The 71,171-nt window shown below is 47.0% G+C and overlaps 2 protein-coding genes across 2 annotated transcripts; both read left to right on the top strand.

Annotated features, from left to right (window-relative positions):
- The first annotated feature begins 11,253 nt into the window (after nt 1-11,253).
- On the top strand, nt 11,254-28,677 carry MEDAG (mesenteric estrogen dependent adipogenesis). Its single transcript, XM_036252369.1, has 5 exons — nt 11,254-11,551; nt 21,609-21,718; nt 24,610-24,722; nt 25,152-25,437; nt 27,804-28,677. Exons 1-5 carry the CDS (start codon nt 11,274-11,276, stop codon nt 27,926-27,928), a joined length of 912 nt encoding a protein of 303 aa, XP_036108262.1. The 5' UTR covers nt 11,254-11,273; the 3' UTR covers nt 27,929-28,677.
- Nucleotides 28,678-34,667: 5,990 nt separating this feature from the next.
- Nucleotides 34,668-62,075, top strand: TEX26 (testis expressed 26). Its single transcript, XM_036253223.1, has 7 exons — nt 34,668-34,728; nt 39,343-39,424; nt 45,893-46,058; nt 47,135-47,282; nt 53,124-53,300; nt 54,848-55,009; nt 62,014-62,075. Exons 1-7 carry the CDS (start codon nt 34,668-34,670, stop codon nt 62,073-62,075), a joined length of 858 nt encoding a protein of 285 aa, XP_036109116.1.
- The last annotated feature ends 9,096 nt before the right edge of the window (nt 62,076-71,171 follow it).

Raw genomic sequence — 71,171 nt, 5'->3', positions numbered from 1 at the left:
AAATGGAATAGAACAAACATACTCAAGATGGGCAAGGATTTACAGAAATAGGCACTTTCATGCTGTGTTGTCTGGAATTTAAAGTAGTACAACTTTTAGGAGAGCAATTTGGCATTTTGTATCCAAATCCTTAAAAAAGAACATAACATCTGATGCAGCTTCTAGGGATGAATTCTGAGGAAATGATTGGACGCATTGCCAGAGATCCAAATGCATAAATGTAAGTGGCAGTCCTTTTAAATAGTGCATATATATTGTGCATATATATTAGGGAGTGTACACACACACTTTCACACACACACACAGTGTCAGTCACTGTTCTGGTGCTTTACATATAATCATTCATTTAGTCCTCACTATAGCCCTGTGAAGTAGGTGTTATCTAAAAAACTCCATTTCACAAATGAGAAAACTGAGGCAGAAAAGTAAATTCATGCAGCTGGCAGAGCCAGGATTCAAACCCAGGTCCCATGGCTCCAAAGTGCCCAGTCTTCACTATTAACCGTCCAACACATGCTTTCTATGCTCGCTTTACACCGAGAGAGGAAGGTTGGGGGACACCCAGTGACCAGCCTTTAGTGGGGGGACTCTAGTTTTTAATTAAAAAAATTAAATCAGCCCTGGCCGGATGGCTCAGGTGTACATCGTCCAATACACCAAAAGGTTACAGGTTTGATCCCCGGGTCCGGTTACATATGGCAACCGATAGATGTTTGTCTCTCAAATAAATTAAATAAACAAGCAATAAAAATTAAATTAATATATTCTGATTTTTCTGCACTTAATACATATCACACAACAGTTTTTCAAAGTTGCCAAGCTCTCACAAATGGTGAGAAAACATTCATTTTCCCCCTAGTTCCCAGGCTTTGGTAATTTACAGGCTAAAATAAGATTAAGAAACCAGCTCAGCTTCCCAAACCCCCGCTTCTGCTAAGCCCCGGACTGGAATGCCTCACACTGACACCAAATGTGTTTTTCTTTAAAAAGTTCCTTTCTTTCTGAACATTCTGTGCCTGTCAATTTTTTTGTTTTCCTTCTGAAAGGATGACTGCGCGGGCCCAGCATTCCTGAGACCTGACGCTGGACCACGGCCCCGCCGCTTCCCCTGCTGTCAGCCCCCCGCTCCCGAGCCCTGTGATTTCTGCTCCATTTCCTCGTGGCCCCAGAGGACACGGTACGAGGAAATCTCATTTATCTCCTGACTCAAATCATTGTGGCTCTTGAGATTGTAACAAATACCGAGGGGCTTAGACACAGATACTACAGTGTTTCTGGGCATTGCATTTTTTTAGAAGAGAAAACTTTTTCTAAATCTGGATCAGCTTTATCTACTTGGCCTGGGTAGATTCTCAGCAACAGTGGCGATGCTGAGGGTGCTGGAGGCGAGGCAGCTCTCTGGGCTTGGTTCTGTGCCCTGTCCTGTGCAGAGGGCCTTGCAAGGAGACTTTATTGACCACTCCTTACAGGAATGGGAGGGACGTAAGTGCACCCCACCTCTTGCAGGGTGCCGTGGGTGGGGGGCTCCTGTATGGTCAGAGCTCAGAAGAGGAAGAACCAAGATCTTAACCTTGGTCTGTCTGCTCCAAGTCTGTGCCTGGCCACTCAGGCCAGGGTCTAAGAGCAGAGGTACTGTTGGCCAGTGGAGACTGAGGGTCCCCTCCTCCTCCCTCATCCACACTGCAAAGCACCGGGGCTCAGGGATCGACCCGCGTTTGTGGAATGAATAACAACGGGGTGGGGGGTGAATGCATGAATAGAGCCACCGCCAACTTGCCAGGGAATGTGAAAATGCCATTAAATAAAGTTACTCTCCATTTAAGAGACGGACTTTGGGGGCTGAGGGTGTGGGTTTCTAGAGTGGCTTTTATTCTCCTGTGGTCTGTAGTCTCTCCAATGGGGATGATTTCGGCTGTGGAGAGGCGAGGGCTGTGTTGCCCAGAGAAGGGGAACGACGCAGATGAGCAGCTGGACTCAGGAGCAGGGACTGGCTCTCTTCTCTGTAAAGGGCCAGGCAGTAAATATTTTAGGCGTCAAAGGCTCAACAGTCTCTGCTGCAACTGTTCACCCTGCTGTTGTACCCATATGTCAACAAATGAGTGGCTGTTTTTCAATAAACCTTTATTTACAAACACTGAACTTTGAACTTCATAAATTATATGTATAAATTAGTCTTTGAACATCATATAATTTATATATAAATCATATATTTACATATATAATTATATATAAATATAACATATGTATTTTGAACTTCATATAATATATATATTTAATCCTACCCAAATCAATGTTTATTGATTTGAGAGAAAGAGAGACAGAAATATCTATTGATTGCCTCCCGTGCACACCCTGACAGGGAGTCAAACCCACAACCTTTTGGTGCATGGGATGATACTCCAACCAATTGAGCCACCTGGCTAGGACCATAATTTTTTTTTTTTTTAGAGAGAGAGAGGAAGGGAGAAGGGGAGAGAGATAGAAACATCAATGAGAGAGAACATTGACTGGCCGCCTCCTGCATGCCCTCCACTGGGGATCATTCCCACAACCTGGGCATGTACCCTGACTGGGAATCAAACCAGCGAACTCTTGGTGCATGGGTCAATGCTCCACCACTGAGCCACACCGGCCGGGCTAATTTTTACATGTCATAAAATATTACTTTTCTTTTGAATTTTTCAACTATTTAAAGTATTCTCAATCACGGTGTCCAGAAATGGGCAGCAGACTAGGCGTGCCTGTGGGCTGTGGTTTGCCTGCCCTGCTATGGAGTCAAGGCTAGGGGGAGGGGTGGACCTTTGCATCTCGGGGTCGTTATTCAGCCTCCGAAGAGGAAAATGACAAATGCTTTTGCGTCGGGCACCTGTGGAACTTTGGACAAGTTGCAGGAGCTCTGTGCGCCTCCGTGTCTTCTTCCACAGAATGGGAATAGGAAGCACCCCTGGCTTGGAAGGTTAAGTGACATGACCCACTGAAGGCTGAACAGTGTCTAGCACAGAGAAATCCTCACTAAATATTAGTCAACATCACTATGGTTACTGTTGTGGCTGATGCTATAACAGGAGGATCCGAAACCCCAGTGGTGGTTGGCACTTTTGTTTCTTCCAGGAGCAGCAGTGACTTGGAGGGTCTTGTGGGGTTCTTGGGCCCATCTCTTAGCCTCCCAATCTGCTCATTTTAGAGTAGTAAGTGTTTAGAGGTAGAAAGATTCTCAGAAGACTTCTAATGCAACCTCCCATCCAAGGCAGAAGTCTTATCTCTAGCCACCATTAAAAGTTCTAGTGATGACCTTGATTACCTCCTGTACCTAATCCACACTTCTGTCCTCGGGGCTTCAAGACCCTCCATCCTGACGCTCCCCCATACTGGCCGTGCTCCTGGCCCCCTCCTGCCTTCTTCACGCCCTCCACCTCTTCCTCCAGCACTGAGGCTGGCTTGGTTTGAGGACTTCAGCATCCTTGTGCCCGAGCACTAGCCCAGGGCAGCACCTGGTCAGCATCTGTAGAACCGGGTTGCGCCTCTGTTCCCACACTCAGTTCTCATCAACAGACTCGGTCCTCTCCTGCCATCCGTGCTTCCCGGCGGTTCTCAACCTTCCTGGTGCCGCGGCCCTTTAACGCAGTTCCTCCTGTTGTGGTGGCCCCCAACCATAAGATTATTTTTGTTGCTACTTCATAACTGTAATTTTGCTACTGTTACGTCTTAGGCGACCCCTGTGTAAGGGTCGTTCGACCCCCAAAGGGGTCGCGACCCACAGGTTGAGAACCGCTGCTCTAGACTCTCTCCGTATGCTGGATGCTTGGCAAAGTCCTGACGCAGTTCCCCGCAGTGCCCACAGCCCTCGGTGCCCACCAGCAACCACAGAGATTGACCCAGGTGCTGAAGCACAGGAGAGGACCGGCTGGGGTGGGCTGCCATGGGAACCCTGCCCCCGACGGAGCCTTTGCTTGGGCAGACAGGAAGCCGTGAACTCAGAGAGTAACACGGCCAGAGCCCTGTGAGCTAAGCGCACAGGCAAGAAAGTAAAATTTTCCATCTAGTCCAGCCATGACGACAGTTGTCAGGAATCAGTGCAATTGGAGCTGATTTGCATGGGCGAATCTCTCCGCAGAGCTGGGCTTTTATTTTCCCATATGTTCTTACTTTAGCTTTCATAGGACTTCAACAGATACGAGTGGAGAGAAAAAGGATCCGAAGCACGTTCAGTATATTTTTGTTCATTTACTTAACAAACACTCAATAGTACATGTTATGTCAGGCACCATTCTAAGAACTTCATATATCACCATGACATGAAGCTGCCTCTCATTCATTTACTCATTCATTCAATAAAAATAAATTGGATACAGTCTGCAAGACCACGTTGTGCTAGGAATGAAAAGGCCTAACATACAGGTTTTTAATTTCTCCCGTGGATTTAGCGGGAGAGACAAACACGTGAATCAATCACAATGCCTGTGATAAGGGCACGCATAGCCTATATATTCGTCCTGGCCAACAGCAGGAAGGCGGGTCACTCAACCCCGAGGAGGGGATGTTTGAATTTCATCTTGAAAGGTGTGTGATGATCCTAAACGGTGAGGAGGGAAGGGTGTAGCAGGAACAGCTTGTACTCAGCATTGAGGGGTCAGCCTGCACCTCCAGGAGCTGCAAGTCCTAGTCCACAAGCAGCTCAGAGCAAAGCACCCCAGACCGGGGCGGGGGGAGTCCAAGATCAAGTGATGGTGGCTGAGGTGTCTCCTGCGGCTGTTCTCCGGCTTACAGTGGCTGCCTCTGGCTGCGTCTCCACACGGCTGTCCTCGGTGCAAGCGTGCCTGGGTCTCTTCCTCTCCTTCAGGGACACCACTGAGACTGGATTAGGACCTCACCCTACCAGCCTCATTTTAACTTAATCATGCCTGTAAAGGCTCTCTGTCCAGATCCAGTCACATTCTGTGGGTTCAGGTTTCAATATGTGAATTTGGGGGGTTCACAATTCACTCCTAAGCATGATGAGGAGGGATTGAGGAGGGTGAGGCTGGTCTGACGGCTACTGGAATAGTCCCGGGGAGGCGGTGGAAGGCTGGGCGGCCATCCGCAGTGGAGGGAAGAAAGCAGGGGATTCCTGTGGGAGGGTCTGCAGGGCTGACGCCCGCTGGCCAGGGTGGAAGGAGAGCGAGGAGGGTGTGAGCGGAGGGAGGAGGTGAGAATGCAGTCTGTGGGTGAGGGCGGGGCCTCCCCAGAAGGAGGACACAGACACAGAGCACATTTGGAAGCAGAGAAAGGTGCCAGAGGACAGTCGTGGGGAGAGCGCAGCAGGGAGGAGGGCTTAGGAATCTGAAAGGCGGTTTGGCCTGGAGGAAGAGATTCAAGAATCAGCAGCTCGTGTGGTGTCACTGGAGCCAGAATTTGGACAAGGTCACCTGGGGAAAGGGAAGGTGGCCAACTGCAGAACTCTGGGACTCTGAAAGGAGGAAGACCAGGAGAAGACAAGGAGCTGTGCCAGGCAGACCCTGCATTAGCACTGAACACCTACGGAGTACCTGGTGTAGCATAGAGCAGACACTTAAATAGTGCCAAGTGTGTGTGGACAGTGCTCAGAGTCATTGCAGTAGCTCATTAAATTCCATGTTTATGCCCCGCTGGTGTGGCTCAGTGGTTGATCATCGACCCATGCACCAAGAGGTTGCCGGTTTGATTTCCAGTCAGGACACATGCCCAAGTTGTGGGCCAAATCCCCAGTGGGGGTCATGTGAGAAGTGGCCAGTCGATGTTTCATCTCATCGATGTCTCTCTCTCTCTCTCTCTCTCTTTCTCCTTTCTCTCTCTTTAAAATCAATAAAGAAAAAAAATTTTTTTTAATTCCATATTTACGCACCAGGACACTGAAGCCCACAGTGGTGATGTGCTTAAGATCTTAGGCTAGCTCTGGCTGATTTGGTTCAGTGGTTAGAGCGACGGTCCATGGACCAAAGAGTTGCGGGTTTGATTCTGGTCAAGGGCACGTACCTCAGTTGTGATTCAAACCCCAGCCCCAGGTGGGGTTGTGTGGGAGGCAACCGATCGATGTGTCTCTCTCACATCAATGTTTCTCTCGCTCCCTCCCACTCTATCTGAAAATCAGTGGGAAAATATCCTCAGGTGAGGATTAAAAAAATAATAATAAAATAAAGATCTCAGGCTAGATGTGAACTCAAAGCCAGGTGATAAGGCATCCAAGTCTGAGCTCTGCCACGTCACAAATCTGCCTCACCCTATCTTGCATTCACCTTAGAGATGAGAAGGTTAAGAAATGTGCTCAAGATGAGATGTCAGAGTCAGGTTTTAAACTAAAACCTTTAAAAGTAAAACCTTTGCACTTCTTCACAAGCTAAGGGAGGAGAGAACTGCAGGGACAAGTGTCGTCTAGCGAGATTAGGACGGAACGCGTCCTGAGACGTGGCCCCGCGGAGGCTGCGGGCTGTGGAGTCCTGAAGAGTGGATGGCCGTGGGGAGAAGCAGGGGACTGTTTCAGGAAGGCTGACTATTGAGAGAAGAAGAGAGATGGGAAAGTGGCTGAAAAGAAAAGTGGGATGTAAAAATGTTTTAAATACATATTCTGTTTAAGAGGGACACACCTGTCGATATTTGTACACTGACAGGAATCTAAGACCGAGGGTAGTGGTAGCGGAGGTTGGTTTTCAGTCTGCTGTGGGTTTGGTTCCTTGAGTCAGGGTCTCAAGGGTGCGTGTGGACCTCCAAAGCTGAGCCCGTAACTGGTGATGTCTCCAAAGCACAGTCACTGCAGTGGGCCCATGCGGATGGCAGGACCATCGCCTCTTCTCCTCTAACTGCAGACATGGCCGCAGACTCATGTACTGGGCTTTAGATAAACAGGCTCTCAGTCTGAATGGTAATGTCACAGCTAAACTGTCAGTAAATAGCAACGAGGTGCCATACCCATAACAGCAGAGGTTCCAACCATGAGAACCCACTGCTGGTGAGAAGACTGTTTGCTAGAATTCTTTTGGAAGACGGTGGTACACGTTTCAGGAGCCGCGCACGTTGTCACTTCGCTTGTCTCAATAATGTCATTTCTGAGAGTTTGGCTGCAGAAACAAATGGGAGTGGGAAGACATTCACGGCAGCATTGTTTATAATAAGGAAAAACGAATCAATCAAAGTGTTCACATGTAAAGAAATGTCTAGTATACCCACTTGATGAAAGATCTGCGGGGGCTTAAAATACGACTTGCAGAGACAATTTTTGAAACATGATGCTCATACAGCATCACGTGAGAAAAGCAGGATAAAAATTCTACAATGTCAACACAACTGTGTGAATAAGCCAACAATATAAAAAAGACAAAAATATCTTCACTAGCAGTGATTTTGTTTGCCTGGCTGTTACTTTGGTAATGAAAAGATACTAAACATAATAAGATTGTGACAGCTCTCCACTGGTTAGCAACGGCCAATTATAACCAAAGCTATTTTTTCTGTTCACTTTTCACATCATTCTCTGGCATTTTGGTAGAGCACAAATTATCCGTAAAGAAATGCAGGTGTTTTCCTGAAAATACATCAAATGAAACCTCTACATAACCCACTGGGAAAGCATCTTCGGAATGTTTTTATTCTGCTCAACATCATTTTACTGTACAAAATAATACACTCATTTTGGAAAATGCAGAAAATTGTAAAATCAGAGAACGATGGAGAAGCAAAGAAAAATCGCATGTAATTCTTCAAGTCTGATAATAAATGTTGATATTTTACAGGAACAGATTTTGATGGGAGGGACTGCTATGTTTATATTAACCAAAAACATTTAACTCTGACATGAAACTGATGTTACATTTCACCCCTCCACAAAGCCACATTGTCCACATACAGTGCAGGTTTAAGGGTGATCAACAGAACTGAGCTCAGTCTATGTGGGGCTGGGCGGGGCTCCTCAGTGCACCTGCCCTCAATGACCTTAAAATTAAAAAGGCAACTTTGTAGCCATGGTTGAGAGCATATTCCAGCAGATCAGAGACACGCTATACTCCAACTACCAACTACGACTAGACTTCAACAGTAAGTCTGGACATGATGCCAGAAGATGGGCTATGCTGATCCCTGCATTCCTCCTCATTGCAGAAGCACAGGGCCATCTTCTACTTACCATCTCTGAATCTCCAGCAAACCACAGGCCCTGGAACATAGCAGGTGCTCAGTAAACATTTGTGGAAGTAAACTAAAGGCTGGGGTTCAAATTCCTACCCTATCACTTCTCTGGCTTCACCCCCGTTTTCAAGCTAATGACTTTCAAATTTCAATCATTAACCCTGTCTTCCCTCTAAAACTGCAGACCCCGCCAACTGGCTGCCTCATGCACTTTTCCACTTGTCTGTCCCATTAGTAGCTATGCCGTCTGTCTAGGTACCCAAGCGAAAGACTAAATGTCTCTTCCCACTCCTTTGTCTCACTCTTTCCTCTTCCATTTATTTGCTCAGCAAATCCTGCAGACTCTAGTTCAAACATATCCCAAATCCGCCCTGTCATTTCCATCCCCACAGCTGCTATGTGAACCAATTCAGATCCTCATACATCTCACCTGGGTCACGATACCCATCTCTTAACTAGTCTCTCTGCCTCCAGTCTTCCTGCTTCAAACGTCATCTATGTGGCCATAACCAAGGGTTTCTGTTAACTCAAGTATAGTTATACCACTTCCTTCCTTCAAAACATTCAAAAACCCTTCGTTGCCTTAGAATCCAAGTTCTTAGACAGCTCAGAGGGCCTCTCTTAGGCTGGCTCCGCCTTCTCTTTCTGGTCTCGTCTCATCTCACCTCAAATAGGCCTGGTCTGCGTTAGCCACATAAAACTCCCCACTCTCCCTCATACCGACAACATCTCCCTTTACATAGACTGTTCTAGAATCTTGTCTCCCAGTTTCTTTTCTTTCTTTCTTTTTCTATCCTCACCCAAGGACATTTTTGCATTTATCTTCAGATAGAGCGGGAGGGAGAGAGGGAGGAAGAAAGAGAGAAACATTGATGTGAGAGAGTCACACATCGACTGGCTGCCACCCACACAACCCTAACCAGGGCCGAGGACAAACTGCAACCGAGGTACGTGCCCTTAGCAAAACCGAACCTGGGACTCTCTGGTCTGCAGGCCGACGTTCTAACCGCTGAGCCGAACCAACCAGGGCTCCCAGTTTCTTCCTGATGGTGTTCCTTCACCTGAGAGCTCCTTCCCTGTATTCAGAGTCCAGCCTATTTGTCACATCACTTGAGGAGCCTTGCTGGGGCCTCCCAGGTAGCAGCCACCACTGTCTTGACCTTACTCTCAACGTACTTAGTCCATACATCCAGAGTACTCGTCTTGACCAGGTTTCTCGTTTGGTTGTTGTTGGTACTTTCAGAGTTTAGGATGGTGCTTGATGCACAGCGGTGACCACGTCAATGTTTGGGCGGAGGGCGAACACCCGCGCAGGTGTGCAAGGTCTAAGGCATGCTACCGCATCCCTCCTGTGGAGGCAGCCCCAGCCTACGTCCTGCCTGTGGCCTCCGCCTTCCTCACACCATCCCCTGCAGCGGTCAGCCTTCGCTTTGCCTGAGAACCCCCTTGGGTGCTGGCTTCACAGGCAGAGCCCCCTCCTCTCTGTAAGGCTGATTCGGCTGATTCAGCGCATGCTGGGTGATCGAGATTTGTTCAGAGAAGCCCAATGTTGGGGACTGAGCCTGAGGCCGAGGGACCCAAGTCTGGAGGAAGGACTTTGAATGGAGCTCGTTTATATATTCTGGGATTTAAGTGAGCTATGACAGGATTCTTCACTGGACTTGATTATGTCTATGAATGGCTCCATGCTGGACACACACACAGACAGAGGAAAGGTATTCTCTAAGTTGTACTCAACTTTTAGGATCTAGCTTCAAGTTCTAAATTATAGGACTTCAGGAAGCCTGCAGCTCAGCTCCTCAGAAGTGGGCCGGATTATCTTCCCGTAAACCCGGGGAACTCATGGACCAAAGAGTCATGGGTTCAATTCCGGTCCACGGGATATACCTTGGTTGCAGTTAGTCCCTGGCCCTGGTCTGGATCCTGCAGGAGGCAACTAGTTGATGTGTCTCTCTCACAGCGATGTTTCTCCCTCCCTCCCTCTCTATCTGAAGACAAATGGAAAAAAATATCCTCAGGTGAGGATTAAAAAATAATAATAAAAAAATCCAGGGACCCCCCCAGGAGTGCTCTTCATTCACTATCTTGCCATGGCTGGAATGCTTGCCCCCATCCCCGCTCCCCAATTAGACTGTAAGTTGGGCAAGGGCAGGGCTTGTGTTTATTTGTTCCAGTCTCCTCAGAATTTAATTGATTACCTGGCTCCTAGCAGATGTTCTGAAATAGTTGTAATGAGATGAAATTAAATAGTCCTTTCAGACCCCAGGAGATCGCCATCAGTGGGTCTGCAGGATGAGCACTCAAGCATCTATAGACTGACTGAAAAAATGAACTTGTTGGGGGCTTGGGGAGGCAGAAAGGAAGGAGCGTTGCTGGTTCCCTCCACCCCCGCTACTGGGCAGGCACCCTGAGGCCTGTGGGCCCCGCAGGAGAAGCTAGGAGAAGCCATGGGACAACCCACAGGGGATTCGCAAAGGCTTCATGAAAAAGTGACGTGAGGACTGTGAAATCTGTACCAGGAAGGGAATGCAGGGTAAGGACCAGTGTGAGGAAAGGCTGAGAGGAGAGAAAACGCAGGATACCATCTGGAGCGGAAAAATAAAATCAGAAAACAGGCCAAGAAACAGCGACTGGCAGCTGGCTCAACCCGGGGTGGGCCAGAGAGCGGGATCGGAGGTCCGGCTGTTTTCCGATGGCCCTGCGGAGGGGCGGGCAAGGGGCGCGCCCCCTCCAGTAGGAACGCACAGGTGCGGTGTCCTGGGCATGGGTGGGTGCTGGCGCCCTCCCAGCGCACCAAGGGCTGGACTCAACACCAAGGCCCTTGACCCCACCCCACCGCAGACGTCCGCCCAGCCCTGGGTGAGAAGTTGGGGACCCGGGGCGGGGGCGGGGAAGGGGGAGGCGGGATGAGTAACCGTTGGCCGCGGGCCGCTGTGGCCGGGCGGGAGCGCGCCAAGCTGTGAGTGGTGCGCCCTCGGCCTGGAGGCCTGGGGTCGAGCCCCGGCCGGGTGGGGCGGTACCAAAGGCGATAAAAAGGCCGCGCGGCGCCGGACAGCCTTCTCCGCTCCGGGCTGCAGCGCTCCTCCCGGGCGGGCGGGCGGCACCGGAGCAGGCGGACCTGGGACCTCAGGGGTGGCGGGATGGCGGCGGCGACGTGCGCACCCCCGGCCAGGCCCAGCCTGACCTCCATCTCGTCGGGGGAGCTGCGCAGCCTGTGGACGTGCGACTGCGAGCTGGCCCTGCTGCCGGTGGCCCAGCTGCTGCGCCTGCTGCCCGGCGCCCTCCAGCTGCGCGGGGACCAGCTCACTGTGCCCGGACCCGGGGAGCCGGCTGCCACGAGCGGGGGTTTCAACGTCTTCAGCGACGGTGTCGTGCGCCTGGACGGGCAGCTCTGCCGCCTCAACCGCTACATCAAGAGGTGGGTGCGCCACTCCTGCACCCTGGCCGCGGGGTCCCCAGGAGTCCCCACTGGCCTCCGCTCCTCGGTGCCCCGCGTCTTACTGCTGACGTCACCGGGGCCGCACGCTCTCCTGCGCGGGCTTTTCTGCGGCTTTTCTGCCCTTCGCCCGACACGTACCGCTGCGCTCGGAGCCGCCCCGGAGAGCGCCTTGCAGGCTCCAGGGAGCGCAGGGTGGGGAGCGCGTCACCGGCCTGTGATTCTCCCTTTCTGGCCCCTGAACTGCGTCAGATGAGCTCACACTGGGGGCACACCCTTCGGGGATGTTGACAGAAGAGAGACTCACACCCTGGCTTTAGATTGGGGCGGAGGGAGAGAGTGCTCCATCTCGTGCATTAGGAGCTTGATCCAGTGAGGGGACCTAGTGGAGAAGCAAGTAGAAGTTGTTTCCCATCTTCAGCCTCCCGTAGTGGTTCATATAAATGCATACATAAACAAACCACAGCTGAGAAGGCAGCAAAGCCCCATTCAATCTACTAACCCAGGGTCCTCTGGGTCCTGGCCAAACTAAGTGCTGCGTGCGAGTGTGCGTGTGTCGTGTTTGTGCTGGGAACTGACTGCCAGGAAGCGGGCAAGTGCAGTCTGGAGCTTGATTCAGAGTCGAGGAACCCCGCCAACTATTACTAAGCCTTTGCTACTGGGAAAGAGAGCAGCACTGTGCCATCCTGTGGGTGAGGTGGAGCCCAGAGGGCAAGCAAAGAAAGGACATATAAAATGTCTTCTTTGCCTCTGGGTTAGAGCGTTGGCCTGCGGACCAAAGAGTCGCGGGTTCGATTCTGGTCAAGGGGACGTACCTCTGTTGCGGTTAGGTTGCGACCCCTGGCGGTGGGGGAGGCAACCAATCGATGTGTCTCACATCTGTTTCTCTCTCTCTCTCCCTCCCCCCCTCCCGCCCACTCTGTCTGAAAATAAATAGAAAAATATCCTCCGGTGAGGATTAAAACAAATAAACAAAAAAACACAACTAAATAAAATGCCTTCTTCAAGCTGCTGGGAAAACCTTGCTTTCCACCCAAAGAGAATAAAGGCTTTGAATGCCTGAAAAACCACTCCCCGAACAAGAATTTCTTCCTTTCTTAGTAAATTGAAAATTCCAACCCATATGCAGGGGCCTAGTGGTGGTGGGGGGGCGGTGAATTAGAAATCAGATTTGCAAAGATTTAAAAGAAAGGTAACTATTGTATTTGAGAACAGAATATGAAAAATAAAAGCGCCCAGAATTAATTGAAGATACAGGTTAGGTGTTTGGCAGAGCCAGCCCCCGAGTCTCAGCGAACAGTGCTGCAACATTGCATGTGATTCTGAAGTCTGGTTATTCAACTCTGGCCTTTGAACCTCCTACATAAAACAAAATTCAACAGCAGTGGGACCTTGGCACTTAGGGTCCAGAATAAATGATGACCAGGCGACACAAACCAGGGGGCAAACTATTAGCAAATACAAGATTCTCGTCGTCTCAGCAATTGTGTGAGGGTTTTCGTGCCGCAGGAAGGAGCAAGGAGGACCCGGGAATAATTCTGGTGATGCAAGTAAGCCCCTGTCTCCCTCCTGGGGACATCCTGTGGTAGGGGACCTAGGCTTTTGTAACTGGGTGTGCAGTCCTGAGGGATGACTGGGAGGGGCCTGGAGTGAACTGGGAGAGCCTTCCAGAAAGAGCGGGAAGGCGGAGGTAGGGAGAGGCTTGCCCGCGGGTCAGGAGGTGGAAGCAGGGTCAGCGTTCTCACCTCCAAGGCCCTGCTCCTCAGCTCTTTCACATTTACCCAGTTGACTTTGGCCTTGGGGCCCGCTTACAACTTCCTCTCTCAAAATACTGCTCCAGAGCAGTGCTTTATTCTCTCCCTCCCTCCCTTCCTTCAATAAGCTTTGGCCAGTTTTACTAAAGAAACATTTCTCTCGATTTACTTGTACCAGTCTGTTCTGGCAGACTGCTGAAGGTCACGCCGTCTCCTGGGTCAGTACCAGCCAGTGTGCGCGCGCTGGTGTTTCTAGCAGGCTGTGCCCAGTCAGTGCCGTTTCCAGGGTGGTGCTGGCCGCTAGTTTCGGCCAACATGGAGTAGGACTCTCGGATTTCCCCAAAGCTGGAAAGTTTGCAAGGATGAACAGTTTCTGTTCGCCTTGTCTGTCATCTTTGGAGTTGGCTGTACCCCAGCACATACTTCCCACTTTTCACAACGAATTGGGGCCTGGAGCTGATGGACTCCAGGGACATTTTCATCTCTACAGCCACCGTGTTCCTGCGTTAGGTGTGATGGCCCCAATCCAAGGGCAGCCCAGAGGTGGCTGGGGATGGGATTGGGGGTCCAGAAAGCAAAGCGATAATTTTTTTTTTTTTTTGAATCCTCACTTGAGGATATTTTTCCATTTGTTTTCAGATTGAGTGGGAGGAAGGAAGGAAAGAAAGAAGGGAGGGAAAGAGAGAGAAAAACATTGATGTGAGAGAGATACATCGAGTGGCTGCCTCCTGCAGGACACCGACCAGGGCCAGGGACAAACTGCAACTGAGGTACGAGCCCTTGACTGGGAATCGAACCCTTGACTCTTTGGTCCGTGGGCCGATGCCCTAACCGCTGAGCCAAACAGGACAGGGCAAAGCGATAATTCTTAATCACTTTGGACTGTAGAGCTCCGGGGAATCAACCATATGTACACCTTATCCCCAGAATCACAGAGACACACCCAATGTTGCTGATGTTCGAGGAGTTGTGAGGTATTTGGATCCAGGGAATCCTTGCTCTGCTAATTTATTTTTTCATCACACAGATATTTGTGGTGTGGGATAAGCCCACAGGTCAAGCAGGGTGTTTCTTCAGGGCCTCGGAAGTGTGCTCTGTGGCTTTCACGGCCTTTCCCAAGGAACCGGAAAGGTGACGAGCTCCTGACATTCCTATGGTTCCCTCACTCAACTTACTCGCTTTGTTTTCTGATACTTTAACACTTGTCTACCAAGGTACCTGCTCAGTAACCCTAAGGCAGCGCAGGGGGGTGGGAAGGTTTCTCAGCTCCTGAGAGCCTGCTTTACAAACACTTTTCCTGCTTTGTGGGGTTGACAGCAGGATTTTTACTATTGTTTTCTTCCTTCAAGCTCTGGATTTCCATCCGTGTTACAAACAAAACCTGCTCAGGATACCAGCTGTAAATCACCATTAACTATCACACACACACCTTTTCCTGGGTGAGGTGTAAGAGCAAACACTGGGCAAGAGGAGCTCTAATCCCTGCCCGGCAGTGGTCCCCTCGTGTGAAAGAGGCTGCTTGGTTGATAAAAATAAGCCTGACGATAAGAACAGTGGCCACTGATGTTTGCTTGAGTGCAGGAACGAAGGGGCAGAGAGTCTCACAGCTATCATTTCACGAAGGCCTATGAAGCTGGCACTACCGTGTCCCCTTTGTGCAGGTGGGAAATTAGGGTGGGAGAGTTCGAGTACTGCGCCCAAGCAGGATGCTGGGGAGCCTGGGCTTACGGCTCCTGTGCAGCCTCGTCTGACTATGAGCCCGTGTGTTCAGCAAACCGCCTCGAACCTGAAATCTTTCTGCCTCGAACCTGGAATCTTTCTGCCTCGAACCTGGAATCTGTCTGCCTTGCTGCAGAGAGCAGCGGCCTTCTCATAAGTTTCCTGAATCTGCAGAAATTAACTGAAATGACATTGGCCAGTACTCATCATGTATAATCAAGCTAAAAGCAAAAATAAGTGCAGTGGTTGTAAAGAAGCCATTAAAAGCAGAGAGGTGACCCATTCCTGCCTGTGTCCAACCAGCTGTTGGATGGTGACAGTCACACTCGCTGGAAGGCAGCGGCCCGGGGCAGAGAGTGCAGGGGCTGGAGGGGAGACTCATGGAGGTAAAGCGCGGACCCTCAGGCAGGGCTGGAACATGGTTACAGTTTACTGGGGAAGCCTCACCCCCACCCGCAGTGGGAAGTGCTTGGACTCTGTCTGCCTGCCCAGGTCCACCTCTCAGAAGTGACCGTGGCCGAGGCCAGGAGGTGTGGAGGCCGTGACAGCCCCGTGCGCAGCGGGCAGCGCAGTCACCTGCCACAGCCGCACTCAGCGGGCTTCCGTCCTGACTGGTCTTCGGCCTTGGTCCCATGTTTGAGTCTTGGATTTGGTGACCTGCCCAGCTCAACGACCGCTGCACAGGACACAGAGTACTACTGATGAAGTAGTTGTCATTCTGTGTTGAGCTGTGATGTTTATGAGTCAGTCCCAGGAAGTGTGGACAGGCAGGAGGGCCAAGACCAGATGGCCTTGGTCGGAATCCGTGTTCCGCACTCTCTGCCTCGGGCTGGGAAGGCTACTTCAACTCTGCGACTCGGTGTCCTCAGCCTTAAGGCGAGGATGAAAATTTATCGCCCTGATAGGGCTGCTGTTCAGAATGAAAATTCATCAAGTCCTTAAAATAATGATTGGCACATATTGATTACCTGACAAACATTAGCTTTGATATTATTATTATTAAACAGTCCCCAAAGCCAAGTGCTTCACACACATAATCTTTCAGCCACTTTACGGGGTACCTTTTAGTTAGCTAGATTTTACAGGTGAGGAAATGGATCTTGGCAAGGTTAAGAGCCGCAGAGACAGAAATTAAATCCAGATCTGATGATCGAAAAGCCACAGCCTTTTCTGCCTTCTCTCCTCCTTCCTTCCCCTGGAGCCTTGCTCGGGACTGCCAGACACACTGGTCCACTTCCTGCTGCCAGCTCTCCTGGTGCTTGCCACGGCCTGCCTGGAGGCCCGGATGCAGCCACCCCACTGGCCCCGAGGCCCGGGGTCCCCATCATTCTCCTGCTTTGCCTGTCCATCAGCGGAGTGCTGGGCCGGACAGAAGGACCACTCTTCTGGTGCCTGTCTCAGCTCAATAAATAGTTCGAACCCAGGACCTCCCACTTTGCTGCTTCTTATTTAAATAGCTGGGACATAGCCCCGTGGAGAGCGGACACTGAACGCAGAGAACTGTGCATTCCTCGCGCGTTTGTGTGTTTGAATGAAGAACTAGTTTGTAAGCTTCTGAGTGGGAGGGACCATGGTTTAGACCGGTGTTTCCCACACTTTAAGTGCGGATGTATGTTCGGATTAAATAAACCAGGAGACAGGCCTTGGAATCTGCAGTTTCACAAGCTCCCACAGGATGCCAGGGCCGCTGGTCCAAGGGCCACGCTCTAAGCAACACGGTCTCAGACAGTTATCATTTCACATTGAAATGATACATCTTCTTATCTCTCTCCTCAGGGGACTATATGCTTTTTGAAAGCAAGATTGTTTCCTTTCTCATGTGTCCCCAGTGCCCAGCACATTGTTGTTGCTTAGCAAATGTTTACTGCATGCGTGCATGCATGAATGAATGAATGAGTGAGTGAGTGTGTGAATGAATCGTTCTTTGCACTATCACAGTGTTTTGCTGCACTGTGCATCAGTAACTGACGAATGGATGAATGAATGTGGTTATCCTTGATTCACTGCACAGACAGTATAGTGATAAATAAAAAATATTTTGCTAAATTTCACTAGAACAGGGACAAAAGAAGACTGGGAAGAAGTGAAAGGGAAGTCACTGTTTGAGAACGTAGGTGAGGCCCTGTATAAAGCTATCACATTAACACTAGAAACAGGAAGGCCATTCTGCGTGCTCCCAAGGGCAGGTCCCTGCAAGCTTTTGCTAGTGTAACAGCAAAGGATTGTGAACTCTCGAGCAATTTCTGGCTTCTACACAAGGGCTGTTCCAACATGTGTTTCTCTTTTTCTCTGCTCCTCTCTCCATATTTAAAAAATGAATACACAACCCTCAGATGGAAGCTATAGCTTTGAAATCCCATTCATCTTTGAGCAGCAAATTGTCAGAGCCAAGGGAAATTGGGAGCAGCTTTTCAGATCATGCTACAGATGGTGTGAAACCTGTGGGGACTACAGAATAAAGGAGGTGTCCTAGAAGGTGGGAGATCTTTCAGCCAGTCCTGATTTGCTAGAAGCAAAAATACAGTGTTCTTTCCTGGCCCCACCTTCCAGATATTGCCTTCATTAAGCTGTTCTCTTTAGCTTTTCAAGCGGAAAAGATGAGGACAGAAATTGGAGCAAGGGAGGAGAGAGTCTTGCTCCTTTATTCTCAGATACTCAGATGGTGCTCCTTTCCTGGATGAAGCCAGCCCTAGCTGGGTGTCAGAAGCTTGCAGAATGTCACTCACCCTGTGGCCAGCAGATTTGCCCAGGATTACAGACCCTAATCATGTTTGCTGAGCATCTACTATGGGCCTAAGTACAGATGTCAACACTATCTGCACTACATTGAATGGCCAAACAGAAGGCAATACTGTTGTGTCCCTTCATCAATGAAAGCACAGGTGCAGGCCAGTTAAGTAACTCACTCAAGGTCACAGTGGGTTGTGGCCATGGGATTGAGTTCACAGTCAGAGCATGAATTAGATTTTTTCATTTTGTTTTTTGAATCCTCACCCGAGGATATTTTTCTATTTATCTTCAGATAGAGTGGGAGGGAGGGAGAGAGAGAAATGTCTATGAGAGAAGGACATATCGAGTGGTTACCTCCTGCATGACACCGACCAGGGCTGGGGATGAACCGCAACCGAGGTACGTGCCCTTGACTGGAATCAAACCTGTGACTCATTGGTCCGCGGGCTGACGCTCTAACCTTCGCTGAGCCAAACTGGCCAGGGCAGATCTTTCCATTTTGAGTCACTATGTTCTCCATCACGGTGTTCTGCCTTTTGGGCTTTGGATTGGAGCCAGGTGTAAGAAGTTTCAGCCTAGCTTGGCCGGTGTGGCTCAGTGGTTGAGCGTCGACCCATGCAGCAAGAGGTCACTGGTTCAGTTCCCAGTCAAGGCACAGGCCCAGGGTGTGAGCCTGATCCCCAGTGGGGGGCATGCAGGAAGTGGCCAACCGATGTTTCTGTCTCATCGATGTTTCTATCTCCCTCTCTCTCTAACATCAGTAAAGAAAAAAATATATATTTTTAAAAGTTTCAGCCTAAAAGCATCTTGGGGCCAGGGTAAAAACAACAAAGAAATGGAGTTTAAAGGAACCATCTTCAGCTGTTTGCTTTTCCTCCCTAATGATAATTCAGCAAATATAACAAGTACCCAGTACACAGAAGTGGTATTTGCATTAGTAAAATCGGACCATAACTGGGAGGCTGGGAATAGATGACTGGAGGAGGCATTTCTTTCTTTTTCAAAAAAAAAAAAAATATATGTTTTTATTGATTTATTAGAGATAGAGGAAGGGAGAGAGAGAGAGATGGAAACATCGATGTGAGAGAGACGTCGATCAGCTGCCTCCTGCACGCCCCCTACTGGGGATTGAGCTCACAACCAGGAATCAGCCTGGGCCCTCAGTCCATGGGACCACGCTCAGCCCACTGCGCCACACCTGCCAGGCAAGGAAGTAATTCTTGTTTGTGACCAGGCTCAGTAAGCAGGGGCCTTGCCCCCATCGCTTGCCTGTGAGCCGGTTATCGGCACTGGTGACCCCTTTCCGCGCTCCGAGGCGCAGGGATAACTGCCGGTCTCTGCCACGATGTTAACAGGCCCGTTCCGATCCTGAAAGTGCCTCCGGGTCACCAAAGGACGATTCCATTACGTGGAGCAGAGCTTTATTACTCAGCGGAGCTCATCAGCCTCAGACTCTAAGAGACAAGGGTGACCCGTGCGTCGGTGCCCGGGCCAGGCGCTGGGTGGCTCCCGGACGCCCCGCCCGCTCCGAGCGGCCCACACCGGCGCTGGGGGCCCCGCGGAACTCCGGAGCGAACTGGTATTTCCACGCCCACTGATCATGTCTGAGTGGAGATTTTTACCTCTTTCCAACCAATGACACCTTGAGTCGGATGTCAACCGATTATATAGGCAGAGGTGAGTTTTGTCATTTGCATCATCAGAATAGTAATAAAAACTGCAGATTTGCTGGCTGCGCTGGAGAATGACAAGCAGACCATGGGTCTTGAGAGAGCAGAGGAGTCGCTCTGAGGACGACAGTATTACACGCTCAAGTGACTATGAATGATGTCCGCGATGAAAGGGCAGGCAGACTGCGAAATCCACCTTGGATGGCACCTGACTTCTGCCCTGACCGCGCCCCTGTCTGTGTGATGTTCCATCCACTCAGCCTTACCTTTCTCTTCTATTGCCGTGAGGGTTGTCTTCACCCCCTTCCTTCCTCTGCAGCTCTCCCCTCGCCCCTGCAAACACAGGCCTCGCTGGCCCCTCCCAGGCCCCTCTTACCTGCCCTCCAGGTCCTTGGCAGTGGAGAGATGGATGGCAGAGAGGATGGGGGAGCTCCGGGGGAGCCCGGTACGGCCACCCTCGTCCCCAGCCCCACTTCCTAGGCCCTTATCAGACGGGACAAGGCCCATGTGCATGCCTGCCTGGTATCCAGCACGTCTTAGGGACTACAGGAATGTCATCAAACGAATGGGTGAGGGCAAGTAAACCCAGCAGTGGTGGCCCCTTTCTTCTTCCTTCTCCTTTGCCTCCTTTCTCGAGCACTTTTGGAAGTTGGCCACTTGAGACAAAGAAGAACAGGAAATTCTCTCTCTGCTGACATGGAACGAAAGTGCTTCTTCCCTTCAGGCGCCCACCTCATCCCATTCTCCCTCCACGCTGGTGTACCCGGTGAGGGCAAGGGCAGGAGGGATGGAGACAGGGCCATGCAAAATCCCCAGTCTGCATTATCATACCCGGTCCACCCCTTGTCACTCCCCAGGTCCCCCACCCTTCTCCACTCCCACCCTCTTCTCCCCTACGCCTTCCCTCCTCACCAACACCCCGGACATCAACACCTGCACCCCTTTCCTCCCCTGTGCTGCCCCGCCCCCGCCACCTGACGACTACCAGTGCCCGAGGGTCGGGAGGTGGAGACTGTGCTAAAAGCCCAGTCAATCACAAGGCAGGAGGCATTTTAGAGGCTCCATCAGGGGTCAGGTTTTAAAAGCTCTCAAACCAGGTCTACCAAGCCCAGAGAAAAGGTAGTAACATATTTCTAAGAAGCCAAGCTGGGAGACACACACGCAGAAGCTGTGTTTTCCTGACTCAGGGCAGATAACCTCCCACGTGCTCTTGAGCCAGGTCTGGGTCAGGGTCCTGTGTGCTGGCCCCTCTAAGTGGGTGTGGGTCGTGGTGAAGGGAGGGAGGCTGCTGGGACCGTGGGCCACAGCGCCCTGCTGCCAGTAGCTCTCGGGGCTGTGATTTTCATGGCAGACACTGAAGGACAGGCCAGAGAGAAACGCAGGAGCCTCTCTGCCTTTGCCCAGGTGTCAGAAGCAGGCACGCTGCCATGTAGCAGAGGCAGCCACACCGCCGCAGGCTGGCATCCTCTCCGTGCACACGTCCCCACAGCTGGGCCGTCCATGGAACCAGCTCCGTGGGGAAGAGTCGCTGTGGCATCGTGGCCCTCAGCCTGCCGGACTGGATGCCGTTCAGACCGCCCACGTCAACATGGCACCTGAGCTCGGGTTTGGTTAGAAAATTAGCCATCTTCTTAAAGGAAGCTAATTTACACTTGGATCTGCCTTTTTATCAGGAGTGTGGGGACAGACCTAGAAAGACGGCTTGGGAAATGTGTCGAGTAGGGAGAGAAAGCTGACGTCCCGGAGATGGAGAAGGAAGGGAGAGTTGTAGGCGCACCAGTGATACGGGACAGCTGCCCTGGGGAGGGCCTAGCTGATGCCCTCATGGAGTGTAACTGGTTCTCGGTCCAGACAGAGAGCTCTGATAGCTTCGAGTGAACTCTTACACCCCAAAGACAGGTGGCACTGGCCATCATCTGAGAGCCAAGCCTTGGTGTCAGGCTACCAGGGACCATGGCCACCTTTGCATGTTGATCTTAGCTGACCAGGAGAGAGAGGGAGCTTTATTTATATGGTACAAAACACGGTTGCCTCTGCGGGGACATGTTTGAGGGGACTTCTCTCAAAAGGACCATGGCAGTGGCAGGCATCTGTCCAGACATCCCCTTCCTGACTCCGATGGGTGGGTGCATTGCGTTTGTAGTTATCTCTGCTTTTTTTTCTTAGATATGTGGAACTGACCAACTACTGCGACTACAAAGACTACAGGGAAACTATACTGAGCAAACCGATGCTATTCTTTGTTAACGTACAGACCAGAAAAGACACCTCAAAAGGTGGGTATCTAACTATTTTGGTGTGGTTCCGCCTTGCTGGGCTGTGGATTGTGGCCTGCTGATGGCAGAGAAATTGGGTGTGGAGGTAGCAGGGTGCATATCGGCTGGTGACAAGGCTGGAGCCAGAGGCCCGGAGGGTCAGGCCATCTGACGCACAGCAGAGCCTGCGGAACAAACCTCTGCAGGCGCCTGGCGCGGTCCATCTGTCTCCGAGTTTTCCTTCATACTTTCTGTGAGGCCGGAAGGGGGCTGACGTTCTGAGTTTGCAGGGGTTGCAGAAATGACGAGTGAGGACGATGAGGGTGGGTATTACTGTCTACATGGATGAGACACTAAGGTGTTCCAGGCTGGCTCTGACGCCGATCGGCCCCACAGGGCTCATTCAAACGGGAACATTTCTGAGCGTGAAAGGGGGTGCTGTTAAGAATTCTGCTGGGACTAACTCGGGCAAACCAGGATGCCTGGTCGCCCTACCTGTGGGGTACTTACAGTGTCCTCATGTTATAGAGGAAGAAACTAAGATTAAAAAAAATAAGCACCTGTAGATGCTTTTATGTCTCATGCTGTGATATTTGAATTTCAGTTTTAGAAATGTCTGTCTCTATGGTTTTTTCTAAGAAATCAGACTGGCTAGTAACAGCTTTATTAACTCAAACTCCAATATGAAAACATCTCAATTTCCCTTTCTTCCTCCTGCTCAGAGGGATACATGGGGGAAATCATAGACATAATGATAGAAATATAATTTCTGAAACCGATTGCAAAATCCCATTCTTAAAGTGAATCCAAGGTAATAAGAAAGGATCTATAGGTGCCAAAGAAAAGTACTTAAACATCCGTCTCATCCAGATTCCTGGAGTCGATTCTGCTCCTCTCTGTCAGAGCCATTCAGACTTCCCGCCCACTTCATCATTCAGTCCGGATGCCCTGGGCAGGAGGGGCCGGGGCGGCGCGCAGGACCTGGTAACGCCCGCCCGGTAGAGCACCTGAGCCCCCGATGCTGTTTGGCTTGATGATGGCCGGGAATCAGGAGAGCCCTCTCGGGATATAATTCACAGATGTATCACATGCACCTCCTGGTCCACCTCTCAGGAGGAAGCTTAAGTAAGAATAAGAGAGCTCTCTGTTTTAACATTTCAAGAAAGTGCAGGGAGTGGTACAAGGAGGTACGTGTGAGCGCCTCAAAGGTACACAGCTGTGTACAGAACTGGGTACAGAAACCCGGTGCTGGCTCATTGTGAGGAAAGCCACGGAATGAAGAGTCTGTGCTACAAATGTTTAATTCTGACGCGACATGTAAATTGTGAAGACTGTGATTAAGGTAGCATGATGTCTGGCCCTGCTGCTAGCCTGAACTGTACTTCCGTACAAATAGAAAAGGCCACCGTTAACTCAAGATGACTTACTAATTCTTCCCAGAAGTTGGTCACAATAAACATGCAAACAGCTGAGGTCTGTGACTGTGGACGGCCTTGTTCGAGCGGTGCAGCCCATATCCCCGGGGAGCGTGCTGGCCCTGAGCGTGTGCTGAGCCGAGAGGTCCGGGCTTGGTTTGTGTAAAAGTTAATTTAAAGTGTAAATAGCTTGCTTGTTTTGTTATATCTCATCTCAAAGAGGATGTAAAATAATTTATAGCTAAAGTGCCCAGCTCGGCCAGTGTGACTCGTGGTTGAGCATCGACCCAGGCACCAAGAGGTCGTCAGTTTGAGTCCCAGTCAGAGCACACGCCCAGGTTGTGGGCCTGATCCTCAGTGGGGGGCATGCAGGAGGCAGCCAATTGATATTCTCTCTCATTGATGTTTCTACCTCTCTCTCCCTCTCCCTTCCTCTCTCTCTAAAAAAATCAATAAAGAAATAAAGTATCCAAAAAAATACTTTGGGAGATAGACAGGGATAGGAAAACTAAGATGAAAAAGGCCAGTGTAAAGGTTAGTTCAAAATGTGTTCCTCAAGGTGTCACACCTGTTGTTGGTAGACCACAGGTTTGGGGCTCAAAGCCAAGGCAAAATGTTGAGTTCTCAAAATTGCCTAATGGCTGGTCCGTGGTGTTTAAATAGAGTCTGGCAGTCTATGTTCTGTCTCCCGAGAAAAAGCACTTGATTAATTAAGGGGTCTCTGGGGGCTGAAAAGTTAAGGAGTTACTGGTTAATAGTATTTCACATTTCCTAATGAGCAAACAACCTTGCCTTTGCTTAGATTATATAGGATTGGACAGAATTGGATTTAAGAGATTACAATAAAAACAAACAAAAGAACAAGAAAAGCACACACAAACTGAGACAACAACAAAAACCCAGGGATGCTAGCACACAGACATGACATTATCTGAGCAACGGGAGGGACTTTGTCTCCCCGCTGGGGATTGACGGAGGAGGGTCCGTCTCAGACTGACTTGATCCTTAGCACCCAGACCAGCCCTGTGGCAGAATGAAAGCCAGTGCTCGAGCAGAAGGGTTTGGGGAAGTGGGGAGGCAGGAGCAGCCTCCTTCCCTGGACTTGACTGAGTTTTTCTTTGCAAATGAGGACATGTTGGTGACCATCAGGTCGCTGCTTCAATATCCAGCAAGGCTGTGACATGACAACCAGCCATCCCGTGTTCCCACCTCAGCTCCCTGAGCCGCATACGCCCGTGGAGGCTCGGTTCTCCCCTCTGGTAATGACGGAGCAGACCTCCCGATGTCCCAGACAAAGGGACAAGTGCAGCCTCGGGGGGGCCTGCTTCCTTCACCTCGGAAATCTTTCTAGAAATCGGGTGAAGCTTTGCGGTGAGGGGGGCTAAAAATGAATAAAATCTGCAGATGAGGTGGGAATCACTGCGTTGTTCAATACTGAGAAATACATTTATGTCACCCATGCTCACTTCTTTTCGAATTCTGCTTCCGAATTTCTAGAAAGAACATATGCCTTCCTTGTGAACACCAGGCACCCCAAGGTAAGAAGACAGATAGAGCAGGGGATGGACATGGTCATTTCCTCGGTGATTGGAGAAAGCTACCGGCTCCAGGTGAGTGTGAGCCTGTCTGAGTCCGCGTCGGACCACCCAGGGAGGGGTTCGGGCACTTCATGCAGGGGGGCGTCCCTAAAGCTCCACTAGGACTTAGCTGGACCCAGACATCAGACTTTTCCTGTTGCATCATCACCACCACCAGTGAAATGAGCCCTTTCTAGCAGCTCATTAGAAATGGGGTGATAACGAATGTCAGCTTGACCGAGCACTTCTGTCGATGTAATATGATGCGCATGCATAGGTCTGTTTTGAAAAAGTTAAGGCAACTGCTTAAAAGTATCTGTCAGAATGAAAACGAAATAAGGGTGTAACATTTTGGACATTTGAGCAGTTATTTCTAGAATATGATTCTGTAGTAACAGAATTCTAGGCTCTAACACTGTCATTATATGCATGACATTCATCAGATGTTTCTCTCTCTTTCAGTTCGATTTTCAAGAGGCAGTAAAGAATTTTTTCCCTCCGGGAAATGAGGTGGTTAATGGAGAAAATTTGAGCTTTAGCTATGAATTCAAAGCTGACGCATTATTTGATTTTTTCTATTGGTTTGGGCTCAGCAATTCCACTGTAAAGGTGAATGGAAAAGTTCTGAATTTGTCAAGCACAAGACCAGAAAAGAAGGAGACAATTAAATTATTTCTGGAGAAAATGAGTGAACAGTTAATTCGCAGGAGCAGTTTCTCTGACCGAAAATTCAGCGTAACTTCCAGAGGTATGTCAAAGTTCTCATAGTTAAAGAAAAGTGTCGAATGGTATAATGGGAGAGGTAAGCCAGTCAATGAGAAAGGTAAGGCCTCTTGATGAAGGGGAAATAGAACATATTCCGTGATTCAGAAAGTAAGACGTGAGACATGTTTACTTCCCAAGTGAAACAGAGCAACTTCCTGTTTGCACTCCTTAAAGTTTCTTGACGTAGACGTTACATTGTGCAGAAAATAATTTTTAAAATATTATTAAGTCAAATACATATTGATGCTCACTTGAATGCTGTTAACATTTATTTAAATATTATGAAAGAGTGATGCTTTCCTGAGGTGCACATTCTGGACAATAGAATGTGGACAAAGGTGTCAGCTGGAGGAGGAGTCCACATGGTCGATAGCTATTAATTTTACATCAATAAGAAGAATTGGTTCTGCCTGGCTGGTGTGGCTCAGTGGTTGAGCATCGACCCATGCACCAAGAGGTCACCAGTTCGATTCCTGGTCTGGACACAGGCTTAGGTTGTGGGCCCGATCCCCAGTGGGGGGCATGCAGGAGGCGGCCAATCGATGTTCTCTCATTGATGTTTCTATCTCTCTCTCCCTCTCCCTTCCTCTTTCTCTAAAAATTAATAAAGAAAAAAAATTTTTTTTAAATTGGTTCTGGCCAGGTGGCTCAGTTGGTTAGAGCATTGTCCTTACACCGAAAGGTTGCAGGTTCAATTCCAGTCAGGGCACATACCTAGGTTGTAGGTTTGATCCCCAGTCGGGGTGTGTATGGGAGGCAACTGAATATGTTTCTCTCTCTCTCCCTCCCTTCCTCCCCACCTCCTTCCCTTCCTTTCTCTCTCTCTAAAACCAATAAACATATCCTCAGGTGAGGATAAAAAAATTGGAAGGGTTCTCCAGGGTTTGTAAGATGACACTGCATGAATGACATATTTATATGTGGCACATTTGGGATTCTGACACCCAGGGTCTCCTCCCAGGAGCCGAGGAGACTTGTCAGACAGGGTGGCCAAGCGGAGGGCGAGCTCATGTCTTCTCTGGGCCATTTTCTTTCTCCTGTGCCAGTTGGGCTGGAAAGCAACTTCCTTGAACCAGGACTTTTGCTGCTAATTCCAACAAACAGACAAAAGCAAACAAACAAAAAACCACCAGTCTCTATGAACCTACAGTTTTCAAAAAGTCCAAATGTGAAACACAGAATCGTCATTAATTGTATTTAGTAACAGTGGCTTTCTTCTGATGTTTTCAGCAAAAATGCTTACCCTAGCTGTTTCCTACCTTGGAAGTAGCGGCTGTCTCTTTTTCCTTCTCTCTCCCTCCTCATCCTCCTCTCTCTTTCCCTCTCTTCCCTCCCTCCACTCTCTCCCTATGTCTACCTCTCCCTCCTCCTCCTCCTCTTTCTCTCCTTCTACCCTCTCCCCCCTCTCCTACGCCCCCTCTTCCGTCTTTCTCCCCCTCTCTCTTCTCCCCCCTCCCTCCTTCCCTCCATGTTGCTTTAGCTTTCTGTGTGGTGTTCCTTACAAAGATGCCTTTGTGCCCTGCTCCACTGTAGCTATACACGTGTGTGTACATGTATGAGTGTGAGTATGTACATGTGTGTGCATGTGTGTCTGTGTGTGCCTGTGTGTGTGTGTGTGTGTGTGTGTGTGTGTCGGGGGTGGGTTATGCTGATTTTTGGGGGGAGAGCGGCTTGCCAGGTTGTGGCTGTCCCAGTTGCCTGGTCCTTCCTGTGACACCCTCCAGCCTCACCCACCACCACAGCAGCCTGGGTGGGGTTTACTGCTTCACCATCGCCACCCTCTGTCCTGTAGGCTGCGCAGGGTGTCCTCTGCCGTCCCGGGGACACCAGAGGCAGGTGAAGTTGGGCAGTGCTTTCTTGAACTCTACCCTGAGTCAGCCCTGGGCCACTTGCACTCCAGAGCAGTGGGGAAGAGTTCTTCAAGGCTGGCCAGAGCGGTTACTATGCATGGCAGAGGGCACAGCCAAAATGCATCAGTGACCTGGCAGGTGCATCAAACCCCGCCTCCGCTGGCCCTGCCTGGGGGTATCAGTCAGCCCAGCTCCACCCCCTTCTCAAAGCCTGGCCTTTGTCCTGGGCTGTCCCACTGTTGGGCCTTTGGTCATCAGTGATAAAGGGTTCATGGCACTCACTGCAAATCTCCAGCCCATGGAAAAGCAAAGGGTAACCCAGGTGCTACTGCTAAACCAAATGCGACCCATCTCTATTGAGCTCCTGAGTATTTCTAAGGACGCTAGAGTCTCTCTCCACTGTTGAAATGGTTCCTTGAATTATGTACGGGCTCCAAAGGCGCTGTGGGTTTGCTGCTATTCTCCAGTGATGGTGACAATGCCTGTTCACTTCTTTCAGGCTCAGTAGATGACGTCTTTAACTGCAGCCTGTCACCCAGATCATCCTTGACGGAGCCTCTTTTGGCAGAACTGCCATTTCCAAGTGTTCTGGAATCTGAAGAGACACCTAAGCAGTTTCTCTGATTGGACTGATGGCCTCGTTCCTCCTCCATCCAGGCCAGCTGAAGGTGGGAGGGAGGCAGGATGAGGTGGGAGGCAGGCCTTCCATCCTCTGGTCCACCCTCTGCTCCTCGGAGCGCTCCCGTCACATCCTGTGGGTGCCACCCTGGCAGGCCCCCACAGCTGACCTCAGGATGGGAGGGCACTGGCCCTGTGGCCAAGGTAACCTCTCCTTTGAACACTTCTCCAAAGAGGCAGAGGGCCCGGTGGGTTCTGCCATCCTGAGTGCTTTGCGTAGGACCTTGGCATTCTAGGAGAGCCCCCAGTCTGCCTCGGGTGTTGACAGTGTCGCTTCACAAATCAGGGTTTGGCCCTCTGCTTGGGACATCCTTGTCTGAACCCGAATTCCACTAGCATGGGGTTAGCCGTGCTGCTCTCTTGCAAACTTGGCTGGGCAAGAGCCTCTGACACCTTTCACTGGAAGGTGAGTGTGTTTCTCATCCTGCCTTAGGAGAACCATTCCAGGTAAGGTTTGCCGGGACTGGCCTGGTTGACAGGATGGCAAGCCCGCCCCCTGGTGCCTAAAATTTGAACTCCCTTGGCCTCCCTCCTAACAAAGTGGCCTGTGTAGGAAGAAGCCAGGTGATGTGCAACCAAACAGTGACAGGGGATGAATAATGATTACAGCAGTGTCCTCTTTATTGAAAGCACCTTATGTCAGTTGGGTATTTTTTGTACTTTTTTATTGAATTTATTGGGGTGACATTGGTTAATAAAATTATATAGGTTTCATGAGTACCATTCTATAATACATCATCTGTATATTGTATTGGGTATTCACCACCCCAAGTCTTCTTCCATCACCATTTCTCCACTATACTAGTTGAGTATTTTAGATAAGCTTTTAGCAATCCTAACACTAAAAGCAAAATTAAAAAAAAAAGCTATGACATTACCACAGTGCATTGTTCTATCAATCCACTTCTCACCGCATAGCTACAATGGAGTTCTTCAAACAGAAAAAAAAAATTCGATCTATATATAAAACTTGCATGAATGAATCACTCCATATGCTTCTAATGAGGAAGACTTATGGGTCCTGAGTATCATTTTTCTGTCCTTTAAAAAACAAGTCCCTGCATTTCAATAGCACTACCGATTGTCTTTTCTTTTATATTTGAAATGGTATGTACTATCTTTGTGCAATTAAAACTTTACCACTCAACGCAGAATTAATTACATTTGTGACCAAGTGTGTGTGTGTGTGCTCTTTCCAGTGTGCCTTGTGTGTCTGCCTGGGATCTTACTAAATTACAAGGGGGACCGTGGTCTTCACAGCCGCTGTCCAGGGCCTTTGAGGAGCTGGGCTATGCAGTATTTGGAGAAAAGACAGAAAATCTGATACGATCTTTCAGAAAAGAGAATGCTTCTGAGTTAACAGAAGAGGATAAACAGTCTCTAGTCAACTCAGTCCCAAATGACGAGTATTTCCAATAAAACACATTTTATGCCAGGACAAACCAACCTTGGGTGAATATCAAATATTAAATGCTTTCCAAAGGAAATAGAAACCATTTGCAAAAGTTGACAAAGAAGATTTTTTGAGAGTAGCTGAGTTAAGAAAATCCATCAGTAATCACTCCAGGAATGAACTAAAAGGTTGGGGAGTTTTCTTTTATTTAAAAAAAAAAGTGCCAATCAAGTGCAGTCATTCATTCAATATTCACTCAGCAAAATTTCATCGACTGCCTATAAGGAAATATATACCATGCTAATGTATTTTACTAGTAAATGTCATGGGGAAGTGATATTGGGCAATCTTTAAAATGGAATCTTCCTGGGTAAAAGCAGCCTCAATCTGGGTGTAAATGACCAAATTCAGAAACTTTAACAGTTTAAGATCAATAGAAATCTATAGGACAATAGTAACCTAAATGGTTCATCCATTCAACCTGTTCATTCATTCATTCATTCATTCAACACATCTGACTGAGTGCCTACTACGTGCAGTACACTGAGGGGCTGCCGGCACATAAAGGTACCTAAAGTGTGGCCCAAGCTTTCAAGGACCTTCCAGTCCTGTAAGAGAAGACAAGCTGTGGAGAACAATAAAATAAGTGCTATGAGATAAGTTCAAAATGGAAAACATCTACAATGTTTATGATCCAATTTTGGAGATGAAATTAATGATGTATTACTGTAAACTTTAGTTTTAAAAAAAGTCTGCAAGGGTTGATTTATCAAAATGACTGATTTAGCTAAGCTCTCAGTGAAAGTCACCTTGGAGGCTAATATTTATTTTAACAAGAATGCAAATCTAGCCCCGGCCTGAGGATCAAAGGGTTTTAGGTTTGATTCGGGTCAAGGGCACATACCTGGGTTGCAGGTTTGATCCCTAGCCCCAGTTGGGATCATGCGGGAGGCAACCAATGGATGTGTCTCTCTCTCCCTCACTCCCTTCCACTCTCTCCAAAAATACATGGAAAAATATCCTTGAGTGAGGATTAACAAAAATTAGAATGTAAATCTGGACATTATCTACAGATGAGGGAGTTTTCTTCTCATTAGCTCAGGGTGAAAGTTTGATTCTTAGCTAAAGGATAATATTGCTCAAAACGACTTTCTACTTTAATTATCAACTGAAATATCATTTTGCCATTTCAAATAATCTATCGTCAAAGAGCAAAGCTATATCCCTACTTAAGAAATTCAGAAGAATGTGTGTCCATTTATAAAGGGAACCTCTAAAGAATTCAAAAATGCTTTAAGCAATGACAATGTCATTAAAATAAATGATTACTTTTGAAGAAGAGTACATTTATTTGGATGGGTAAATGCTGGTATAGCGGATTTAAAATGAGTGGTTGCACTTGATATTCATCACTTGAATAAACTTTTATAAAAATTGAATTTATGGGGGTGATATTGGTTCACAAAACCCTACAGGTTTTAAGTGTATAACCCAATGAAACATCATCTGCACACTGCATCAAGCACTCACCGCCTCCTCCCCCCCCCCCCGCCCGCTCCCCTCCCCCAGCTCCCTTTCCCTCTGGCCATCACTGTGCCATTGTCTGTGCCGATGTGTTATGTGCATATGTTTTATTTTTTGCTAAACTCTTCATCTTCTTTTATTAAGTTCCCCTCTCCCTGCTCCCCTCTGACAGCTGTCAGTCTGTCCCGTGTATCCATGCCTCTGTTTCTGTTTGTCAGTTTATTTTGTTCATTAGTTTCCACATACAAGTGAGATCGTATGGTATTTGTCTTTCTCTGACTGGCTCATTTCACTTAGCATAATACTCTCCATGATCATCCATGATGTGGCAGAAAGATTTCCTTCTTTTTCATGGCCATGTAGTAGTCCATTGTGTACATGTACCACAGCTTTTTTACCCACTCATCTACTGATGGACACTTGGGCTGTTTCTAGATCTTTGTTATTGTAAATAACGCTGCTATGAACATAGGGGTGTGTATATTCTTTCTTATTGGTGTTTTAAGATTCTTAGGACGTATTACCAGAAGTGGATTGCTGGGTCAAAAAGTAGTTTCATTTATAATTTTTTGAGGAAACTCCCTTCTGTTTTCCACAGTGGCTGCGCCAGTCTGCATTCCCCCGAACAGTGCACAGGGGTTCCCTTTTCTCCGCACCCTCGCCAGCACTGCTCATCCTGGGCCAGCCCCCTGAACCTGTCTCCAGCGCCCTCCTTCCTCTGACTTCCCAGGGAGCAAAGCAGCCCCGCCGGGCTCTCCTGCTGTTCGTCTCTAAGCCCTTCCTCGCCTCACTGCCCCCAGCTCTAATGAATGTGTCCTCGTAGTCACCGAGACTCATGCTGTGAATCTTACCCACACGAATTTAAGAACCACACACCGCCCACTAGCCCTGGGCCGACCTGCTAGGGCCCAGTCCCCTTTCTGGTAACAGCGCCTCCCCGTCCAAGGCATCAGGGAGAACTCAGCTCAGACATTTCCTCTTCTAGAACAGCCTCCCCCAGCTCCCATAATGCCCAGGGCTTCGCCCTTAATGTCATCATGCAGCTCAGCTCCAGTGCGTAGTAGTCGGTATTTGTGAAGGGAAAGAAGAAAGGAAAAACGTTCTGCTTTATCATTGAAAGGGGCTGCCTCAAGCAATCCAAACTCAAAGGCAGGAGGCCTCCTACCCTGTGCTGTAGTGCTCACAGTAAAATGAACCTGTCCCCAAAATCCATTTCAAAGTAGAAATAAATGATAAAAAGAATAGAGATCAGAATAGTAGTGATACCATTGCAATAACCGGATTGTTTTTAACAGGAAGGGAGTGAAGGGGAGCCTGGATAACACAGGCATGGCATCGATACAGCCTTGCCAGAAAGCTGGAGTTAACACTCACCAAGTCTGTTCCCTGCGGGTTGAGGGGAAGGGACTGGACAAAGGCAATTTAGAAACATGCCCAGTAAGGTCTGAGTGACGTGGGAAGGTGCTTTACCTGTCTGTCACACCTGGCAACAAATCAGTGGCCAGAATAGGTGTGGCCACTGTAAGCACACAAAAGCTGAGATACATAATCCCCTACAAAGGAAGTTCTCTCTTCCTCTCTCTTGGCACTCTGCCCTCCTGCCCTCTTGGGACTCCTGTTGCAGGGGGAGTGTTCCCCTACATTCACCATGTGGCCCACAGCCATGTGGATGCCATATGGTGGACTGATGAACTAAATCTTGCCTGATACTGAACTGAATCCAGTTGCAACATGGAACAGAAACTCTGGACACTGGCCCCATTTCTAGCTCTGCTAAATCCATAGTTTCCCCTTTTCCAAAAATGGAGTAAGGGACATGGGACTTTACCACCCAAGGGATATAATCCCATGCCAATAAAAATCATTCATTCTCTTGCCCTGGCCGGTTTGGCTCAGCGGTTAGAGCGTTGGCCTGTGGTCCTGAGAGACCCGGGTTTGGTTCCCACTAAGGGCATATACTTTGGTTGCAGTTTGTCCCTGGTTTGGTCATGTGGGTGGCAACCACTCAATGTGTCCCTTTCACGTCAATGTTTCTCTCTCTCTCTCTTCCTCCCACTCTGTCTGAACAAACAAACAAACAAACAAACAAAAAACAAAAAAAAACGGAAAATGTCCTTGAGTGAGGAAAAAAAAAATCATTAATTCTCTCATGCAAGACTGAGAACATTCCTTTTCAAAAAATATCTCAAGAGCTACCCCACGACCATGAGTGTCGGGGAAGTCTGGCCCATTTGTTTCTCCTGCAACAGTAGTAAGACAGAGCAGTAAGACCTTAGGTTTGTGTGGCTTTACAATTTATAAATTGTTGTGAGAAGTATTCATTTTTACAGCCTGGAGGTGGGTACTAGTAGACTCATTTTACAGAGGAAGAAACTGGGGCTCAGAGAAATTTCTGCTTTAGCCCAAGCGCCCCTAGGCAGAAAGTACAAGGAGCTCTCCATTCAGTGTGAACCCCACCATTTCTCAACTTACCCAGGAGGAGACAAATCATATTAATAAGAATTTGCTGGTAAAATTCTATATACTCACTGCTCTATTTTTAAAACTACATTTCTCTTCAATTATGTTATGGTAATTAGCTCTCTGTTTCCAGATGTTATACTCTGTTATTGGGTGTTACTTTCTTAATTTAGATGCCACTACTAAATCCTAACTTAGACTCATTCCTTTCAATAACATCAACAGCAGTCTTTGCCTTCTAATGTGTTCCATCATTCACTGCTATGAAATTTGAGAGCCTAGAGTGTGTTCTATTCATTCCATTATATTGACAAGACTCAAGTCTCAGAACATGCTGGTTTAGATCATAATTTTAAAGAAATTTCCTGCATATATACTTGGAATCCTTCCTTTGATGCCTATTCTGTGTCCTTTGGCAAACCTCTTTCATTCAACTGCACTGTTCCCCTAAGGTCCTATATTAGAATAACCCTTTAAAGATAAGGAATGGTGTAAATTACTTTCTAAACAGGCTGCCAGCAGTCTCCACTTACTGTCTTCTCTTTGCATCCACAGGTGGGAGGGGGGGATAGCTGTGTCCTACCCTGGAGGCATCAATGTTACTAAGCACCTACTATGTGTCAAATTACCAGGTGGCTGCCAGGAATATGAAGATAAAACCCTCCACATCCTGGGAAAACTGTAACATACATGGGGTGAGAGACACAGTCTCAGATGCAGGGTCAGAAGAAAGACAAAACACATGGGGCATGGCGTTTGGGGAGGATGGTGTCACAAACTTGCCTGCTGGCTCCTGTTCCCAAGGACACAGTTCACCCTCCTGTCCTCTCCTCATTCCGGTTGGGGATGACCTGCCTGGGAGCATGAGATTACCTCAGGAACCCTGGTTCTGGTTCTACCTACAGGAGACTCCTTGTGACTGTCCTCTTGCTTGGTTTCTACTTATTGCAAAGTTCTGTGACAACTTCACCCTCTTTTGCTTAAGCTGAAAGCTATGAATAAATGAAACTTTGCGGCTGAAAATCTAACAATGTCTCTTTCTCTTCCATCTACTCCCCTTTTGTTCCTGTCCCCAGATACACAAGACAATGTTTCAGAAAGCTATACAAATACTTGAAAGCCAGGCATCTGTAATACCGGACTCACATCTCCTTGCTTTCCACACCTGGCCCCCAGCCACTGCACAGGTTCGCTGGGGCTGAGCGCAGCACAGCTGACCCGTGTCTCCATGGCGACGCGTCACAAAGCGTGCAGCGCCCCAGGACGGATGGGCTGGAACAGGCCCTGGCACTGCCTGCTCAGGCACGGATGGCGCAGCCCGGGCCCGAGGCCCCGCACCCCTGTCAGTGGGGCCGCAAGATCCGACCAGGTGAGACGGTGGACCCTGCCAGCCGGCGGGGGTGGGAGGGGTCTTTCCTGGAGATGGGGTACACTAGAGCAAAGGCTGCTTTGGTTTTTAAGGGTGTCCGTCTCTCCCTCACGGGTGGGACTCAACTTAGGAGAGTCCGAGAGGGAAAGTGAGAGGGCGTCCACGACCTTGCCTCTGTCCCACCCTTCAGCGTTCTTTCTGCCGACCCCCTTCTAAACGCTCCGGTGCTTTGAACACCCCAGGAAAGGCTTGGCGGGGAGCCGGGCCAGGAAAACGGAGTGCTTTGCCAGGAGGAAAAGCCCAAGACAAAGCGGGAAGAGAGGTCGGGAAGCTCTAAGAAGGCAGACCCGGGAGGAGGCTGGATTCCCTAAGAAACAGCGCGGGGAGAGAGCCCAGAGGTGCAGAATTTGGCGACAGGGCCCCCAGGGCGATCCACAGAGGCTGCGTGTCCATCGCCCCTCCCCACCAACACACACTCCTGGCTGTAGCAGAGGCTGATTATTATGGTCTTCAGCTGTTGCTTGTACCCTTTGCTGATTTTTCTTTCAAAGTGATTTTGTATTTAACAGATGCAGTGCTTTAAAAACTAATTTTGCCTGCAAATATGGCAAATTTACTAACTCAGCTTTTTGTGTCCGTGAGGGGAGAGCCACTCTACTGCGATGCTGGTGGCATGAATTACTGTAGTCAGCTCCATCCGGGTGCTCCTCATGGCAATAACAACCCCTGCAGCCTCTAGCTGGGTCAACCTGGCCCCTCGGTGGCTACAGAGCAAATTCCTTGGAATTGTAGTCTCACGAGAATGAATGAAATGCGTTTTCCATTCCATTCGCTCTCTTTGTAAATTGAAGATAGAAAATGAAAATACTTAATTAAAGGCACAAAATATGTAAAACATCCAGTTTCCATATGGTGGCAGGGTAAAGAGGAGGCACCCTGACTTGGTTTCTTTCACTGTCTCCTCTTCCCTTCTTGTCGAAAATGTTGGCTCCTCTATCCCTGTGTACCCTCCTCCGTTTACATCCCTGTGAGTGGTCATCCCTGCCGCAGGGCTTCGAGTCCATGGAGATGTCGATGGTTCTCTAGTCTTCAGGCTACCTGGGCTCTTCCTCCTACTTTTCAGACTGAAATATTCAGCTGTCTCCCAGATCCATCTGGATGTCACGAGGGGCCTCAAACTCAGCATGCACAAAATTATTCTCCTGTCCTGGATGTTGCGAGCTCAGTTAGGAGGGTCCCAACCGCTCGGAATAGAAGGAAGGGCAGCTTTGTTGACACCTTGATTTGATCACCAGTTCTCATTCATTCTCTCCAGAGTTCCCTTCCCTGCGTGTTTCTCTCCACATCCAGTCAGGTCTCATAGCCACTCTGTGCTACTCCATCTTCCCTGCCAGACCCCTGCAGAAGGTGGGCCTGAGGTGTCACTGCCTAGCTTTGCCCCAGATAGAACAAGGTGGAGGATGACTGCTATGGGCTAACTACTGCTACTGACTTATTACTAGAGATTGAGCTCTGAAGTGTGTTACTTCCAAGGACTGCCACAAGTTACGACAAACTCGTGGCTTAGAACAGCAGACACTTACTCTCTCACATTTTGGAGGCTGGAAGCTTGAAATTAAAGTATCGGAAGACTACGTCCTCTGGCCAATCTCGGGGAGAACCTTCCCTGGAATCCTTGCCTCTTCCAGCCTCGGGTGGCTGTCGCATGTTTCATTTTCCAATCAAGTTAAATGATAACTTCTTTGAAGAGCAACGCCTTCTCCCAATGTCTTCCCACTTCCTTGCCCATGCTTGGAGATCTCTGAACGTAAGGCATTTAATTCTGCTGTTGGGATAAAATGCTTTCAAGCATAAAATGATTCCCACTAAAGCAGGAGGACCAAAGGATAAGGTCATTTCTCATGCAGTGGATGGGAGCGTAGACACCAGGAGGCTGTGAGCAGCCGTGTGGACAGTGACACGGAGGACTAAGGCTTTAGTTGACTGGGGAAGCCTCGTGGAGGCGAAACCCAGCCTGTGTGGAGGCAGCAGGGAGATATTTACAGATGAGCAGAGCCCCCTGGGGCTGGGCACATGGGCCTGTTCAATGAAACACAAGCCCCAGTGGGAGAGGGGGTGGTGAACAGTAAGAAGTACACAGGCGGCAAAAATGAAATGTTTGGTCGGGCCTCTGTAGGCTCAGCGGTGGCATACAGACTTTAAGAGTATTTATTTAATCCTCACCCAAGGACATTTTTCCATTTTTGTTCAGATAGAGTGGGAGGGAGAGAGAGGAAGTGAGAGAGAGAGAGAGAGAGAAACATCAACGTGAAAGGGACACCTTGAGTGGCTGCCTCCTGCACAACCCCAAGCAGGGCCAGGGACAAACTGCAACCAAGGTACGTGCCCTTAGCGGGAACTGAACCCAGGACTCTGGTCTGCAGGCCAATGCTCTAACCGCTGAGCCAGGACTAAGAGTATTTATTTATTTTTGTCCTCACCCGAGGACATTTTTGCATTTATCTTCAGATAGAGCGGAAGGCGGGGAGAAGAGAGAAACATCGATCGATGTGAGAGAGACACATTGACTCGGGGCGGGGACAAACTGCAACCGAGGTGCACGCTCTTAGCAGGAACCGAACCCAGGACTCTCTGGTCTGCAGGCCCACGCTCTAACCGCTGAGCCAGACCGGCCAGGGCCAGACTTCAAGAGTATTTGAACATAGAAGCAGCATTTTAGAAAGATTCTCGGCAGCCATTGTTTAGGACGAGTGAGGGGGCAAACCCACACGAAGAAGCGGCTCCAGTGTTCCAGAGGGGCGAGGACGGACCCCAGACAGCGGTTTATTCAAACATTAAAGGGCACTTTCAACCTCGTTTCTACTGGAATGTAAAGAGCAGCAAGAAACTGCCCAAATATGAAGAATGAGAAGGACTGAATTGAATGTAAAATACACATACCCAAGAAATGCTGCAGTGCTTTGTTGACAACGGGCGGGAGGGGCGGATACAGTCTCTCGTTGCTAGTGTCTGCCTAATGGTGAATTCTCAGGCCGCATCTTCCTGGACCCAGCCAGCAGCATTTGCCGTAGGTGACCACCTCCTCCAGCAGATACTTTCTTCCTCTGGGTTTCAGGACATGCTCCTGGATTTCCCCTCCTCTTATCTCGCTGAATGCGCTCAGTGTCCTGTCCTGGCTTCTCCTCCCCCACCCCGACCTCCTGACGTTGGGATGCCCCAGGCTTCCTTCCCGGTTGGTCTCACCCACTCCCAGAGCTTTAACAACATCTGCACCACAGAACCTTGCAGTCATTACCAAGAATCAATTAGAGTTACACCGGTTGAGTTTGAGGGTTGCCCTGTGACACTGTTATATGACAGAAAAGAAAAGGACACTTTGTGGAATATGAGCCCATTTCTTTCTTTTTTTTTACTTTTTAATTAAATTTATTGGGGTGACATTGGTTAATAAAATTACATAGATTTCAGCCCTGGCTGGTTTGGCTCAGCGGTTGAAGCATTGGTCCACGGACCAGAGAGACCTGGGTTCGGTTCCCGCTAAGGGCAAGTACCACGGTTGCAGTTTGTCCCCGGCCCCAGTTGGGGTCGTCTGAGTGGCAACCAATCGATGTGTCCCTCTCACATCAGTGTTTCTCTCTCTCTCTCTTCTTCCCTCTCTCCCTCCTGCTCTATCTGAAGATAAATGCAAAAATATCCTCCGGTGAGGATAAAAAAAAAAATTATATAGATTTCAGGAGCCCATTTTGTAAAAAAAAAAAAGGTGAAATCAAAAGTTGTCAGTGTATTTATACATGTATATGTAAATCGGTATATGATTACATCAGCAGGTATAAAAGTCTGGAAAGAAGCAGGCACACTTGTTAACATGAGCTACCTGGGAGGAGGGACACGGAGGCAGGTGATAATGAACAGGGAGAAGGAGTGAGGAGAAGGTTCCATAATGAAATCCGACATAAAAACTCTGAGCCCCTGTGTGCACAGTAATGTCACGTGTTTACAGGTTTGTCTAATGTGATACATGAAAAGGTCGTCAGCAAATCAGAAATAGTGAGCATTTTAAGATGATAGAATTTCAGATAAACTTTCTGCTTTGTATTTTTACACATTGCTTAAAGTCTTTATAATAACATGAATGAATTCTCAAGAAAAACCATATTTTAGCCCTGCCTGTTTGGCTCAGTGGTTGGAGCGTCGGCCTGCAGTCTAGAGAGACCCGGGTTCGGTTCCCGCTAAGGGCACGTACCTCGGTTGCAGTTTGTCCCCGGCCCTGGTTGGTCGTGCGGGTGGCAACCACTCGATGTGTCTCTTTCATATCGATGTTTCTCTCTCTTCCACTCTCTCCCTCCCACTCTATCTGAACAAAAAATTTAAAAAATGTCATCGGGTGAGGATTAAAAAAAAACAAAAAACCATATTTTATTTAGGGGAAAACTCAGATAATTAAAATGAGCTTTGTCTCCTAGTAGAGACCACAAGTTGGCCTTTATTCCTTTTGACTCAAAATTACCATCCAAAATGTTTTTCTCTTGCAAAATTATCTCAATTATTAAAACAACATCTGATCAATACGTGTTGGTCTGACCCATTTACAAGTGTTTTGTTGTACTTTAGCAGGTGATGCCCACTGGGACTCCTATGCCACCACCATGAAGACTGCGTTCACGCCCAAGATGGGAACAGTGCCTGCTTTAATTCGGTACATCCCTGCTAGAGTCATACTTTAGTTTGTTTGCTTGTATTCTGTTATTCAGAATTCTAAACAAATAGCAAGAGTAACCAAGAGGGCTTATGAAAAATGCACTCAGGTGGGACCTACTGCTTGCACAGTTCTCCTCCAAGCACCAAGGAGAGTTCCCCTCCCCCAAACCTCCTGTGGGAAAACTAAGAAAACAGACCCATGGATTCTTCATCAAGTTACCGTGCGTCATAGTTGACAATAGAGCCATAAGTAGGTTAATAAAATCGTGCTGCCTAAACAATGACAACGGAATGAATGGATGAACAACCACTTGTTAGCATGTCCGTCAACACTAGTCTTGGAAGCCGGAGTAAGGCACAGTCCCCTTACCCATACGGTCACTCCTCTATTTTTTACTTCCTAAAGCGATATTGGTTAGCAACTTCTCCAGTTCCACTTGAATGGCGGGAGGTGGGAATTTCTACCCATCGGCTGCTTCTCTGAGCTTATTGGCGGGTGAGTGAGAGTGGGACTAGGAAAGCCCTGGCATCTTGCTTGGCATCAGTGGTAGGTGGGACAGTAACGTGGAGACACTTCACTTGCCTGTGTTTACTCTGTGAATTTTCCAATAAAGAGGATCTTTCACCTTAAAAGTTCAAATTATTGAGAAGTCAGAGAGTACTGGCAAGACCGTGGCTATGGAGTCAGGCAGAAATGGATTCTAACTTCAGCTCCCTGCTCTAACTTGTGTTATCTCAGCCGCCCGAGGCAAACAACAAGCCATCTGTGGCCCCGCGTTATGGTTGGTGTTGGTTCTGAAGACAGAATGAAAGCACGAGCACAATGACTAGAGCTAAGAAGTTCCAAGGGCCGCAAGACTGGCTATCCCAGTGAGTCACGTACTGACAGTAACCATTCTGCCAGCTTCCCAGTCAGTTATGGTTGTCCGGAGAAGAAATATTTGGGATGAAAGCCAAAAACAAATGGGTATCAAAGAAGTCTAGGTCAGTGGGTCTCAAACTGAAATGTTTAAGTTCAAAGAAAAGTTTTCATCATAGACTTAAATAGTTGCAAAAGGTAAAACTTGGAGTCCATCCTAAATATTGATATTAAAAATAAAAAGCTGTTAATTCATTTCTTTGAATATAACCAGTGGGTAATCTAAACACCTTAGCAAATTGATACATGCTATATAATCCTTTTAAACAAGGCACAGCCCCTTCTTTAATAGATCATTTCTTTTTCTTGAACTCTTATTCCCACTCTACTTCCTCCACAGAATTTTACCCTGCTGTAATATATTTTATGTTTAAAAGCAATTTATTGATCACTCCATTATACTTCTTGGCAACTATTTTAGTATATTAATTGAAATTAATTTTTAAACATGTTGTGTGACCCTAAGATTGAGTTACAATTATTTTTAGCACATGCTTGCTCAAAGTAATAAATGTATTACAAATGTTAATAATTACTAAATACAAAAAGTAAAATTTTGGAACTACATCTTAATGACAGAAGTGGGGCTGTTTTGCTTTCAATCAGTTTATGTATGTAGTCTTGAGTGTTATGAGACCACATTCAACATGAATTTTTTTCTGCTTCTTTGAAATTTTTTTTTTAATTTGTAGATGCTAGCGTTGAGAACCCTTGTTCACATAAGTAAGTAGACATAAATGAAAGGCATCTTTGGTGTCCCTTATAACTCTGAACTCCAAATTGTAGTTTTAATAATTGATTGGCTGACACCATGGATGGGTACTCATTCAATTTTATTGAAAGCAAATAATTGGATGATTTTTCATCCAGTTATTGAGTTATTCCTTGTCTCATTTTCTGAGAAGTGTATTGAAAAGGCACACCTTAACAAATAACTATAAATTACATGTTATTCATTTACTTGGAGGAAACCTGTTTAGTATTATATACTCAAAAGGAGCTAGAATATAGGAACATTAGTTTCAATAAATATTTTCCTACATAATATTTTTTGATATAAAGCTTTTATCATCACATACTTAAAATATATTTTAATCAAAATCTTAGAAAAAAAATCTTGGAGCTGAAGATTAATTTATACAACTGTCACCAGGTTTACCTTGTTGGTAAAATCAGTCCTTGTTGTCAACAGCAAAAAAAGTTATGTTTACTTACAGTCAAAATAAAATCTGGTTATACTTTCAGTGCAAATAAATGTTAATATATATTTTGAGGAATATTATGAAAACTACTGATAAATTATGAGTACATATTTTAGGGAAGATTATTGAAAGTAGACAGGGAAGTGTAAAAAGATGCAGATCTAATATAATTAATTATATCCAAATAATAAAAATAATGCAATGAAATATGTAAGTTATCTGTGAAATGAAGAGTATGATAAAAACATGTTTCTTAGTTAAATATGTTTTTAAGTGTTTGGAACTTTGGTGCTTAACATTTGGGAATAATTAAATAATAATCATATATAGAAATTAGAAATAGTTTCACTGAATTCTTTAGATATCAACTGAAATATTTATTATGCATTTTAAAAATGATAAAGTTGTATATGATAAAAATTAATTGATTTGGCAAACTAGCATACACTGTCATATATTGTTAATATTTTCCAGCATAAAATAAAATGAAGACTGGATGCTTTGGGGTAAATATTTTATAATATGATTGATTTAAAAATAAGATTTATACACTTTTGGAATTTTTGTTCTAGATCTGTGAAATATGCCATTGGTTGTTTTTGTTTTTGTTTTTGTTTTTGTTTTTGTTTTTGTTTTAATCCTCATCCAAGGGTATTTCTCCATCCATCCTCAGACAGAGTAGAAGGGAGGAAGGGAGAGAGAAAGAGAGAGAGAGAAACATTGATGCGAGAGAGACACACCGATTAGCTGCTTCCTGCATGACCCTGACCAGGGCCAGGGACAGAACTGCAACTGAGGTACGTGCCCTGACTTGAATCAAACCCATGACTCTTTAGTCTGTGGGCTGATGCTCTAACCACTGGCCAAACTGGCCCGGGTACCATTGGTATTTTAATAGGGATTATATTGACTCTATAGATTGCTTTGGGTAGTATGGACATTTTAATGATGTTAAATCTTTCAATCCATGAACATGGTATATGCTTCCACTTTTGTATATCTTCCTCTATTTTTTTTTTTTTTAATGCCATGTAGTTTTCTGAAAATAGGTCTTTTACCTCCTTGGTTAAGTTTATTTCTAGGTATCTTAATTTTTTGTTGCAATGCTAAGTGGGATTCTTTCATAGTTTCTTTTTCTGAGAATCCATTATTGGTGCATAAAAATGCCATTGATTTCTGGATGTTAATTTTGTATCCTGTTACATTGCCAAAATTTATTAATTAAACTTAGTAGTTTTTTTATGGAATATTTAGGGTTATCTGTGTACAATATCATATCATCTGTGAATAATGACAGTTTCACTTCCTCCTTTCCAATTTGGATGCCTTTTTTTTTCTTGTCTGATTGCTGCAGCTAGGATTTCCAATACTATGTTGAATAATGATCTCACTTATTTGTGGAATATAATGAACAAAATAAGCTGATGGCTCTGGACAGTTTGGCTCAGTGGTTGAGCATCGTCCTGTGGACCAGAGAGTCCCAGGTTCAGTTCCTGCTAGGGGCACATACCACAAAAAAATAAAACTAAATAAAAAATAAAAATAAAAAGTATCCACTCCCTGGTGCTACCCCAACGTAATACATTCAGACCTCAGGATGAAACCCAAGCATCAGTGTTTAAAAAAATAATAATAAAAATAAGCTGATGAACAAAACAGATCCAGAGACATGGAGGTAGGGAACAGACTGACAAACCTCAGAGGGAAGGATGGTTGTGGGGGGGAGAGGTTGGGGAAGAGATAAACCAAAGAACTTATATGCATATATGCATAACCAATGGACACGGACAACAGTGTGGTGAAGGCAAGGGACAGGGTGGAAGTGGGGAGGAGGCTGTCAACGGGGAAAAAAGGAGGACATCTGCAATACTTTCAACAATGGAGATAAATTTAAAAAATAAGATTTAAATAATCTTATTGACTGATGAACACAAAATCTGAAAAGAAATCACAAGGTTTTTATGTATTCATTTTATTCAGTGAATCTTTAAAATTTTGGTAGCTTTGGAAAAAAGAGTCTAGTTACATTTAAAAGAATCAGCAGCAACATCCTCTCCTACTTATCTCAGAGAAGCTTTCCTTTTCAGTTAAGGACATATCGGAGAGATTTTTTAAAAGCTGAAAAAATGCTTTAAACGTAGAGAAAAGAGACATTTTAAGCATTCTATATTTTCTGTCCTCTTCCCAGAGGTTTCTCTCTAAAGAGGAATGAACATTTTATAATTTTTAGGAGATGGAAAACTAGACATTACTTTCATCGATGTCACTACATGCACCTAAACTCAGAACACCCCGCACAGGCCATAATACCCTGGTTATATAGCCTCACCCTTCGCTCTCTCAGAAATAAGTATAAAAGCTAGGCAAGTGTGTGGAATTGGATGACAAGGGGGCTGCCCTGAAATCTGGGACAAAGCTTCCCTCCACTGGGCGGTTCTTGTGATTGGAGGCTTATCCCAGGTAAGGTGTGATGCACCTTAGTAAGATCTGATGCGGGAGTGGGGAAGGGAGAAAGGATTGTGAGAAAGGACCCACAGCTATGCAGGTCTGCTCTCAGGCAGGTGCCTGTTAAGAAAGAGCATACTCAGAAATGGAGATCTGAACATCAGTCCCTAAAGCTACTTGTGCTCTGTTCCCTTTGGAGGATCTTTGTTTACCTGTGATCGCTTCTGTCTGATTTAGAAACCACACATCTGGATGACAAGTAAAACAGTCCATCATCAGATGTTTGGTTTCTTACAGACATAATCTGAACCTAACCCAGCCCTGTTTTTGAAAAAAAAAAAAAAGTAAATATGAAATATTTTAGATATACACGATGTATCTCCAGCTATTGCCCATCTTCAATAATCAAGAACACACGGATACTTTTTATGCGTACCGTCCACCCAGCCATCCCACTGGATAATATTAAAGCTAATTCCAGGCATTATATGTCATTTCAATTCTAAATAACTTTATGTATCTCTAAAAGATAAGGACTCTTTAAAAATATATACCAATACTATTATCTCACCTAAAATTTTTCTTAATATCAAATACAGCCAATCAGTAATCAAGTTTCCCCAATTGTGTTATAATTTTTAAAAATAGTTGGTTTGAAATTGAATCCAAATAAGGTCTATACATTCGTTAGGTTATTATATCTCTTACCTCATTTAATCTACAGGTTTTCTCTCCTTTTTTTTTTTTGAAAATTTATTTGTTGAAGAAATGGGTTATTGCCTGGCTGGTGTGGCTCAATGGTTGAGCACTGACCCATGCACCAAGAGGTCATCGTTTTGATTCCCCGTCAGGGCACAGGCCCAGGTTGTGGGCCAAATCCCCAGTGGGGGCCATGCAGGAGGCAGCCAATCATTGTTCTCTCTCATTGATGTTTCTTTCTCTCTCCCTCTCCCTTCCTCTCTCTCTAAAAATTAATAAAGAAAAATAAATTTTTTTGAAGAAATGGATTATTGTCCTGCATTTTTCTGATTTTAATTCCACAATGTTATTAAAATATTCCTCGTTTTATGTATTTCCTATAGTGTGACATTCCAAAAACTTCATTAGATTCAGGTTGACTATTGTGGCAAAATATGTAATGGGTGGTGGTATATATGTCCATCCAGAGCACATCATACCTGGTGATCCCTCCTTTTGAGCTGTGAATGAAAACTGCTGACCACTGCCTGAGTGCATTATTTCACCAGGGACTTGAAAACCAGTGCTATCTTAATTCTAACAGTTCTTCCTTTGTTAACTGGAATACTTCTATAGAACTTTTCCTTGCTGACTATATGGTGACACCGAAGTACTGTGTTTACAAGAGAGTACTCAGTTCTAAAAAATGAATTAAAAATTGCCCTGGCCAGTATGCTCGGCAGTAAGAGCACTACTCGCAGACCAAAGAGTCCCGGGTTTGATTCCGGCCAAGGGCACATACGTCAGTTGCGGTTAGTCCCCTGCCCTGGTTGAGGTTGTGTGGGTGGCAGCCAGTCAATATGTCTCTCTCACATCAATGTTTCTCTCTCTTCCTCTTCCTCCTCTCTCCCTCCAGCTCTATCTAAAGATTAATGTAGAACTATCCTCCGGTGAGGATTAAAAAAAATAGAAGAATTAAAAATTAATGAATTTCTGATTGTTATTTTTTTTAAATCTCACTTTAGGCCTCCTATGGATCCATCCTAAGATACAGAATTGTTTCTTTTTAGGGAATGCTAGAAATTACATGATTTCTGGAATCAAGTCTTAAGCCAGTCAATCCTAAAAAAAAAATGCACCAAGTAACATACTTTGACATGTGTACTGTTGTGAGACTTAGTATTTAATCCCTCACTCTAATTTCCACTGTCTTTTCTTGTAGTCAGAAGAGCCTCCGACGATTAGGATACACATACTCACTTAGTGATCCTCTTCCCAACCAGACACTGTACAACGATGAGTACGTTTGGAAGCTACAGTCCAAAGCAGATTTGATCAGAGGTTCCACTCCAAAAGACACTGGGAGCCACAGTGATCACTCTGGTCAAGTAAGATGATATCTCCGTATCTATTGGATTTCATACTGTATCAATAATTCATCACACAGTTTGAACGCATGCCAAGATCTTGCATCATCTACAGTTTTGGTTCTTCTTAGACTCTTCTTGTCCACCTTTTCCTACTTATTTCTAACTACTTCCTTCCTATCCTCTCATTTTATAAAGATTTTTAAAAATTGAAGAGAAATTTACGCAGAGAAATTATAAGGGAAGGAAGGGGATGGAGAGGGAACGCAGAGATTAAAAAAGACTTGAAAGACAAACTTGGGACAGTGAGTGTCCTTAACTGTTGTGAGGAATTTCAGTGTAAAGGCAAACTGAGAAATAAAGAGAGAGTTTTCTTTTTAAGATAAGAGAAATACAGGCAGGCTTGGATACTGGTGACAACCACCCAGGAGAGAAGGAGGAATGGAAGTTGCAAGGAAGAGGTGAGATGGGGTGTGGCGGTGTGCTGGAGCGGACTCGATGAGGCTTTAGGGTGCCGGGGGGCCAGGGCGGTCAGGCCCTGCGGGGTGGCCCAGCAGCTCCTCTGCAACTCAGATGCTGTGGATGGGAGGTGGTGTGGTGGGCTGTGGAGGTTCTTTGCTGCCTTTAATTTTCTCAGGGAAATAGGAGGCAAGAGGGAAGAGAGGGAAGATGGAAAGTGGTGGTGGAGGTGCCAAGTTTCATAATCGTAGATCTCTGCAGAGGCAAAGAAGGGAAAGGGCGCGGGACTCCTAAGGCGTAGTAGCAGCTGTCTTATCTGTGGCCAGAGCTAAAATTCACGGGTCTTCTCTTCCTCTGATCTTGTCTGAAGATTTCTAGTTGGAGGCACAATTCTCTGGATTTTGTCATCACATTTTTTTTCCCATCAGTGTAAAAGTCAAAGAAGTGACAAAGTGCCTGTGTAAACCGATTGCTGGGTAAACTGAGGGCTCCTGTGGACAGGCTGCTGCACACACAGCGTCTGCATGGTGCCTGGGTGGAAAAGACTTAAAAGAATATGTACACACACACATGCACATATGTACACACCATTAGGTGAACCCATGGGGATTTATTGAAAACTGTGTTTGTATTGACAGGGCATCTTTCACTGGACACTACCTCCAGGTCACACAGTGAAGACCTACGTCCCTTGGAAAATCACTGCTTCCATGGACGAGATCAGGAAGGCCATATCAAATCAGTTTATTTCCCATACTAGGGGAGACTTTGTAGACAGAGCCAAAGGTAAGCGTGTCCACTGTCCTCTTCCCTGTTAATGTGCTAGGCACTGCGGTCCCAGTTGTCTCCTTCCTCAAGGACCTCACAGGATAGACATGGGGAAAGGCAATGTACCAAGAGAAGCCGTCCAGTATACAAAGGTGCACGCGGGAAATGCAGGGCGCTATGAGTGCGCACAGTAGGGCATCCAGCTGAACCTGGGGGGGAGCCAGGAAAGACTCCTTGGGCTGAAGGACAAGTACAAGTGAACCAGGTGAAGACGAAGTGATTGAGTTACACATCCTATTTCCAATTCTTAGTTGGCTATTTGCTATTTTTAAAAATAACAACTTTTATTAAACCAGTTCATGCATATACTTAAAAATAGCTCCCTCTAGGCTCATGATGAACAGCAGCAGTTTCTCGACCTACCCCTCCTATGCCCAGTCCGACTCCACTTTGACAATCATTTTTAGTTATTTCTGTTTTTCTTATGTCATCCTCTGTATTTTAAAATAACATGCTCATACTGCTATTTTTTTTAGTCCATCCATTTTAGATATTATTACTGACTTCCTGTTATGGCAGTTGAGAATTTGACTCCCCTATAACTAACTCTTCCTTACTCGTCCTCCATCCACTCTCTCAATATAACTTATTACAAAATTTGAGTTAATACAAATGCTCGGGGTTATAGTATGATATGATGATATGATACATTATGATATGTAAGCATTTACTGCTGAGCCAGGTGGTGTTTTACGATTATGTTTCTTTTTACTTTTTGTTTGTTTTTTTACTAGAGTTAATGAATTTTTTCATTTGCTTAGTTGTCTATGTGCCTATCACTAGTTTTTAAAACTATTTTGTCACACACGTAACAAGATTTTCAGTTTCAGACATTCTATCAATTTGAGATTTTACCGGTGAGCTGACACCCTCTGTCAGCCCCCTGTAGTCTAGAAGAGTCGCTCTGGAAATTTGCTGTCCAACGGTGTCCTGAGACTTCCTTTTCCATCAATCTGGGCATTTCTTTGGCCTCTTCCTGCACTGAATCTCATTTCCTGAGTCCACATATTTCTCTGTCTTGTTCCCCTCCCTCGTTTTGTTAAAGCATATTTTCTAGTAGCTTCCTATGAAGGGAGGTGTGCTATTAACTTTTTTTAGTGTTTTATGACCAATCTGGAAATGTCTTTTTTTCTTTCCTTATACTTGTTTGATAGTCCACTGGGTATAGAATTCTAGAATGATAATCATTTTCCCTTAGGTCCTTTAGGTCCCCCAAGTGACTGCTGGCACCCAGGACTTGTATTGAAAAGACTGATGCCATTTTGATTCATGAATCACATATTTTTTCCCCTGAAAGTTTTTAAGATCTTCTCTTTATTCCTGACACTGTAAAATTTTACATTTGCATACATTAATAAGAATCTCATTTATTATGTTGAACAATAAGGGACCTTTCAATCTAGAGACTTACGTCCTTCGATTTTAGAATTATTTTCATATACCCTTTTCCTATTTTTTTTCTTTGTTCTCTTCTGGGATTCCTGTGAGTTGGTTTGATCCTCTAATTTTTTTTTTTACATTTTCTCTCCTAGTATCTTTCTCTTTGTATTTTATTATGTTTATTTGAAATATTTTTTACTTTTTAATCCAACTCATTAAATTCTTAATTTTAGCCCTCATGTTTTTGATTTCCAAGCTCTCTTTCTTCTTCTCTGATTATTTTGTAAAAATAGCATTCTGTTCTTGTTTTATAGATGCAGTAATTCTCTTATAAATTTTATGATATTTATGATAGCCTTAGTTTTTAGTGTTTTCATCTGTTCTTTGCTTCATCTCTAGTTTCTCTGTGTCTTAATGGTCTAATAAAAATCTGGGGAGTTTTTTTGGTTCATATTTATAAGGGAGTGAAGGCAGATTTACTATGAAGCTAATAAAACTTAAGTCTCACTTCTATGGGCTCTTTTTTTCTTAAAGTGGATTTACCCAAAATATTAAGCTCCAGGGTTCACAAAATCTACAAGGGAGGTACTCAAATCTGATTGGAAACTACATACAGACATGGGGCTTTTTAGCTGGTGCTTGACTTAGCTGGTGAGCTCTCTTTTTGTTGGGAAACCCCCAAATACCAGAATTTGTAGATCATTTTTTCCCCAAAAGGTAAACACTGGCTCTTGGCATTCTGAGGACTAGGGAGGGGGCTGAGAGCTTCCTGCTTGCTGTGCATACTCTCCCTGAACCCCTCCTTTTTCTGGTCCAGAATCTCTGTACACCCTTCTCCTTTTCCTGATGTGCTGGAATCCAGAGCTTCTTTGGTTCAAGTTTGTGATGAATTAATCTCTGGTTAAGTAGGGGATGGAATCAAAAGATCTCCATATTGCAGATAAACATAAAGCTTCGAGGGAAAACATCTGAAATGCCAGCCCTCTTAAAAGATGTCATTGAGCCCAGCTGATGTGGCTCAGTTGGTTGAGTGTTGTCCCATGCACCAAGAGACCACTGGTTCGATTCCTGGTCAGGGCACATGCCTGGGTTGTGGCCACGATCCCCAGGAGGGGGTGTGCAGGAGGCAGCCAATTGTTGTTTTTCTGTCATAAATGTTTCTACCTCTCCATCCCTCTCAAAATTGCTCTCTAAAAAAAAAAAAAAAATCAATTAAAAATAAAAGATGTCATTGAGCTTCCAGTCAAAGTTGTCCTTTTAGCATGCAAAAATTACCATGTCCCCTTGTGTAAATAAATGCAGAAGACCTGTCAAGACACCCTCCTAAATCTCTTAATTCCATCTGCTTCTCTGCCTCCCCACAGCCACTGCGTTAGTCAGGCTACCAGTGTGTCTCCCTGGGATGACCTCTAACCCAACTCCCTTTTCTGGTTTCGTCTCCTCTAGTCCACTGTCCATACTATAGCCACAGTGAGTGTCCAAGGTGCAAACTGACATGCCCATCAACGACTCCCCACTGTCCTCAGTATCCTGTACAGGCTGGTCCTTGCTCACCGCTCCGGCATTTCCCCTCGCCAGTCCCCACACTGCGGCTGGCTGCCTGCTGTCCTCTGGAAGCCCAAGCCGCCTGCAGCCTCCTGCCCCCGCACACACCTGTGGACTGCCTCTCCCTTTCTTCTTTTAGCCCGTGTCTGTCCGTCATTGAAGTCAAATGTAAATTCTTTTTCTCATCCCCCAAGTTTGGTCGATGGCCCTCCAGTATGGTTTTATAGTTCCTTCTATGCCGCACGTATCATGTAATATTTTAATTCTCTTTTTTGTGTCTGTTTCTCTACTACTTTAAGCTTTGGAAGCTCTGGGATCATGTCTCACCTGAGTATCCTCATTATTGAATTATGGTGAATGAGGGAGAAGGTGCTTGTTTACTCAAGAAATCCGGGCTTGGAAAACTCTGCTTGGGTGACTTAGAACAGCAGATAAAAGCAACAGAACTACTTTTCACTTGGCTATAGATTATATGCCAACGGTCCTAGTGGTTTTGAACAGTCCTTGCTGTAGGTTTACTCATGGATTGGGCCTTTCAACAGATGCCATACCTAATCTTAAAGGGGCCAGTTTCTCTCTTTGGGCTCTGAGGGCTGTGATTTATGTCACCGTCATCAAGCAGAAGAGAAACCAGTGGGCACCGAGCTCCTGAGGAACAGGGTGATCCAGGCCTTGGAGGTGGTTAGCTTTGAGCCAGGTCATCCTGTCTGTCCATACTTCAGTACCACTACCGGGACTTCAGGTGTTGGTTAGGCCCCCTTTGTACCAGGAACTTCTCTCCCTAACAATGCCAGAGCACATCATACCTGTGGTCCCTCTTTCCGAGCTGTGAATGAAATCTGCTGAATTCTGTTACTATGATCAATACTAAGGATCAGTGAAGAATATGACCTCATCTTTATCTTCAAAGGCATTCAGAGTAAATCTAGGTCCCAGTTATTGTCTTCTCTGGATCTCCAGTTGCCCTACTTCGATGCTGGTCAGTCACGGTCCACATGGACCCGCTTCTCCAGACCTCCACCGCCTGGTTCCTCACTTACCTCTCCTGCTTCCCCTTCAGCTTCTCCCCCACCTGCGAGCTGTACACTCCTGCCAGCCAGACGACATTTCGTGAACACACTGTGCACCTTTGGCTTTAGTGTTGGTCCCTTGTCAAAGCGTGTCCTTTGCTAGGTCTGCCTTTCAATCCTCATCTTCCTTCCCTTCCCCTAATAGAGTTCATTACACTCTCTCTGGGCTTCTGCAGCTCCTATGCAAGGCTTAGATTCAGTGATTCTTAAGCATATGAGAAGCTTGTTCACAATGTAAGTGCCTGGATCCCACTTCTAGAGATTATTAATGTCTGGGATGAGGTTCAGCGCGTATAATGTGGAAAAACCATCCCAGGTAATTCTGATGGATTATCTCCATGTGACAGTTATTGTTCCAAATGTTATGTTTGCCAGACATCACATTCCATATGTTTGTCCTAGGTCTATCTTTCTAATCATACTTGTTTGAGGTTGTCTTAAGGCAGAACAGTGGCTTAATTATCTTTCATCTTGGCACAGAACACATACAGGGCCTGAACACATTTGCTTTTGAGTAGTAGCATCAAGTATTTCAACAAGAATTTGTTTTTGTTCTACACAGCAATTGGTGATTTACAAAAGCCAAATTATAGATGGTGCTTACTAGGAACAATGCCAGATTACTTTCCAAAATATGTTAAGGGATCTCTGATTTTGAGCCCGAGAGCTTCCTCCTCTCTGTAACCTTGTCTTCTCCTTGGGCAGCTTATGGGCTCATTATGAGGGCCACTGAGTACCCACGTCCTCTCCTCCTGAGTCATTTAAATGAAAAGCATGCTGATCTAGACAGAGATCATTTTTTTAAAAAATCGATAACAAAATGCTCCTGGGTGCCAGTAGATGACATCACACACTGTTTGATGTACAATGTACATTTGAATGTATTTTGAAAAGACCTTTTGAAAAACTAATTGGGAACAAGAATTGAGTTTAGTTTCTATAGTAATTGGCACTGTTTGGACATTGCGCGTGACATCCGCGGTTTTAACATCTTTGTCCTTTATAAAGTTGGGATTGTGTGATGTGCTTTTGAACCAACGTTTCGTAGCAAGAATCCAGGGTGAGCTCATCTAAATGAGATGGCTTGGGACTGTCTCCTCTGTAACTTGGTAGGGTGCTTGTGGAACCTGGTGTCCAGTCAGTGCTTAATAAATATCTAATGATTATAGATGTCATGAATATTTGCTAGCAGAGTTATTGCAAAGAAATCATAGTGCTATTGTCCACTAACGACAATGATGTCACCTAACTCTCCATCAGCAAGGGATAAGCTTTGAGTGGCTCTTTCCAGGTGATGGGAACGCTGGGCAATGCTCCCCCTAGGGCTGCTAGGTGAGGCAAGTGAGGATACAGGATGCCCAGTTACATTTGAATGATATATAGTGGATAAATTCCAAGTACTTATGCCATCTCACACTGAAAATTACACATTGTTTATCTGAAATTCAAATTTAGCATCCTCGTTTTATATGGCACCCCTAGCCCTATCTAAAGCCTCTCTCCCTGCTCCCTACCCCTGCCCCAGAGACAAGGCAGGCCTTCCGTACCTCGGAGCTCAAAGAGCACCCCTAACCAACACAACATGCATTCATTAAAATGACTTGTAAGCACTTGAGCACATGCTTCCTGTGTCTAATAAAGCAGATTATTTCGTGGTTGAAACTGACCGCCCTAAACACTAGAGTGAGGCTCTGGGTGATACATTGAAGGCTGCTGCCAGAAGCAAAATGGAATGGAAATCTGACACTACTGAGAAATAGCTGACAAGGAGTAACCATTGCCCTTCTTTCCACCCCCACTCCAGCTCAGAAGATTAAGCAAAGTTCTCAGATGTTTCTGGAATGGAAAAAGTTACTTCCCCAGCCCGCAGACACTGAATTTCGACGCAATTATCAAGTTCCAGCTAAAATTCCTGAGTTTCAGGATTTTAGTTTCAAATATGGATGCTACTCGAGCCTACCAATTGCTTCTCAGGGTCTAGGTAAGTGCACGAGTAGCTGTGGAAGCCCCTGCATAGACACGGTCCCCTTGCTCCAGGACTCCTGTTGATCTGAGTAACACTTTCGGAGAACGCCAGTGGTCCCTGCGTGGAATTAAAACGATGCCTCCACCGTACCTAGCCTCAAACTCAGGAAAGGATTAAGTCTCCAAGAGAACTGACTGCTTACTCCGAGAAATGGGTACATCCTCAGCCTGGGAGGGGCAGGTGCAATTATAATATGAAAGGAAGGATTCAGTGGCTATACATCTGCAAGGAAAGAGATAAGGTGGGAATCACATTAGTCTTGTCAATTATTCGCTGCAAGTTTATCCACAAAGCACACCCTTCAAGCATCTTCAAATTTAAGCGGTGTGCGTGTGTGACCCAGATTTCTATTGTTTTCAACAGAAAGGTTTTCAAAAGCTCCGTGACCCAGCCACCTCCACGCTGCTGACTGAGAGGATTCTTGGGTGTCATGATGAAACAGTGATTGATTCCTGGCATGGAGTTGGGACCAAATAGTACTTTTCACGGGAATCACAGAACAGATGCTTAGCATCTGGGGTTAGGAGGTAGCGAGAAGTTACTTGGCCTAGATCCGCACATCCTATATGAGTCACCGATATATCATCCCTGCCAAGGGGTGATGTCATCCCTGCCCGGACCCTTCAGGGGGGTGCTCATCCCCCTGGAGCTCCTTCGTTCTTATTTTATCTGTTTGAAAGTTTTGAACAGCAAGAATCCTCCTGCCCAACTTCTAGCCATTGGTTCTCTTCTTGCCACAGAGTACAAATCGATCGTGAAGACCTTAATATGTATCTTCTAACTCTCTCGCACGGAAAGCGTGTTCAGGCCCTATGAACACTCTTCTCAGGATGGCGTGTCCAGGCCCCTCACCAGCCCGGCCCCTCCATCTGGCCAATGGCTCATTTCAAGGGGGCAGCTGGAACCAAAGCAGCATTGAAGGTGTTCTTAAGGTTTACAACGATTGGACAAATTGTGGACAGATTCTCTCTTCATCTTCATTGCTTTTTGTTTTTCTCTGTAACTCGGTGCCTCTCAGAACCCACAGTAAGCGAGCGGCATTGGGAGGCAAATGTACGCGCTCTGCGCCCCCTTCCTCCATCACGGGCGCCACCCGTGTTCCAGGCTGCTCCTCGCACAGGGGGAGGCCTCTCCAGGTGCCAGTCCCTGGCTGCCAGGAGGAGCCATGAAAGGGAACAAAGCAGGTGGCAAATGCTACCATCCTGACACGCCGACCTGCAGAAGAGTCGATTCCAGGGAAAACTTCTTTTCTGAAAACAGTGGTCAAACTCAACCTTCTGGCGCTCATCCCCAACCCCTCCCACCCCCACAGTGGCGGTGCTGAGTCCCAGCCGCTCTGCCTGCCCGGGTCTCTCCCACGGCCCCTCCCATTCCAGGACCATTAAGGATGCCGAGTGGGCACCAGGTCGGGCTCAGGGCTGTCTGGGGTGTGCTCCCAAATACGGGCAGCAGTTCCTGGCTTGGTGACAGCCTCTGTGCCTTCCCTTCCCTGTGTCCCGCAGTCCCATCCGTACTGCACAGCCACATGAGAAATCAGGACCGCACAAAGAAGCAGTCCACGTACCAGAGTGACTACGGGAAAGCCTACCTGGATTTCCTAATGATCTTGAACTCATTTACTCCCTCTCAAGTCGCACAGTACCTGCAGAGCGTCTCCTACAAAGGTAAGATGAGGGCTTGAGTTACTTGTTCATGAATTTACAGCTCATAAATACATCACTTTACACCAAGTAGAAACTGTTCCAACTTCCAGACACTGGAGTTTAATGTTCACAAAAAGAAATACTGCCTCAAAAAAAAAAAAAAAAAAAAAATCCATAGTTTTTGTGCAAACCTCAACCCATTAAAAATACATTTTTCTTAGAAGAGGCCCCACTTATTAAAAGGGAAACAGCTTTTCATTCATTTCTGACCTCAGTTGCCGGTGGCTGAGTTGTTCCAGGGTGATTTCTTATAGTTACTGGATTTTGCCCAGGGGCTGTGTGCACTGTCTCATAGTTTTGTTTCATTCTGTGTGATATTTGTTTCCTGTTTGGTGGTACTTTTTTGTGGCAGGTTTTTTAGGGTACATGAGTATCTTCACATATCCTCTGAGAGAGTGAGTGCCATTCCCAGGACCTGGTTGGCTGACTGCACGTAGCAAGGACCTACCCAGGTTGGGGCCTAGTGACAGGAATCTGCTTGGGAACATCTCAGGGCAGCTGGTCAGTGTGGGACGTGTCCACCCAGAGAATAAGAGCTGGAGGAGGGGAAACTGCACTCATCCACAGCTGCCTGTCAGCTCCCAATGCTGCTGTTCGTGTGGGAGCACGTGACCTGATGCAGACGTGTCTATTTATAGAGAGAATATGCATATAACACTAAACTAATGGACTATGTACACTAGAAAGCAGACAAAATGTGGAAGGAGGAAGTAAGGAGCAAACACAATAGAGGTTCTAGTATTTCTCCCTGTACCCAGTGGACCACCTCGTTCCCTGACCTGTGCTCTAGGCCATGTGGGGGTCATTGCCTTGTTTGTGCCCTGGGGTCAGGCTTCAGCTCAGAACTTCCACCAGCTACTCAGCAACCCTCCCACTGCGCTGTCTCCTCCCTCTCTTTTTTTATCCTCACCCGAGGATATTTTTCCATTTTTTGTACAGATAGAGTGGGAGGGAGAGAGAGAGAGAAACATCGACATGAAGGGACACATCGAGTGGCTGCCACCCGCACGACCAACCAGGGCCGGGGACAAACTGCAACCGAAGCACATGCCCTTAGCGGGAACCGAACCTGGGTCTCTCTGGACCGCAGGCCGACGCTCTAACCGCTGAGCCAAACCGGCCAGGCCTCCTTCCTCTCTTGGGTCCCCGGTTTCTGTCCCCAGCCACAATCACAAGAGCTTGCTCCCAGAATTCCTGCTGAAACCCTTTCTTCATTCTCCCACCTGCTGCCCCAAAGCAGACTGAAACCCTGCTGGAGGCAGGACTGAAAGGGGATGTGTGTGTGCTTGTTTATGTGTGTGCATGTGTGCGTGTGCGTGTGCACGTGTGTGTTTGGGGAAAAGGGGGATCTTCCACCCTCTCAGACTGAGAGCGGACGCCCCGAAGGCCCCTGCCAGAGCTTGTGCTGGGTCTCGCTCTAGCAGCAGCATGAGTCTGTATTTCCCCCCGGGAACTTGATTCCTGTTAGCAGATGCCTCGGGGCGGTTGACGGCTCAGACTGACAAGGAGGGGCTCCTGGCAGCGGTGCACGCTCAGATCTGTCCAGGAGGCAGAGCAGCGGCCCAGCCTGCTCTCCGAGCCTCTCCTCCGCTTTGGTTCAGATGTATGGAACCGGCTGCGTTTTGTCGGCTCCGCTCACCTACAGGAGCTACATCTGTTTGGCCCTGTGGATTATTTCTGTCTTCCGGAAGCAGACGCCCCCTTCTGCCCAGACCTCGTGACACAGATGGAGCTGTCCCTTCTCTGCCCACAGAGCCATGCTGGCTGCCGGCCCCTCTGTCTCTTGCCTATGTGTCGTTTGCAGTCGGAGCCTCAGCCATGCCTGCTGAGGGTGAATGACACCTCCTTGGAGTGCTTGGCAGCCTCTGCCCACGAGGGTCGGCTTTCTCCGAGACTCCTCGGGCAAACTGGTCCTTCAGGGAAACACTGTGCCCCCACCGGGCTTTTCTCCCGGGACAGCTGAGACATGACCTGTTACCTGACAAGGCAGCTTTAGGGCCAGCCGGTCCAGCCTTTGGTTTCTTCTTAGCTGGCCTGCTTGCTTTGGGACGGCAAGGGGCAGGCACCCCAGGGCGCAGGCCCCGCAGCCTTGCCGGCTCGCACGGACGCCAGTCCTGTCGGATCTGCTTGCAGTGGGGTCTAGTTTTCCTTTCTTAGCTTCGCTCCTACTCATCCACACCAGCTGTGCCAGAGGCTGCAGCAGGAGGAGGCTCCCTTTGAATTCTGAAGCCGAAACCTCTTGTCATCTCCACTGTCTGGGATGACACTGATGCTTTCCAGCTGGCGACTACCGGCGGAGCTCTTTGTGGCGGGGCCGAGCGGGCCGAGCGGGCAGAGCGGGTACGAGTGGGTACGAGCGGGTACGAGTGGGTACGAGTGGATATGAGTGGGTACGAGCGGGTATGAGCGGGTACAAGTGGATATGAGTGGGTATGAGTGGGTATGAGTGGATACGAGTGGGTACGAGCGGGTACGAGTGGGTACGAGCAGGTTTGAGCGGGTACGAGTGGATATGAGTGGGTACGAGCGGGTACGAGCGGGTACGAGCGGGTATGAGCGGGGCCGAGCGGGTATGAGTGGGTACGGGTGGGTATGAGTGGGTATGAGTGGATACGAGCAGGTACGAGCGGGTACGAGCGGGTATGAGAGGGTACGAGCGGATATGAGTGGGTACGAGTGGATATGAGTGGGTACGAGCGGGTACGAGCGGATATGAGTGGGTACGAGCGGATATGAGTGGGTACGAGTGGGTACGAGTGGATATGAGTGGGTACGAGTGGATATGAGCGGGTACGAGCGGATACGAGCGGGTATGATTGGATATGAGTGGGTACGAGTGGATATGAGTGGGTACGAGCGGGTACGAGCGGGTATGATTGGATATGAGTGGGTACGAGCGGATATGAGCGGGTACGAGCGGATATGAGCAGGTACGAGCGGGTATGAGCGGGTACGATTGGATATGAGTGGGTACGAGCAGGTATGAGCGGGTACGAGCGGATATGAGTGGGTACGATTGGATATGAGTGGCTATGAGCGGGTACGAGCAGGTACGAGCGGGGCCGAGCAGGTACGAGCGGGTACGAGCGGGTATGAGTGGATATGAGTGGATATGAGTGGGTACAAACGGGTGTGAGTGGGTATGAGCGGGTATGAGTGGATATGAGTGGGTACGAACGGGTACGAGCGGGTACGAGCGGGTACGAGTGGGTATGAGTGGGTACGAGCGGGTACGAGTGGGCATGAGTGGGTACGAGTGGGTACGAGCGGGTACGAGCGGGTACGAGTGGGTATGAGTGGGTACGAGCGGGTACGAGTGGGTATGAGCGGGTACAAGCGGGTACGAGTGGGTATGAGCGGGTACGAGTGGGTATGAGCGGGTATGAGTGGGTACCAGCGGGGCCGAGCAGGTACACGAGCAGGTGCACTGGCAGATGTGTTCGGCTGTCTGTGGTCACCCCAGCTTCAGCTCTTTTGTGGGATTATCCCTCTTAGACAGCACAGGAGCCTGTTCAGGTACAGTTTGAAAGAAGAGGGGGAGGGTAAGGATCAGCATAAGGGCCTAGGTTTGGGGGAGGCTAGGGAGGTGCAGGGTGAGGGGCACTGAGAAAACCTAGGGAAGACACAGAATAAAGCTTGGAAGGAAGGAGCAGCAGCTGAAGGCGAGCCTTTCTTTCCAGTAACTGTGTCGCTATTTGGTGTGGAGTTTCTTTCTGTACTTACGACCTGAGGGACTTGAACCGGACCTTGCAGTGGCCATTCTCTTCTCAAAACGGGTGACTCTCCAGATCCCGATACCGGGCAGCTTAGCCTTCGGGCCTCTGCTAGGTTTTGGTAAAGACAGTCATCTCTCCACTTACCCCTCACCTGGAAAGACGACATGCTCTGGAATCTGCTTTGCAGAACGTTTCAGCTGTGACTCCAGCCTCTTCTTCGTGAAAACGCCCACAAAGATGGCCAGGGGGCATTTCTTCCTAGGGTGTATTCGGTATTGTTAAAACGCAGTTATTCACGCACTCAATCAGCGTCCTTGACTGAATACCTGCAATGCTCACTTGATAGGAAGATACACAGAAAGCAAATCCTTCTGGGGGAGCTCAGTGTCGGGGGAGAGGGCAGGGCTAGCGCGGCTCTGGACGGAGCTGCTCTGGGGCAGGGGAAGCCTGCGCGGGGCACTCCCAGCCCTGGGACGCCGGGCCTCGGGCCCGGGCACACGAGGCCTCCTTTGCGGGGCCAGGATGAATTGTGGGACAAGGAGAAGCAGGGCCATTCCTAAGCAGAGGAAACAGCATGAACAAATGCTGTTTATGGGGGTGGGGGGGCTAAGTCTACATCTCTGCATAATGAATATGGGTAGTATTTGGATTACAACTGGCAGCCTTTTTAAATAATCATTTAGATTGACGTTCAGTTTGACACAATCTCATCTTTTTTATTAACGCACGCCAAACTTGATTCACCTGACATGTGTATCTTTGGTATCATAAAGATTCTTTTCACTTCTCTTAAAATAAACTCTTTGAGGCCCTAGGCAGTTTTGTTTAGTGGTTAAGGCATCAGCCCATGGACTGAAGGGTCGTAGGTTCGATTTCCGGTCAAGGGCACTACCTGGGTTACAGGTTTGATCCCTGGTCCCGGTTGGGGTCATGCAGGAGGCAGCCAATTAGTGTGTCTCTCACATCAGTCTCTCTCTCTGCCTCTTTCTCTCTCTCCCCCTTCCGCTCTCTCTAAAAACCAAAAGAAAAAAATATATATCCTTGGATGAGGATTAACAAACAAAACAAAACACTCTTCAGTATTAGACTGAAAAAGAGAGACATTTTAGGCTTGGAATGACAAGGACTGGCAGTAGCCAGCGTTGATGCTGTGGAGTGTTGTGTTGCTGGTAGTGGTATAGTAGTGCAATTACTCTGGAAACACCTGGCACTTTCTCATAAAGTTAAACATATACCTACACCATGACCCAGAAAGTCCACCTCTAGGTATTTACCCAAGAAAAATAAAATAGGCCCACAAAAGGACTTGCATAGAAATGTTTTGAGCCATGGTATTCTTAATGGTCCTAAACTGGATACACCCCAAATCTCCATCATAAACAAACTGACATACTCACATAATGATATACTACTAGATTATAACAAGAATGAATTATCGATATATTCAACACAAGGTATGAACCCCAAAAGCAGTATACCCCAAAAGCATTGTAGCCAGACACCGAGTACACATTTAACTTACCCATGAGGAAGGAAATCAGAACCTTATCCATCTCTGGGGTAAGAGGTACCGACTGGGAAGGGGCGCGACGGGTCTTTCTGGGGTGGGGGACACGATCTACACTGTGGTGCGGGTGTGGGTTACAAGTGTGCTGGTGCCAAGCCATCGAACTGCACTGGCAGATTAGTGCATTACACTTTTCATAAAGCGTAATTTTTCATAAAGTGTAAAATTTCCACTTAAAAATTGCCAGGGTCAAAAAAAAAGTCTGGATAGGGTAGGGATGGTTCAAAATTAAATGTGAGATCATAAAAACAAATAAATACAAACCTAGTTGGAGAGAAAACAGGAACACCCCCGCGCGTGCACACACACACACACACACACACACACCTGATCTAGAGACCTCAGCTGGCTTTGCAACAGTAACCATAATAACGTGTTATCACTTGCATTCTTCGTGTCTTTTGGTTCTTTTGGATTGGGCTGCACAGGTGACAATTGGTAGACATGAGCAAAGTTTTACAGCTCCACTCTGTACTATTTAAAAATGTGTAATTATGCCCTGCCGGTTTGGCTCAGCGGTTAGAATGTCGGACTGCGGACCAGAGAGTCCTGGGTTTGGTTCCCACTAAGGGCACGTACCTTGGTTGCAGTTTGTCCCTGGCCCGGTTGGGGTCATGTGGGTGGCAGCCAGTCCATGTGTCTCTCTCGCATTAATGTTTCTCTCTCTCTCCCTCCCTCTCACCCTCCCGCTTTATCTGAAGATGAATGCAAAAATAAATAAATAAAAATGTATAATTACGATTAGGGAACCACAGATGTTCAGGCCAGGCAGGATTCTTTGTTTTCCAGAGAGGGATTGGAGACAAGGGAGTTGCATGGTCATGTATCAGCCAAAAACAGCAAAGCCACCCTGGCCGGTTGGGCTCAGCAGTTAGAGCATCAGCCCACAGACCAAAGAGTCATGGGTTTGATTCTGGTCAAGGGCACGTGCCTCGGTTTGGTCCCTGGCCCTGGTCACAGTCACGCAGGAGGCAGCCAATCGATGTGTCTCTCTCACATCGATGTTTCTCTCTCTCTCTCTCTCTCTGCCTCCCACTCTGTCCCTCCCTCCCACTCTATTTGAACATAAATGGAAAAAAATATCCTCCAGTGAGGATGAATAAAACAAACAAACAGCAAAGCCTGCCAACGCTGGTGGGAAGGAAAGCAGCCCAGGCGTCAGGGAACTGTTGGAATAATGGTCTTTGTTATTTATCACCACTATGTACTACTGTGAGCCCAGGAATAAAAGGGTAGAGCTGTGGTATTTACTGGGTGTCTTTATGGAGCCGGCACTGTCTGGGTGCCTCAGACACAGCATTGCTAGTCCATTCCCACACCTGGGCAAGGTCGCTACTATTCCCTGTATTCAAAGATAAGAGAATAAAAAAGGGGGAGGTCAAATGACTTGCTAATCCTCGCCAGTGCAGAACTAAAACCTGCACCTGCTTGGTGCCAAACCCCATGCTCTGGCCATGAAGGCGTGCTGATCCCTTGAATGTTAAGTTAGCTGTTTTTAATCAATAATCACACCACTGTGTCTTTTTAGCTATTAGACGTAATATCCTTTGATGATTTTGGTCTCATCAGATTGGTGCATAGAGCACTATTTATAAGATACTTGCCTCTTTCCTGGAATCTCTATGTTTAGCACTTAAATAGCTAAATAGAAATTTTCATCCTATTTTTCTTCATCATTTCAGACAGAAAAATCCTCGATCGCTTTATTCACTCACACTGTGATGTTGACAGAGGGATAGAATGAAAAAGGAAAATAGTCCAAATGACGAAAATCTGAAAATCAGTGAAAGGCAAGTCATGTTATAAAAAAATCAAGGAGACTTTGTGTAATTTCATTTTCTTTCAAGGCTATACATCCTCACCCCACCCCCCAGCACAGCTCTAACTGTATCCAGTAGGTTTTGCTATCAGGTTTGTTCCTATTCTCTGTTGGATACTAATTTGTGGTTTTAATTTTGACTTCCTCTTTGAACCAGGAATTATATGGAAGAAGTTTCTTAATTTTCCAATAATTAGAGGATTTAAAAAATCTTTTTTATTATTGATTTCCTGTTGGAAAGTAAAAAGAAATCTCTGATTTGGGAAATTTTGCAGAGTTTTCTGTTATGCCAAGTATATGGTTAATTTGTGTGTTACATGAATATACGAAAAGAACACATGTATAGTTTGTATTTTTCAAATCCCTTGTATATTTTCTTTAGTTATATACTTGAACTGTCAAATTCCGAAATAATATTAAAAACATTCCACAATAAAAGTGTTTTCATCAATATCTTCTTGTATTTTGCTATATATATGGCTGCTATATTATCTCATTACATTTTTTCTCTTTGACCTTGTTAATGCATTTGTCCTTGCATTACGTTTTAGTTGATATTAATGCTGAGTTTATTTTTTCCCTTTGTATTTACCTTCTCTTAATTTCCCATCTTTCTTTGTAACTGTTTCTGTGTGTTTCTAGAAATACCTTATGTCTGGGTTTTATATTATAACTAATATCAGAGTCTTTGTCTTTTGCTGGGAGGATTTAGTCAGTACAGTAAAACCTTGATATAATGGACTAATTTGGGTAAGGGGGTGTCCTTTAAAGCCGACAGTCTGTTATATAATAAAGTAGATTTTCCAAATGAGCATGTTAAAAAATTGAAAAATTAGTTAGTTTGCTGTTTTTACTTATGTAGACACGTTTGTGTAATTAAAATTAAATATGTATGAGAAATTTAATTTCACAGAAAAGTTGTGTCTATGCATTACTGTAATTTTAAACCTATACTGAATAGGTCTAGTACATGCATGCATTCACCAGTCACCGCTAGTAAACAAATGCACACGGCTGCCCTGGCCGGTTACTCAGTGATTAGAGCATCAGCCCACAGACTGAAGGGTCAAGGGCACATGCCTGGGTTGTGGGTTTCCCTGCCCCGACCAGGGCTATATGGGAGGCAACCAACCGATGTGTCTCTCTCAACATCGATGTTTCTCTCTATCTCCCTCCTTTCTACTCTCTCTAAAAAAAAATTAAAAATCAATGGAAGAAAAAATAAATAAATACATGCACATGGCTGGGGCAAGACTTAGCACACGTGGAAACATCAGCCCCGCAACAGCAAAGTGGTACACGCACAGTATTTATTTAGATGAGACCTCTCTGGAAACCTCAAAATAAAATGAAAGGCTAGACAGAATACGTTCTCTTTCTTAACATTTTTAAGTCGAATCACCACTAGCAAATACAGATTTTAAACAGGAGAGTGTGGTTGTGGTTCTTTTGTAATTAAAACCTGACCGAATGGTGAAGGCATGTTGGGCACCGAGAGGGCTCAGGAGGCCAGCAGCCACAGCTGCATCCAGTGTGGGGAGGTGGGAGTGGCTGCCTCAGTGTGGTTTCTTCTCAGGACACTTGCCACCCCCAGACAAGTCACAGTCCTGGATGGGCGTTAACTATGTTGAACCAGGACCTCTGTTATCACAGTTCAAAGAGAGCAGTGTTTCAACACAGACAATGATTCTGAAGTTCTTTCTCTTGTGATACCCCCATAATGCTTGTTTCCCTTTCTCCCCTCTTGCAACTCATCCCCCACCCCAACACACACAACCAAAAAGTACCCCCACCCCAACACACACAACCGAAAAGTACCCCCACCCCAACACATACAACCGAAAAGTACCCCCACCCCAAAACACACACAACCGAAAAGTACCCCCCACCCCAAAACACACACAACCGAAAAGTACCCCCCACCCAACACACACACACAGCCGAAAAGTACACCGAGCAGATTTCTGTGCTCTCCAGAAACACCTGGTCTTTGTGTTTAACCTCTTGAGGAAACTATTAGATAAATATGTTTCAACTTGTTCTATTTTGTTTAAAAAATGCTTTCATGAGTGGGAGAGTAGGAAAATAATATTACTTTCAACTAACTGAACATGGCAATACTTTGTAATAAATAAATAAATAAATACACCACAATGGATCATATGTAGTTGACCTAGAATAGTGTGCGGTTCAGAGGTGCCCACTGCCCACCCAGTAAACATTCTGTGTGGAACTTAAGTGAGCTCACTGCACGTGTGGACTGTCAACCACCAAGTGGACCCTTGAACAACATGGGTTTGAACTGTGAGGGGCAATTGCAAAAATCCACATATAAGTGACCTGCAAAGTCCAAACCCACATTGCTCAAGGGACAACTGTGTGATTGACATTTTTTTATTGATTTTTTTTTAAACCCTCACCCGAGGACATTTTTCCATTTTTTGTTCAGATAAAGTGGGAGGGAGAGAGAAAGAGAGAGAAACATCGTCATGAGAGAGACACATCGAGTGGCTGCCTCCCACAAGACCCAACCAGGGCCGAGGACAAACTGCAACCGAGGTACGTGCCCTTAGCGGGAACCAAACCCAGGTCTCTCTGGACTACAGGCCAATGTTCTAATCGCCGAGCCAAACCGAACAGGGCTTTATTGACTTTTTTAGAGAGAGAGGAAGGGAGAGAGAGATAGAAACATTGATGTGAGAGAGAAACATCCATCAGCTGCCTCCTGCACGCCCCCTACTGGGGATCGAGCCCACAACCCAGGCATGTGCCCTGACCGGGAATCAAACTGGGACCTCAGTCATGGGACGATGCTCAGTCCACTGAGCCACACCAGCTGGGCATTGACTTTTAATTATATGCTGAAAATCTCCTCTGTGTACAGGAGGTATATGAGTCAGCAATGCTTCTCAACCTTGGCTGACCATTAGAAGGGCCTGGAGAGATTTTTAAATCCTGATGCCCAGGCCACTTCCTGGCCCCAGGACTCCCGAGAGGCTGGGGTTGGAACCAGCAGCAGTCTGCCCTAAATCCCAGGTAACTGCAGCGCAGCACAGAGGAATACCCACGGCCTTCGGGGACGGCCTCACTGGCAAGCTGTACCTGCTGGGGTTAATAGCCCAGTCAGGTCTGAGCAGGAAACAGCATCCACCCCACTTATTTCACGTGCTGGGGCTTAAATGAAGGGGTCTCTGAAGGTGAGGCTTGCAGAGAGCAGCAAAGAAAGAAAGCTGGCCCGTCTGTAAGCCTGACTGGACGGTGGTGACTGAGCTCAGGGACACCCCAACCGTGGGGGAGCTGCTGTCTCCGGGGAGCTGTAGTCACGAGGAAGTGGGCACAGAGAGACTTGGAACCGGGAGAGAGGGGAGGAAACACTCCGCTCTCACTTTTCCTTTCCCTCTGGTTTAACGGCCTGTGCTGGCTCCCATGACCCAGGCCCAGAGGCGCCCACAGAAAGCCTCCAGGGAGGTGCAGCCCAAGGGGTCGGCCTCCAACGGCACAGCGCTGTCTAGAGAAGGTGTTCAAAGGGATCTGGAGCCAAAAAAATAACCAACACAACAGCTAGTCTTTCTGAACCAAAACCAACAGCAGAGTGTGTGCCAAATACTGAATATGATTTCCGAATGTAATTTTATAAAACGCGTTACAAAGCAGAAAGTAAAATCATTTATGAATTTAAAGAATTATCTAACTAAAAAGTAATCACGTTTTATGAAATTGGGATTGTTCCGGAAAATCCAAGGTGTAGGATTATGCCAAGTTAAACTATTTTTCATTCAACATTCATTTTAAAATACTTTTCGGCCCTGGCCGGTGTGCTCAGTGGTTAGAGCGTTGGCCCGCGTACCAAAGGGTGTTGGGTTTGATTCCTGGTCAAGGGCAGGCACCTGGGCTGCAGGTTTGATCCCTGGCCCCAGTAGGAGTGCGTGAGAAGGCAACATTGTATGTGTGTCTCACATCAATGTCTGTGTCTGTCTGCCTCTCTCTCTCTCTCTTCCCCTCCCTCCCTACATTCTCTCTTAAAAAAAAAAAATCAGTGGAGAAAATATCCTTGGGTGGGGACTGACCAAAAAAAAAGGGAAAAAAAAATACTTTTCAAAGGTCTTTTTTGCCAGACACTGTAGTGTATTAGACACAAATCAAAGACGGGTTCTATTCTTAAAGATTGGAGAGTCTAGTGGAAAATAAAAACAAATTAGCAAATGTGATCTCTTATCAGCTCAGAGCAGCATGTCCCATTTGGGGCACTTCTTCACCCCTGACTCCGCCACATGGTTGTGACATCAGCTGGAACCTTACGGTGCCCTGCCCAGGCTGGGCCAAGTATGGTGCATCTCCTCTCTGGCCACAGTCGGGGTTCGATCCCAGATTTCCCCATGGAGATGTGGCAGAGCGCTCTTCCCTCTGCGGTCATGAGGCTGTAAGAAGACATGTCCAGAGCTGCCTGTAGCCCTTCTTCCAGGCTCGTCGGGACAACAAGAGCACGGAGACATGAGAGAGCACCATGAACCAGAGGACGCTGAAGAGACCGGAGTGGGTGTCCTTGAGGCCAGCTCCACCCTTGCCACATGAACCACTGCCCCACCTGCCTAGCGCTGGACTGAGCTGGGTTTCTGCCGCTCGGCATCAACAGCGCTCTAACTAATACAAGGGGAAAAAGTCAATACACTCTGAAGAGCGGCCGGTAGAGCCATGCGCAGGGTGCTGTGGAATTTCTGATCGGCTTGCCTATCCCAGCCCAAAGGCTCAGGCAAGGTTGTGGAACAGTGCAGGGCTCAGGTCTTTGTTAGAAGCAATGGCACTGTAATTATGCCATTTTCAAGAGCAAGAGTCTCAAACTTAAATGCCTACGGGGGCCTGGCAGGGACCTAACTGAGGACGTGGCCTGGTGGAGACCATAGGGCGCGGTGAGGACTGGGGTGACCTGGAAAGCCTGCCACGACCCCAAGGGGCTGCCGAGGCCCTCTCCAGTCAGCAGGTGCCCTGTCAGACTGTATCAGTCAAGTAGGGTTTTCCGAAAACCCAGCACTGTTTGCATTTCATTTACAGTCAATAACACTCATTCTTCTTGGTGTACAGAGCTAGAAATCTTGACAAAAGCATGATGTGCTATCTCCAACAGCAGAATCATGATTCGGACAAGGTACACTCCTAATTTTCACCCTTCTATTTTTTATTTTTCTAAAATGTCCTATAAAGGGAATCATACAATATATCGCTTCTGTGTCTGGCTTCTCTCATTTAGCAAAACGAATTTGAGATTATTTTTGTTATTGTGTAATCTGTAGTAACCTGTTCCTTTTCATCGCTGAGCATGGAAGTACCACAGTTTATTCCCTGGTCGGAGGACATCCGGGTGGTTTCGGGGTGGCACAACTTTCGTCGCCTACGCAGGCTCGTGTCCAGGCGCGGGGGAGTCAGCAGGAAGGAGGAGACCTTTACCTCAATGAAGCTTACGTTCCAAAGGGAGAAAACAGATCATGAATAACCAAACTTATGCTATCATGACAGTCACAGAAATAGAAAGAAAAATGGACATGTACTGCAAATATGTATTTCCCATATAACAGACTGTGCAAATATGTAATGCAATGTTGAATTCGGGAGTTCGAAGGGAAATGCCGGGACTAAGGACTGAGGCCTGCGGGGTGGCTCTCTCGGGCAGGGTGGGCGGAGGCCTCTGACGGAAGTGAGGGAGCAGAGCCTTGCAGATGCAAGCGACACGGGCAGGGGCCTGCGTGCTCCCAGGGAAGGCCACCATGTCCCAGGAGCAAGGGCAGACAGCAGGTCCCAGAGCCTCTGAGGCCACGGTTTTGCCTAGAATCAGGTGGGAAGCATGGCCGGGTTTTGAGTAGAGGATTGACATGATCTGACTTCTGTTTTTACAAGATCGCTCTACTAGAATATATTGGGGGGCGCAGAACTTACCCCAGAAAGACCAACTGGGGCGCTACTGCCCTCGTCCTGGACAGACACGGTGGCTTGGACTAGGCGGTGCTGGTGGGAAAGGGGAGGCGTGGTAGGCTTCAGGAGATACTTCAAAGGTGGATTTGTTGGTGGACTGGATGTGTGTTTAGGAAAGAGGAGAGGGAGATGATGACTTGAAGGCTTTTTCCCTAAGCAACTGGAAAACGGAGTTGCTATCTGAGATGGGAAAGGGGAGCGGACTGGGCAATCGGTTCCGACTGGAGTGATGGACAGCACCGCATGTAATCATTGTTAGTAGCTGTGCCCAGCAGGCCCGCTCATGAGAGTACTTTGGACTTCGGGGTTATTTTCCTCTCTGCTCACTTCCGTCATCTCCTCTCCACCGCACTCCCGATGCAGGTTAGCTTAAGCTACTTTCCCACGTGATGGGATCGGTGTACTTGGGGAGGAGCTGAGCCAGGAGAAGCTCCTCCTGCCCCTCCAGTTACAAGCCTGGCCCAGAGAGGCAAGCCACCACCACGGGTAGCGCTCAGCAGCCTTGGCTGCTCCCAGCAAGGACGCAGCCAGCTTTCTTCACCTGGCATCTCTCCATCTCTAGTGAGCGCCCCAGGGGTCCACGTGCCCCCTTCTAATCGGGCAAGGAACTCTTGGCAGGTGTTTCTGTCTGAGACCAGGAACCAGAGAGGAAGAAGAACAGGTGCTGCTTTGAGAAGGTTAGAAACATTAACGTTACCAGGTAAGAAAAAATGATCTTTATTCTGTGTTGCTATTTTTTTTTTAATCTCACAGAATTCTCTAGTATTCTGCTTGGGGTACAGGCAGAGAGCTGTTTACTGTAAAAAATGAGAATTATGAGGTAACCGAACAGCGTCAAGGATGCAGGCTTCGCTCCTCGGTAGGAAGGAGTCTGAGCAGCTCCCCCGCCTGGCTCTGTGCAGCCAGCGGGCTTTGGGCTCACACGCTCGCCTGCTGGGTATGCAGTGCTGTCCCTGCCACCGGAGCCTCTGCCTTGAGAACTTAATTGCACTTAAAAAACAAAACCTTGAATTTGAGTAATTCCTGAGAAGATCACGAGGGCTTTTGATTAATGTAAAATTAAGCTCTTCCAGAAGCATTAATTGAATAAAGAGCACTAGTCAAAGATCTGTGAGGACATCCCAAACGGCTGGAAGGTGCGCTCTGTAGTCAGGTTCTTAAAATCTGGCTGGTTAAGGTGCTGAGTGTCAGCAAACATTCTGATTTCAGGGTCCTTGATTTATATTTAGGTTTCTATGTAATTTTCTTGTCCCTCCCGGACCTTAGGTGTCTATTTTCCTTCTCACATTGCTCTATCATGCGTCTTTTTCATGTCAGCAGGAAAATAAGCCTTAGAATGTTTTCAACTCAGTCTTTCAACCCATCCTTCCTACTGGCCAAGTGTGATGAAATGTCATCGTAAGCCGAGATCCACGTCTTCTGAGATGGCCAACATGCTCCCGGCTTGGCAGAAGAATTTGGGCTTTGGCTCTTGAAAGAAAAAAAAATTGTAAGGATAATATTAAATTAGTATAAAGAGTGACAAGACACTTAAAAGGTTGGGTCATTGCTATTCCCCCAAATAAGGTGGAAGGAACCATGAGGCTGTGGGCTAAGCTCATCTTCAGGCCCTCGCACGATCACGTCACCAGTGGGTGTGAGTCGCTCTGCTTTTGGTCTTGTCAAACCACGGGTACCGCTTAGGTGTGTTGTGCCCACAACCCCTAAACTTCTCGAAAGTTGATTCCTTTCCCTCACACGCTGGTTTGTAGGGAGATCTCCAAAGCTGGTTTATTCAAGAATTCCAAGGTGTCATTTAAAACAAATATTCTTTTCATCTTTGTTGTTTCGGGTTTTGCCTCACATTGTCGTCGCAAGGCGGTTGCAGCATCTCCATCCAGAGCCCACACCCGAGTCAAGAGAGGAATTTAATTTTCTCCTTTTCCTCGCTTTTGAAAAGCACAGAAACCTTTCCCGAAAGCCACCCAACGGACTGACTTCTACCCCCGCTGGATTGGCCAAAGCGGTGTCCCGTGTTTATGACTGAACCCAGGCCAGCAGGGAGGGGGGGTTACCACGACTCTCTTTGGCCCCCACTCATCACCCCCAGACCCAGAAGCCATGCCTCACATAAAGGCCGTGACCCCGGAGCCCACAGAGAGGCACAGGGGCATCTGTGAGCAGGGAGAGGGAGCGGGTGGGGGTCCCTGGACACGCCGTTTCCCCGGGCACAGCTCTGACGTTCTGTCTTCCTCGCTGCTCCACCGGACCCCCCGGGCTCACGCCTCTTCCTCTGCTTGGCCTCTGGGGCTCCCCTCTCTTCTCTCTGTGCACCCTCTGCTTGTCCTGTCGTTCTAAGTGCCACCACATGGTGACAACCCTCCAATACCTTCAGCCTAGACCTCTCTGCTGAGCGCCACGCATGGACATCTGACTGCCCCCTAGACTGCTCGCTGCACTCTCATGTCTCAGGAGTGTTTCAAACTCGATCTGTCCATTAGCCCCTGATCTGATGTATCCGTGGCAATGATGCTCTCCCATACAGTGGGTTGCCTTTCCATTTTGATGGTTGCTACTTTTGCTGTGCAGAAGCTTTTTAGTTTGATGTAGTCCCATGTGTTCATTTTCTCCTTTGTTTTCTGTTGCCTTAGGTGATGTATCAGTGAAAATTCTGCTCCGTATGATGTTCGAAATTTTGTTGCCTACATTTTCTTCTAGGATTTTTATGGATTCACAGGTCACATTTAAGTCTTTTATCCATTTTGAGTTTATTTTTGTGTATGGTGTAAGTTGATGGTCTAGTTTCATTTTTTTACATGTAGCTGTCCAATTTTCCCAGCACCATTTATTAAAGAGGCTGTCTTTACTCCGTTGTATGGTCATGCCTCCCTTGTCAAATATTAATTGAGCATATTGTCTTGGGTCCATTTCTGGGTTCTCTGTTCTGTTCCACTGGTCTATATGCCTGTTCTTGTGCCAGTACCAGGCTGTTTTGATTACAGTAGCTTTGTAGTATAACCTGCTACATCAGATAAGGGGTTAATTTCCAATATATATAGAGTACTCATACAACTCAAC

Source organism: Molossus molossus, unplaced genomic scaffold (genome assembly GCF_014108415.1).
Source record: "Molossus molossus isolate mMolMol1 unplaced genomic scaffold, mMolMol1.p scaffold_m16_p_10, whole genome shotgun sequence".
In the NCBI taxonomy this organism is placed as follows: domain Eukaryota; kingdom Metazoa; phylum Chordata; class Mammalia; order Chiroptera; family Molossidae; genus Molossus; species Molossus molossus.
The sequence above is the reverse complement of the archived record's forward strand: the minus strand, read 5'-3'. Positions and strand labels throughout refer to the sequence as shown.

What these genes read in the sequence shown, in the direction of transcription:
- TEX26 (XM_036253223.1), top strand. Translation starts at nt 34,668, where the DNA reads ATGGCGCAGCCCGGGCCCGAGGCCCCGCACCCCTGTCAGTGGGGCCGC. An exon ending in ACAGTGCCTGCTTTAATTCG is followed by an intron (nt 39,425 to 45,892) that starts GTACATCCCTGC and finishes CTTTTCTTGTAG; the next exon opens with TCAGAAGAGCCTCCGACGAT. An exon ending in GCAGAGCGTCTCCTACAAAG is followed by an intron (nt 55,010 to 62,013) that starts GTAAGATGAGGG and finishes TCATCATTTCAG; the next exon opens with ACAGAAAAATCCTCGATCGC.
- MEDAG (XM_036252369.1), top strand. Translation starts at nt 11,274, where the DNA reads ATGGCGGCGGCGACGTGCGCACCCCCGGCCAGGCCCAGCCTGACCTCC. An exon ending in CAGAAAAGACACCTCAAAAG is followed by an intron (nt 21,719 to 24,609) that starts GTGGGTATCTAA and finishes CCGAATTTCTAG; the next exon opens with AAAGAACATATGCCTTCCTT. An exon ending in ATTCAGCGTAACTTCCAGAG is followed by an intron (nt 25,438 to 27,803) that starts GTATGTCAAAGT and finishes CACTTCTTTCAG; the next exon opens with GCTCAGTAGATGACGTCTTT.